The sequence below is a fragment of the Triticum aestivum genome, chromosome 1A (genome assembly GCF_018294505.1).
Source record: "Triticum aestivum cultivar Chinese Spring chromosome 1A, IWGSC CS RefSeq v2.1, whole genome shotgun sequence".
In the NCBI taxonomy this organism is placed as follows: Eukaryota; Viridiplantae; Streptophyta; class Magnoliopsida; order Poales; family Poaceae; genus Triticum; species Triticum aestivum.
Window position 1 is genome coordinate 93,206,919 of NC_057794.1, and position 72,089 is coordinate 93,279,007.

The window sequence follows — 72,089 nt, forward strand, 5'->3', positions numbered from 1 at the left end:
TAAGAATTTGTTCCGGCTTGTCCTTTGCTACAAAAGGATTGGGCCACCTTGCTGCACTTTATTTACTTTTGTTACTTGTTGCTTGTTACAATTCATCTTGTCACAAAACTATCTGTTACCACTTATTTCAGTACTTGCAGAGAATACCTTGCTGAAAACCGCTTACCATTTCCTTCTGCTCCTCGTTGGGTTCGACACTCTTACTTATCGGAAGGACTACAATAGATCCCCTATACTTGTGGGTCATCTCATAGCATAAAACGCGATGAATCCTTCTCCTTGATTTTTTCTCCCTGAAAGTGAATATATGGAGTCAAGGTTGAGGTCGGTGGAGCGTCAGGGGGGGCACGAGACAGGGGGCGCGCCTAGGGGGGTAGGGCGCGCCCCCCACCCTAATGTATAGGTGGAGGCCCCCCTGAGATGGATCTTCCTTCCAGTATTTATTATATATTCCAAAATAATTCTCCATTGATTTTCATGTCATTCCGAGAACTTTTATTTCTGCACAAAAATAACACCATGACAATTCTGCTGAAAACAGCGTCAGCCGGGTTAGTTCCATTCAAATCATGCAAGTTAGAGTCCAAAACAAGGGCAAAAGTGTTTGGAAAAGTAGATACGACGGAGACGTATCAACTCCCCCAAGCTTAAACCTTTGCTTGTCCTCAAGCAATTCAGTTGATAGACTGAAAGTGATAAAGAAAAACTTTTACAAACTCTGTTTGCTCTTGTTGTTGCAAATATGTAAAGCCAGGATTCAAGTTTTCAGCAAAGATTATGAACTAACTATAGTCACAATAACATTTAGGTCTCATGTTTACTCATATCAATGGCATAATCAACTAGCGAGCAGTAATAATAAATCTCGAATGACAACACTTTCTCAAAACAATCATGATATGATATAACAAGATGGTATCCCGCTAGCCCTTCCTGAGACCGCAAAATAAATGCAGAGCACCTTTAAAGATCAAGGACTGACTAGACATTGTAATTCATGGTAAAAGAGATCCAGTCAAGTCATACTCAATGTAAACTAACAGTAATGAATGCAAATGACAGCGGTGCTCTCCCATTGGTGCTTTTTAATAAGAGGATGATGACTCAACATAAAAGTAAATGATAGGCCCTTCGCAGAGGGAAGAAGAGATTTGTGGAGGTGCCAGAGCTCGATTTTGAAATAGATATGAATAATATTTTGAGCGGTATACTTTCATTGTCAACATAACAACCGAGAGATGGCGATATCTTCCATGCTACACACATTATAGGCAGTTCCCAAACAGAATGGTAAAGTTTATACTCCCCCTCCACCAACAAGCATCAATCCATGGCTTGCTCGAAACAACGAGTGCCTCCAACTAACAACAGGCCCGGAGGAGTTTTGTTTGCAATTATTTTGATTTGATTTGCATAAAGCATGGGACTGGGCATCCCGGTGACCAGCCATTTTCTCGTGAGTGAGGAGCGGAGTCCACTCTCCTTGAGAATAACCCGCCTAACATGGAAGATACAGACAGCCCTAGTTGATACATGAGCTATTCGAGCATACAAAACAGAATGTTTAATTGAAGGTTTAGAGTTTGGCACATACAAATTTTCTTGGAACGGCAGGTAGATACCGTATATAGGTAGGTATGGTGGAGTCATATGGAATAGCTTTGGTGTTTATGGAATTGGATGCACAAGTAGTATTCCCGCTTAGTACAGGTGAAGGCTAGCAAAAGACTGGAAAGCGACCAGCTAGAGAGCGACAACAGTCATGAACATGCATTAAAATTAATCAACACCGAATGCAAGCATGAGTAGGATATAGTGCACCATGAACATAAACATCGTAGAGGCTATGTTGATTTTGTTTCGACTACATGCGTGAACATGTGCCAAGTCAAGCCACTCGAATCGTTCAAACCACCCTATCATACCACATCACAACCATTTTAATAGCATGTTGGCACGCAAGGTAAACCATTATAAGCTCCTAGGTAATTAAGCATGGCATAAGCAACTACAATCTCTAATTGTCATTGCAAATATGTTTCTTTCATAATAGGCTGAATCGGGAACGATGAACTAATCATATTTACATAAACAAGAGAGGTCGAGTTCATACCATCTTTTCTCATCTCAATAAGTTCATCATATAATCATCATTATTGCCTTTCACTTGCATGACCAAACGATGTGAATAATAATAATAGTGCATGTGCATTGGACTAAGCTGGAATCTGCAAGCATTCAATTCAAGAGAGAAGACAAGGTGATATGGGCTCTTTGCTAGATCAACAATAGTGCATATAAGAGCCACTTTAACATTTTAATTGTGGTCTTCTCCTCTCGACCCCCAAAGAAAAGAAATAAAACTATTTACACGAGAAAGCTCCCAACAAGAAAAAGAAGAACAAGAAATCTTTTTGGGTTTTATTTTTAATTTTACTACTACAGCATGGAAAGTAAAACTAACTAAAAGCTACAACTATTTTTTTCGTTTTTTATTAAGGTTTATTAAACACACAAGAAGAAAGCATAACAAGGAAAATAAATTAGCATGGATGATACAATGAAAAAGTATGAGCACCGACAACTAGCAATGAGTGTGTGAACATAAATGTAATGTCGGTGAGAAATACATATTCCCCCAAGCTTAGGCTTTTGGCCTAAGTTGGTCGGCTGGCCTGGTGAATATCCAAAGTTGTAGCTGGGGTCATACTGTGATGCAGCAGCTATTGCCTCATGAGCTGCCGCTTGGAGGCGGGCCGTCTCCGTCCTCCTCTTATACTCATCCGCCTACTCCCTGGTTATAACATATCTCCCTTTTGCCTAAGAGTCAAAGAAAACAGGAGCAGGGAGAGCGATGTGATAGGTGCATCGTCTGTCAAATATTAGTCGGTACTGGAGGAACTGATCGTTCCTCTCAACAAACTGATGACGAACCATAGCCTCATAATCTAAATAAACAAGAGGCAACTCAATATCATACCCACGTATGGGTATATCAAGAAAATTAGCTAGACAGGTTGCATAAATTCCACCAAAGAAATCTCCATTAAATCTATTATTATGCAACCTACATGCAACAATGGATCCCAAATTATAATGTTTATCTCCTAATACAGCACTCCTGAGAACACTGAGGTCAGGGACACACATGTGACATGCTTCATCCTTACCATTTATGCACCTACCTATGAAGAGAGCAAAATAATGTATAGCAGGAAAATGAATGCTTCCTATGGTAGCTTGTGTTATATCTCTAGATTCCCCCACAGTTATACTAGCAAGAAAATCTCTAAACTCATATTTGCGAGGCTCACTAGTGCTGCCCCGTTGTGGAAGTTTGCAAGCAGTATTAAAATCCTCTAGGTTCATAGTATAAGAATTTTCATAAATATCAATAAGGACGGTTTGAGAATTATGTGATGATGAAAATTCAAACCTTCTCACAAAGGAATCAGTGAGGTAGTGGTATTGGCGGCACTTATCAGCCTCAAAGCTCTCAAGATCGGCATTACGCACATATGCGTTAAATTCTTCCTTGATTCCTGCTCGATCCATAAAGTCTTCTGAAGGCCATTCACAAGCCCGCACCTGAGCTTCCCTCGGTGGTTCATCATCGGCATCGCGTATTGCGAGCCTGGGTCCTTGCTTCCTCGAAGGACCACCTTGGTACATTTTCCTAAACATATTTCTTTCTCTGAAAAATTTCTGAAATTTTAGTAACTTCAAAATGAAAGTGAACCAAACTCAACAAAATTGATAGCAACTACTCCCACAAGTGCCTAGAGACTATATCATGCATCAAAACTACTTTTGACCACATAAATTTGACATGCAAGCTCAAGAACAGGGTCACCTAAGCAGCAAAAAAATGCAATGAATAAGGCACTAGAACAAAAACTAATTGGACCATTGGAGGAGTCACATACCAAGGAACAATCCCCCAAAGCAGTTTTTTGAATAGAGCTTTGAGCAAGGAGATCAAAAATGGCAGCAAGATGAGCTTGGGCTCGGGTTTGAGCTGGTTAGTGATGTTTGTGCCAGGAAGAAGGAGTGTGTGGTAGCTGGAATAAGTGGAGGGGAGCCACCATGGGCCCACGAGGCAGGGGGCGCGCCCAAGGGGGTAGGGCGCGCCCTCCACCCTCGTGGCCAGGCGCTTGCTCCCCCTGCTGTATTTTCAGTGCCAGATATTCTCAAATATTCTAGAAAAATCATATTTAATTTTCAGGGCATTTGGAGAACTTTTATTTTTGGGGTATTTTTATTGCATTGATAATTCAGAAAATAGATAGAAAAATACTATTTTTGCTTTATTTAATATAAATAACAGGAAGTAAAAAGAGGCTACAGAAAATTGTATTTTCTAAATTCATCCATCTCATGCTCATCAAAAGGAATCCACTAACAAGGTTGATCAGGTCTTGTTAACAAACTCATTCCGAATAACATGGAACTGGAGAATTTTCGAATAACACTAGGTTACCTCAACGGGGATATGCACATCCCCAACAATAAGAATATCATATTTCTTCTTGACAGTAGGAAGAGGAAATTCAAAACCTCCAAAAATAATCGATGGAATTTTTCCAATAGAGTTTATACTGTGGACTTGAGGTTGTTTCCTCGGAAAATGTACCGTATGCTCATTACCATTAACATGAAAAGTGGCATTGCCTTTGGTGCAATCAATAACAGCCCCCGCAGTATTCAAAAAGGGTCTTCCAAGAATAATAGACATACTATCGTCCTCGGGAATATCAAGAATAACAAAGTTCGTTAAAATAGTAATGTTTGCAACCACAACAGGCACATCCTCACAAATACCGATAGGTATAGCAGTTGATTTATCGGCCATTTGCAAAGATATTTTAGTAGGTGTCAACTTATTCAAATCAAGTCTACGATATAAAGAGAGAGGCATAACACTAACAACGGCGCCAAGATCACATAAAGCAGTTTTAACATAGATTCTTTTAATGGAGCATGGTATAGTTGGTACTCCTGGATCTCCAAGTTTCTTTGATATTCCACCCTCAAAAGTATAATTAGCAAGCATGGTGGAAATTTCAGCTTCCGATATCTTTCTTTTATTAGTAACAATTTCTTTCATGTACTTAGCATAAGGATTCATTTTGAGCATATCAGTTAATCGCATACGCAAAAAGATAGGTCTAATCATTTCAGCAAAGCACTCAAAATCCTCATCATCCTTTTTCTTGGATGGTTTAGGAGGAAAAGGCATGGGTTTCTGAACCCATGGTTCTCTTTCCTTACCGTGCTTCCTAGCAACAAAGTCTCTCTTACCATAATGTTGATTCTTTGATTGTGGATTATCAAGATCAACAACAAGTTCAACCTCTACTTCATTGTCATTACTAGGTTGAACATAAACATGAACATCATTATTAACACTATCACTAGGTTCATGCTCATTACCAGATTGTGTTTCAGCATCAGAAATAGAAATATCATTGGGATTCTCAGGTGTGTCTACAACAGGTTCACTAGAAGCATGCAAAGTCCTATCATTTTTCTTTTTCTTCCTTTTAGAAGGACTAGGTGCATCAATATTATCTCTTTGACAATCTTGCTCAATTCTCTTAGGATGGCCTTCAGGATACAAAGGTTCCTGAGTCATTTTACCACCTCTAGTCATAACTCTAACAACATTATCATTATTCTTACTATTTAATTCATTGGGCAAATCATTCTGAGCTTTAAGTACTTGTTCTACTTGACTGGTAACCATAGAAGCATGTTTACTAATAATTTTTAGTTCACCTTTAATATTAGCCATATAATCACCCAAGTGTTCAAGCATATCAGCATTGCGTTTTAATTCCCTACCAAAATAAGCATTGAAGTTTTCTTGTTTGACCATAAAGTCATCAAACTCATCTAAGCATGGGCTAGCAAACTTAGTAAATGTGGTTTCAGCTTTATCATATCTATAGAGAGAATTTACCTTTACTATATGTGTCGGGTTATCAATACCATGTACTTCTTCAACAGGCGGTAAATTAAGACCATGTATTTCTTCAATAGGAGGTAAATTCTTAACATCTTCAGCTTTAATACCTTTTTCTTTCATAGATTTCTTTGCCTCTTGCATATCTTCAGAACTGAGAAATAGAATGCCCCTCTTCTTCGGAGTTGGCTCAGGGATTGGATTAGGAAGTGTCCAATTATTTTCATTGGTCAACATATTATTCAATAAAATTTCAGCTTCATCTGATGTTCTTTCCCTGAAAACACAACCAGCACAACTATCCAGGTGGTCTCTGGAAGCATCGGTTAGTCCATTATAAAAGATATCAAGTATTTCATTTTTCTTGAGAGGATGATCAGGCAAAGCATTAAGTAATTGGAGAAGCCTCCCCCAAGCTTGTGGGAGACTATCTTCTTCAATTTGCACAAAATTATATATTTCCCTTAAAGCAGCTTGTTTCTTATGAGCAGGGAAATATTTAGCAGAGAGGTAATAAATCATATCCTGGGGACTACGCACACAACCAGGATCAAGAGAATTAAACCATATCTTAGCATCACCCTTTAATGAGAACGGAAATAATTTAAGGATATAATAATAGCGAGTTTTCTCATCATTAGTGAACAGGGTGGCTATATCATTTGATTTAGTAAGATGTGCCACAACAGTTTCAGATTCATAGCCATAGAAAGGATCGGATTCAACTAAAGTAATTATCTTAGGATCAACAGAGAAACCATAATTCTTATCAGTAACAAAGATAGGTGAAGTAGCATAAGCAGGATCATATTTCATCCTAGCATTCAGAGTTTTTTTGTTTCAGCTTAGCTAATAATTTCTTAAGATCACTCCTATCATTGCAAGCAAGAAAATCTTTAGCAGTTTCTTCATCCATAACATAGCCCTCATGCACAATAGGTAATTCATATCTAGGGGGAGAATCTTCATCATCACTTTCATCAATATTATTAGTTTCAATAATTTCATTCTCTCTAGCCCTAGCAAGTTGTTCATCAAGAAATTGACCAAGTGGCACAGTAGTATCAAGCATAGAGGTAGTTTCATCATAAGTATCATGCATAGTAGAAGTGGCATCATCAATAACATGCGACATATCAGAATTAATAGCAGAAGCAGGTTTAGGTGTCGCAAGCTTACTCAAAACAGAAGGTGAATCAAGTGCAGAGCTAGATGGCAGTTCCTTACCTTCCCTCGTAGTTGAGGGATAAATCTTGGTTCTTGGATCTTTCAAGTTCTTCATAATGATAAGAAGATATAAATCCCAAGTGACTCAAAGAATAGAGCTATGCTCCCCGGCAATGGCGCCAGAAAATAGTCTTGATAATCCACAAGTATAGGGGATCGCAACAGTTTTCGAGGGTAGAGTATTCAACCCAAATTTATTGATTCGACACAAGGGGAGCTGAGGGAATCCTGGATTAGGGGGTATCCGGACAGCCGGATTATACCCTTTGGCCGGACTGTTGGACTATGAAGATACAAGATTGAAGACTTCGTCCCGTGTCCGGATGGGACTCTCCTTGGCGTGGAAGGCAAGCTTGGCCATATGGATATGTAGATCTCCTTCCTTGTAACCGACTCTGTGTAACCCTAGCCCCCTCCGTTGTCTATATAAACCAGAGGGTTTTAGTCCGTAGGACAACATACAATCATACCATAGGCTAGCTTCTAGGGTTTAGCCTCTCTGATCTCGTGGTAGATCAACTCTTGTACTACTCATATAATCAAGAACAATCAAGCAGGACGTAGGGTTTTACCTCCATCAAGAGGGCCCGAACCTGGGTAAACATCGTGTCCCCTGCCTCCTGTTACCATCCACCTAGACGCACAGTTCGGGACCCCCTACCCGAGATCCGCCGGTTTTCACACCGACATTGGTGCTTTCATTGAGAGTTCCTCTGTGTCTTCATCGTTAGGCTTGATGGCTCCTTCGATCATCGATAGCGACACAGTCCAGGTTGAGACTTTTCTCCCAGGACAGATCTTTGTATTCGGCGGCTTCGCACTACGGGCCAACTCGCTTGTCCATCTGGAGCAGATCAAGAGTTACGCCCCTGGCCACCAGGTCAGGTTTGGAAGCTTAAACTACACGGCCGACATCCGCGGAGACTTGATCTTCGACGGATTCGAGCACTTGCTGAGTGCATCGTACGGTCATGATGAGCATGATTTAGCTCCACCATCGGACAGTGTTCGGGAAATCGCATCGGCAACCGCTCCGACCCTCAATTCGGAGCCAATTGCGCCACCCATGGACATGGGGATAGACCCCGCCACGAAGGCCGCATTCTTCCCCGGCCACGGACTCCGAACCGCCTGCTCCCGTGCCTATCGAATTCGACTGGGCGCCGATCATGGAGTTCACCTCCGCGGATATCTTTCAGCACTTGCCCTTCAGCGACATACTGAACTCATTAAGGTCTCTCTCCCTGTCAGGAGAGTCCTGGCCGAACTATGTTCGGCAGGATTGGGATGCGGATGACGAAGAAATTCGCCGCCCACCCACCACCCACTTAGTAGCCACTATCGACAATTTGACCGACATGCTCGACTTCGACTCCGAAGACATCGACGGTATAGACGACGATGCGGGAGGTGAACAGGAACCACTGCCCACAGGGCACTGGACAACCACCTCATCATATGATATATACATGGTGGACACACCCAAAGAAGGCAATGGCGACGGGACAGCGGAGGATGACCCCTCCAAGAAGCAACCCAAGCGCCGACGTCAGCGGCGCCGCTCTAAGTCTCGCCAAAGCAAAAGTGGTGATACCGGCACAGGAGATAATAGCACTCCGGATAGTGCCGAAGATGACAACAATCCCCTCCAGCAAGATTTAGAGCAGGAGGATGGAGAAGCCAGCCCTCCCGAGAGAGCGGTAGATGGAGAGGCGGAGGATGATAATTACATGCCTCCCTCCGAAGACGAGGCAAGCCTCGACGATGACGAATTTGTCGTGCCTGAGGATCCCGTCGAGCAAGAGCGCTTCAAGCGCCGGCTTATAGCCACGGCAAATAGCCTTAAGAAAAAGCAACAGAAGCTTCAAGCTGATCAATATTTGCTAGCTGACAGATGGACTGAAGTACTTGTTGGGGAACGTAGCAGAAATTCAAAATTTTCTACGCATCACCAAGATCAATCTATGGAGTAATCTAGCAACGAGGGGAAGGAGAGTGCATCTACATACCCTTGTAGATTGCTAAGCGGAAGCGTTCAAGTGAACGGGGTTGATGGAGTCGTACTCATCGTGATCCAAATCACCGATGATCCTAGTGCCGAACGGACGGCACCTCCGTGTTCAACACACGTACAGCCCGGTGACGTCTCCTACGCCTCGATCCAGCAAGGGGAGAAGGAGAGGTTGGGGAAGACTCCATCCAGCAGCAGCACGACGGCGTGGTGGTGGTGGAGGAGCACGGGACTCCAGCAGGGCTTCGCCAAGCACTACGAGAGACGAGGAGGAAGAGGGGTAGGGCTGCGCCAACAGGGAGATTGAATCGTGTGTTGGGCTGCCCCTTTGCTCAAGTATATATAGGGGGAGGGGAGGGGCTGCGCTCCCACCTAGGGTTCCCTCCCTAGGGGTGGCGGCAGCCCCCAGATCCCATCTGGGAGGCGGCCAAGGGGGAGAGAGAGGGGGCGCACCTAGGGTGGGCCTTAGGGCCCATCTGCGCCTAGGGTTTGCCCCCTCTCCCCTTGAGGACGCCTTGGGCCTTGGTGGGAGGCGCCCCAGCCCACCTAGGGGCTGGTCCCTTCCCACTATTGGCCCATGTAAGCCTCCGGGGCTGGTGGCCCCACCTGGTGGACCCCCGGACCCCTCCGGTGGTCCCGATACACTACCGGTGATGCCCGGAACAATTCCGGTGGCCAAAACCATACTTCCTATATATCAATCTTTACCTCCGGACCATTCCGGAACTCCTCGTGACGTCCGGGATCTCATCCGGGACTCCGAACAACATTCGGTAACCGCATACATACTTTCCCTATAACCCTAGCGTCATCGAACCTTAAGTGTGTAGACCCTACGGGTTCGGGAGTCATGCAGACATGGCCGAGACAACTCTCCGGTCAATAACCAACAGCGGGATCTGGATACCCATGTTGGCTCCCACATGCTCCACGATGCTCTCATCGGATGAACCACGATGTCAAGGATTTAATCAATCCCGTATACAATTCCCTTTGTCTAGCGGTACGATACTTGCCCGAGATTCGATCGTCGGTATCCCGATACCTTGTTCAATCTCGTTACCGGCAAGTCTCTTTACTCGTTCCATAACACATCATCCCGTGATCAACTCCTTGGTCACATTGTGCACATTATGATGATGTCCTACCGAGTGGGCCCAGAGATACCTCTCCGTTTACACGGAGTGACAAATCCCAGTCTCGATTCGTGCCAACCCAACAGACACTTTCGGAGATACCTGTAGTGTACCTTTATAGCCACCCAGTTACGTTGTGACGTTTGGCACACCCAAAGCACTCCTACGGTATCCGGGAGTTGCACAATCTCATGGTCTAAGGAAATGATACTTGACATTAGAAAAGCTTTAGCATACGAACTACACGATCTTTGTGCTAGGCTTAGGATTGGGTCTTTTCCATCACATCATTCTCCTAATGATGTGATCCCGTTATCAACGGCATCCAATGTCCATGGTCAGGAAACCGTAACCATCTATTGATCAACGAGCTAGTCAACTAGAGGCTTACTAGGGACATGGTGTTGTCTATGTATCCACACATGTATCTGAGTTTCCTATCAATACAATTATAGCATGGATAATAAACGATTATCATGAACAATGAAATATAATAATAATAATAACTAATTTATTATTGCCTCTAGGGCATATTTCCAATAGTCTCCCACTTGCACTAGAGTCAATAATCTAGTTCACATCGCCATGTGATTAACACTCACAGGTCACATCACCATGTGACCTACATCCAAGAGTCTACTAGACTCAATGATCCAGTTCACATCACTATGTGATAATCACTCAAAGAGTTCTGGGTTTGATCATGTTATGCTTGTGAGAGAGGTTGTAGTCAACGGGTCTTGCCATATTCAGATCCCTATGTATTTCGCAAAACTTTATATCATAGATGCTGCTACCACGTTCCACTTGGAGCTATTCCAAATTGTTGCTCCATTATACGTATCCGGTATCTCTACTCAGAGCTATCCGGATAGGTGTCAAGCTTGCATCGATGTAACTCTTTACGTCGAACTCTTTATCACCTCCATAACCGAGAAACATTTCCTTATTCCTCTAAGGATAATTTTTGACCGCTACCCGGTGATCTACTCCTAGATCACCTTTGTACCCTCTTGCCAGACATGTGGCAAGGCACACATCAGGTGCGGTACTTCAGCATGGCATACCGTATAGAGCCTATGACAAAAGCATAGGGGACGACCTTCGTCCTTCCTCTTTCTTCTGCCGTGGTCAAGCTTTGAGTCTTACTCAACTTCACACCTTACAACTCAGGTAAGAACCCCTTCTTTGACTGATCTATTTTGAAATCCTTCAAAAACATGTCAAGGTGTGCGTTCTTTGATAGTATCATTAGGCGTCTTGATCTATTTCTATAGATCCTGATGCCCAATATGTAAGCAGCTTTATCCAGGTCTTCCTTTGAAAATCACTCTTCAAACAACCGTTTATGCTTTCCAGAAATTCTACATCATTTTGGATCAACAATATGTCATCCACATATACTTATCAGAAATGTTGTAGTGCTCCCACTCACTTTCTTGTAAATACAAGTTTCTAGCAAACATTGTATAAACCTAAAAGCTTTGATCACTCCATCAAAACATATATTCCGATTCCGAGATGCCTGCTCTAGTCCATAGAAGGATTGCCGGAGCTAGCATACCTTTTAGCATTCTTAGGATCGTCAAAACCTTTTATTGTATCACATACAACTTTTCTTATGAAAACTAGTAAGAAAACTTGTTTTGACATCCATCTGTAAGATTACATAATCAAAAATACAACTAATGCTAACATGATTCCGACGGACTTAAGCATCGCTACGGGTGAGAAATTCTCATCGTAGTCAACTCCTTGAACTTGTGAAAAGACTCTTTCCCACAAGTCGAGCTTCATAGACGGTAACATTACCACCCACGTCCGTCTTCTTCTTAAAGACCCATTTATCTCAATGGCTTGCCGATCATCGGGCAAGTCCACCAAAGTCCATACTTTGTTCTGATATATGGATCCTATCTCGGATTTCATGGCTTCTAACCATTTGTCGGAATACGGGCCCACCATCGCTTCTCCATAGCTCGTAGGTTCATTGTTGTCTAACAACATGATATCTAAGACGGGATTACCATACCACTCAGGAGTAGTACATATCCTTGTCAACCTACGAGGTTCGATAGCAACTTGATCCGAAGCTTCATGATCACTATCATTAACTTCCTATTCAACAGACGTAGGCTCCACAGAAAACATCTTTCTATGTTGCATCACTCTCTGGTTGAAGTAAAGGTTCGACAACCTCATCAAGTTCTATCTTCCTCCCACTCAATTCTTTCGAGAGAAACTCCTTCTCGAGAAAGGACCCGTTCTTAGCGACAAACAATTTGCCCTCGGATCTGAGATGGAAGGTATACCCTACTGTCACCTTTGGGTATCCTATGAAGATGTGTTTGTCCGCTTTGGGTTCGAGCTTCTCCGGCTGAAGCCTTAAGCATCGCAGCCCCAAACATTAAGAAGCGACAACTTTGGTTTCTTGCCAAACCAATGTTCATACGATGTCGTCTCAACGGACTTAGATGGTGTCCTATCTAAAGTGAATGCAGCTGTCTCTAACGCATAACCTCAAAATGAAAACGGTAGATTGGTAAGAGACATTATAGATCGCACCATATCTCATAGGGTTCGATTACGACGTCCGGACACACCATAACCCAGTGGTGTTCCAGGTGGCTTCAACTGTGAAACAGTTCCACAATGTCTTAAGTGTTTGCCAAACTCATAACTCAGATATTCTCATTGATCAGATCGTAGGAATTTGATCTTCTTGTTATGATGATTCTTAACTTCACTCTGAAATCGCTTGAACTTTTCAAACGTTTCAGACTTGTGCTTCATTAAGCAAATATACCTATATCTACTCAAATCGTCAGTGAAGATGAGAAAATAGCGATATCCACCGCACGCTTCAATTCTCATTGGATCACACGCATCAGCATGTATGATTTCCAACAAGTCACTTGCCCGTTTCATCGTACCTGAAAGCGGGGTCTTGGTCATCCTGCCCATGAGGCATGGCTCGCATGTGTCAAGCGATTCAAAATCAAGTGACTCCAAACATCCATCGACATGGAGTTTCTTCATGCATCTTACGCCAATATGACCTAAGCGGCAGTGCCACGAGAAAGTGGTACTATCATTATTAACTCTACATCTTTTGGCGTGAACATGTGTATTACCACGACCGAGATTCAATGAACCATTCACATAGGGTGCATGACCATGAAAGGTATCATTCATGTAAACAAAATAACCATTATTCTCTAACTTAAATGAATGACCGTATTGCAATGAACATGATCTAATCATATTCATGCTCAACGTAGACACCTGATAACATTTATCTCGGTTCAATACTAATCCCGAAGGTAGATGGAGCGTGCGATGGTGATCTCATCAACTTTGGAAACACTTCCAACACACATCGTCACCTCGCCCTTAGCCAGTCTCCGTTTAGTCCGTAGCTTTTGCTTCAAGTCACCAATAATAGCAACTGAACCGGTATCCAATACCCAGGTGCTACCAGGAGTACTAGTGAGGTACACATCAATAACACGTATATACTTTGTTGAAGTTGCCAACCTTCTTATCTACCATGCATTTGGGGTAATTCCGCTACCAGTGACCGTTCCCCTTACAATAGAAGCACTTAGTCTCGGGTTTGGGTTCAACCTTGGGTTCCTTCACTGGAGCGGCAACTGATTTGCCATCCATGAAGTTTCCCTTCTAGCCCTTGCCCTTCTTGAAACCAGTGGTCTTGTTAAACCATCAACACTTGATGCTCCTTCTTGATTTCTACCTTTTGCGGTCTTAAGCACCGCGAACAGCTCCGGGATCAACTCCATCCCTTGCATGTCATAGTTCATCACGAAGATCTAGTAGCTTAGTGATAGTGGCTAGAGAACTCTATCAATCACTATCTTATCTGGAAGTTTAACTCCCACTTGATTTAAGTGATTGTAGCACCCAGACATTCTGAGCACATGCTCACTAGCTGAGCTATTCTCCTCCATCTTGTTGGCAAAAGAACTTGTCAGAGGTCTCACACCTCTCAACACGGGCATGAGCCTGAAATCCCAATTTCAGCTCTTGGAACATCTCATATGTTCTATGGCGTTTAAAACGTCATTGGAATCCCGATTCTAAGCCGTAAAGTATGGTGCACTAAACTATCAAGTAGTCATCAGGACGTGTCTGTCAGGTGTTCACAACATCCACAGACGACGTTGTAGGGGTTTGCACATCGAGCGGTGCATCAAAGACGTAAGCCTTCTGTGTAGCAGTGAGGACACTCCTCGGACTACGGACCCAGTCCGCATCATTGCTTACAATATCTTTCAACTTAATCTTTCTCTAGGAACGTATTGAAACAGGGAGCTACAACGTGAGCTATTTATCTACAACATATTTGCAAAGACAATTTAGACTATGTTCATGATAATTGAGTTCATCTAATGAACTCCCACTCAGATAGACATCCCTCTAGTCATCTAAGTGAAACATGATCCGAGTCAACTAGGCCGTGTCCGATCATCACGTGAGACGGACTAGTCAACATCGGTGAACATCTTCATGTTGATCGTATCTTCTATACGACTCATGCTCGACCTTTCGGTCTTCCGTGTTCCGAGGCCATGTCTGTACATGCTAGGCTCGTCAAGTCAACCTAAGTGTTTTTGCTGTGTAAATCTGGCTTACACCCGTTGTATTCGAACGTTAGAATCTATCACACCCGATCATCACGTGGTGCTTCGAAACGACGAACCTTCGCAACGGTGCACAGTTAGGGGGAACACTTTTCTTGAAATTTTAGTGAGGGATCATCTTATTTAAGCTACCGTCGTTCTAAGCAAATAAGATGTAAAACATGATAAACATCACATGCAATCAAATAGTGACATGATATGGCCAATATCATTTTGCTCCTTTTGATCTCCATCTTCGGGGCTCCATGATCATCGTTGTCACCGGCATGACACCATGATCTCCATCATCGTGTCTTCTTGAAGTTGTCTCGTCATCTATTACTTCTACTACTATGGCTAACGCTTTAGCAATAAAGTAAAGTAATTACATGACGTTTATGTTGACACGCAGGTCATAAATAAATTAAGACAACTCCTATGGCTCCTGCCGGTTGTCATACTCATCGACATGCAAGTCGTGATTCCTATTACAAGAACATGATCAATCTCATACATCACATATATCATTCATCACATCCTTTCGGCCATATCACATCACACGGCATATGCTGCAAAAACAAGTTAGACGTCCTCTAATTGTTGTTGCAAGTTTTTACGTGGCTGCTATAGGTTTATAGCAAGAACGTTTCTTACCTACGCGAAAACCACAACGTGATATGCCAACTTCTATTTACCCTTCATAAGGACCCTTTTCATCGAATCCGATCCGACTAAAGTGGGAGAGACAGACACCCGCTAGCCACCTTATGCAACTAGTGCATGTCAGTCGGTGGAACCAGTCTCACGTAAGAGTACGTGTAAGGTCGGTCCGGGCCGCTTCATCCCACGATGCCGCCGAATCAAGATAAGACTAGTAACGGCAAGCAAATTGACAATATCCACGCCCACAACTGCTTTGTGTTCTACTCGTGCATAGAAACTACGCATAGACCTAGCTCATGATGCCACTGTTGGGGAACGTAGCAGAAATTCAAAATTTTCTACGCATCACCAAGATCAATCTATGGAGTAATCTAGCAACGAGGGGAAGGAGAGTGCATCTACATACCCTTGTAGATCGCTAAGCAGAAGCGTTCAAGTGAACGGGGTTGATGGAGTCGTACTCGTCGTGATCCAAATCACCGATGATCCTAGTGCCGAACGGACGGCACCTCCGTGTTCAACACACGTACAGCCCGGTGACGTCTCCTACGCCTTGATCCAGCAAGGGGAGAAGGAGAGGTTGGGGAAGACTCCATCCAGCAGCAGCACAACGGCGTGGTGGCGGTGGTGGAGGAGTGCGGGACTCCAGCAGGGCTTCGCCAAGCACTACGAGAGACGAGGAGGAAGAGGGGTAGGGCTGCGCCAACAGGGAGATTGAATCGTGTGTTGGGCTGCCCCTTTGCTCAAGTATATATAGGGGGAGGGGAGGGGCTGCGCCCCCACCTAGGGTTCCCTCCCTAGGGGTGGCGGCAGCCCCCAGATCCCATCTGGGAGGCGGCCAAGGGGGAGAGAGAGGGGGCGCACCTAGGGTGGGCCTTAGGGCCCATCTGCGCCTAGGGTTTGCCCCCTCTCCCCTTGAGGACGCCTTGGGCCTTGGCAGGAGGCGCCCCAGCCCACCTAGGGGCTGGTCCCTTCCCACTATTGGCCCATGTAAGCCTCCGGGGCTGGTGGCCCCACCTGCTGGACCCCCGGACCCCTCCGGTGGTCCCGGTACACTACCGGTGATGCCCGGAACAATTCCGGTGGCCAAAACCATACTTCCTATATATCAATCTTTACCTCCGGACCATTCCGGAACTCCTCGTGACGTCCGGGATCTCATCCGGGACTCCGAACAACATTCGGTAACCGCATACATACTTTCCCTATAACCCTAGCGTCATCGAACCTTAAGTGTGTAGACCCTACGGGTTCGGGAGTCATGCAGACATGGCCGAGTCAACTCTCCGGTCAATAACCAACAGCGGGATCTGGATACCCATGTTGGCTCCCACATGCTCCACGATGCTCTCATCGGATGAACCACGATGTCAAGGATTTAATCAATCCCGTATACAATTCCCTTTGTCTAGCGGTACGATACTTGCCCGAGATTCGATCGTCGGTATCCCGATACCTTGTTCAATCTCGTTACCGGCAAGTCTCTTTACTCGTTCCGTAACACATCATCCCGTGATCAACTCCTTGGTCACATTGTGCACATTATGATGATGTCCTACCGAGTGGGCCCAGAGATACCTCTCCGTTTACACGGAGTGACAAATCCCAGTCTCGATTCGTGCCAACCCAACAGACACTTTCGGAGATACCTGTAGTGTACCTTTATAGCCACCCAGTTACGTTGTGACGTTTGGCACACCCAAAGCACTCCTACGGTATCCGGGAGTTGCACAATCTCATGGTCTAAGGAAATGATACTTGACATTAGAAAAGCTTTAGCATACGAACTACACGATCTTTATGCTAGGCTTAGGATTGGGTCTTGTCCATCACATCATTCTCCTAATGATGTGATCCCGTTATCAACGACATCCAATGTCCATGGTTAGGAAACCGTAACCATCTATTGATCAACGAGCTAGTCAACTAGAGGCTTAGTAGGGACATGGTGTTGTCTATGTATCCACACATGTATCTGAGTTTCCTATCAATACAATTATAGCATGGATAATAAACGATTATCATGAACAATGAAATATAATAATAATAACTAATTTATTATTGCCTCTAGGGCATATTTCCAATAGTCCTTGCGGCCGAGGAATATGAACTCGAACGCCCCTCCAAGAGTTACCGAAAGTGCAGGTTGCTGCCCCGACTGGAGGAGGAAGCATTAAAACCTACATCTCCGGCATATGACGCGGCTGATCGGCCACCTCGTGGCCACGACAAAGAGGCATTTCAGTCAAAAGCTCAGCCCGCACCCCGACGCCACTCAAATAAAAATGACAAGGCACGGGGAAACACGCTAGACCTGTGAGACGTATTGGAGGACAAAGCAAAACACGCAAGATCGATCTACGGATCATGAGGGCGCGCCACTACGCGAGACGATAACCGTCACGCCGGATACAGTAAAAGTAAATCTGGCCGGGCCAAACACAGCGGACAAGACTCATTTGAGCTGCATCGCGACATAGCCCAGTACAGAGGCGCCGCACACCCCCTATGCTTCACAGACGAAGTAATGGATCACCAAATCACAGAGGGTTTCAAACCCATAAATATCGAATCATACGACGACACAATAGATCCTGCGGTATGGATCGAGGACTTCCTCCTGCACATCCACATGGCCCGCGGTGACGATCTACACGCCATCAAATACCTCCCACTCAAGCTCAAAGGACCTGCTCGGCATTGGCTCAATAGCCTGCCAGCAGAATCCATTGGCTGTTGGGAAGATCTGGAAGCCACATTCCTCGACAACTTCTAGGGCACTTATGTGCGACCACCAGATGCCGATGACTTGAGCCACATAATTCAGCAGCCAGAGGAATTGGCCAGGCAATTCTGGACATGGTTCCTGACAAAGAAAAATCAAATCATCGACTGTCCGGATGCAGAGGCCCTAGCTGCTTTTAAGCACAACATCCGCGACGAGTGGCTCGCCCGGCACCTTGGCCAGGAAAAGCCGAAATATATGGCAGCCCTCACGACACTCATGACCCGCTTTTGCGCGGGAGAGGATAGCTGGCTGGCTCGCAGCAATAACATATCAAAGAACCATGGTACTTCATATACCAAGGATAGCAATGGCAGGTCACGTCGCAACAAACATAAGCGTCGCGTCAACAACGACAATATCGAGGATACGGCAGTCAATGCTGGATTTAGAGGCTCTAAACCGGGTCAGCGGAAAAAGCCATTCAAAAGAAGCACTCCAGGCCCGTCCAGTTTGGACCGTATACTCGATCGCTCGTGCCAAATACACGGCACCCCCGACAAGCCAGCCAACCACACCAACAGGGAATGTTGGGTGTTCAAGCAGGCTGGCAAGTTAAATGCTGAAAACAAAGATAAGGGGCTACATAGCGATGACGAGGAAGAGCCCCGGCCGCCGAACACCGAAGGACAGAAGAGGTTCCCCCCACAAGTGCGGACGGTGAACATGATATATGCAACCCACATCCCCAAGAGGGAGCGGAAGCATGCGTTAAGGGACGTATATGCGTTGGAGCCAGTCGCCCCAAAGTTCAACCCATGGTCCTCCTGTCCGATCACCTTCGATCGCAGGGACCATCCCACTAGTATCCGTCATGGCGGATTCGCTGCACTGGTCCTAGACCCAATCATCGACGGATTTCACCTCACTCGAGTCCTTATGGACGGCGGCAGCAGCCTGAACCTGCTTTATCAGGACACAGTGTGCAAGATGGGTATAGACCCCTCAAGGATCAAACCCACAAAAACGACCTTCAAAGGCGTCATACCAGGTGTAGAGGCCCATTGCACAGGCTCAGTCACACTGGAAGTGGTCTTCGGATCCCCGGATAACTTCCGAAGCGAGGAGTTAATCTTTGATATAGTCCCGTTCCGCAGTGGTTATCACGCACTGCTCGGGTGAACCGCATTTGCGAGATTCAATGTGGTACCGCATTATGCATACCTCAAGCTCAAGATGCCAGGACCTCGGGGGGTCATCACAGTCAATGGAAACACAGAGCGCTCTCTCTGCACGGAGGAGCACACTGCGGCCCTCGCAGCAGAAGCACAAAGAAGCCTCTTAAGGCAATCCACCAGTTCGGCGATTAAATACCTGGACACCTTCAAGCATGCCCGGAGTAATCGGCAACAAGACCGCCTGGCATGTTCTGAGCTCGCATAGCAATGCGGCCCCCACCCCAGTCCCAGCCAAACGGCGAAATCCGTGCCATGCGTACATAAATTACACATTGAAAATACCATGGGCATAGGTGGGAGGGGGCACGACTACGGCACGCCCCAAGACGCGGCTCAACCGCACTAGGGGCTTCCCGCTTTGTTATTTTTCTCTCTTTCATGACTTTACTCTCTGGAAACCCCGTCCGGCAGTACGATTGCCGAACACACGATGCAATAACCAAGGAGGCAGAAAGCTACATCGGACCATGGAACTCCCAGGTGGTCTCTGATAATGAGTGAAATACTTGCTTTAAATACCATTCCTCAGCTTTCCCTTGGAGGGGACATGTCAAATAGTCCTACTTTTTGCTTATCGCACTACTTGTATCATCCTGCTTCGACGCACCTTTTTGAATAAACAATGCATAGCACTAGACTATTACCGCATTCTCTATTCTTTTATATATATATGTTCATTCATGACATTCAACACTCGTACACTTTGGTACGGCCAATATGCCAGGGGCTTAAGCGTACCCCATAATACGGCGTGAGAAGTTCGAACACTTTCGACAGTGCGGCACCCCGAACTTATAGCATTATATGCATCAGCTCCGAATTATGTCTTGGGTCAATAGTTGGGTTTGCCCGGCTCCCATGTTTTGGTACCTTACATTCCGCTATATCGACTAAGGTAGCACTAGGAGAACTACTGTGATTGTGCCCCAGTTCATCTGGGCAAGCACCTCAGTAGAGAAAGCTAAAACTGACTGTCATGATAAGGCGAGAGCTGGTCGCTATTCGAGAGGTCTCGAGTCCCTAAAGACTTATGCCGCTTAGAGCGAGGAGTCGGCTTTGTCCGGCTTAAGGCATGTATAGCACCCCGAATTCGGCCTTCCAAATACTAGGGGATTCACCAAAATTTAAAATTGTAGACTTCTATGGCTAAGTGAGAGTGATAAAGCATTATAGTCTGATTGCCTTGTTCGTTGTGCTGAGCACCTCCCTCGAAGGACCCAACAATGGGAAAAAGAGTGCTCAGATTTATCCCGAACACCCCAGCACTCGTGGCATGGGTGCAGAAGCCGACGACTGGCCATCTCTCAGATTTAATAAATAGCCGCACAGAAGGTAATATTTAAATTCAAACAAGCGTTGCATAGCGCATATGAACAAGTTTTCATAATACAGGATCACGCGGGCAAGTTCATTCAAAAATTACATCCTTCGCACACTCGTTCGCCACAAGACGGGCACCCTTTAGGACACCCTCATAATACATTTCGGGGTGGCGATGCTCCTTGCCCTGCGGCGGCCCCTCCTTCACCAGCTTCTCGGTGTCCATCTTGGCCCAGTGCGCCTTCGCACGGGCAAAAGCCCGGCGTGCACCTTCGATGCAGATGGGCCGCTTTATGACTTCCAGCCGTGGGCAGGCATCCACAAGCCGCCTCACCAGGCCGAAGTAGCTGTTGGGAAGGGAGCAGCCAGGCCACATCCAGACTATAAGGCCCCTCATGGCCTGTTCGGTCGCCTTGTGCAGCTCAACCAGTTGCTTCAGCTGGTCGCTCACAGGCATCGGGTGTTCGGTCCCAGTATACTGAGACCAGAACAACTTCTCCGTCGAGCTTCCCTCCTCGGCCTGGTAATACTTCGTGGCATCCAACACGCTGCCGAGCAAATCTGCGAATGCTCCTGGAGAGCTCCGGACTCGGGTAAGTAACAAGTAATTTACTTTCACATGCTTGCTTTGCATATTGAATGCCTTACCCGCCGCTATCTTCCTCATCGCCTCAATTTCCTGGAGGGCCTTTTGGGCTTCAGCCTTGGCATGCTTTGTGCTCTCGAGGGCCGCGGCAAGCTCGGACTCTCGCGTCTTCGAGTCAAGCTCCAAAGTCTCGTGTTTCTTCACGAGAGCCTGGAGCTCTTGCTGCACCTCGCCCACCCGTGCCTCTGATTTCTCCCGCTCGGTGCGCTCCTTGGCCGCTTTGTTTTCGGCCTCGGACAGCACTTTGGTCGTGGCCCCTGGCACATCCATGATGATCCTGTCATTTTGCAACCACATCTTATATATATACAAGGTATTACTTACCTTTGTTCTCCTCGAGCTGCCTCTTGGCAAGGCCGAGCTCTTTCTCAGACCGCTCGAGGTTCTGCTTCAGTGCGGCGACCTCCGCAGTCAGCGCGGCAGAGGATAACAACGAAGCCTGCATACGCATACAGACATACTTATATTAGACTCCTGCAGATATTATTTGATCCTCTATTCGGCTTTTCTTTGTGAACACCAAACAGAGCATCAGGGGCTACTGTCTATGCGGTAATATTTTCCTATATTTTAAATACTTACCTCAAAGCCTGTTAGAAGGCTGGCACAGGCTTTAGTCAGTCCGCTCTTGGCGGACTGAACCTTCTTGATCACCGCACTCATAATAGTGTGGTGCTCTTCGTCGATGGAAGCGCCGCGAAGCGCTCCCAGCAGGTTGTCCGGTGCCTCTGGATGGACAGAGGTCACCGGCACGGGCGGCTTGCCCCTCTTGGAAGGGGGCCGCTTGCCGGAGTCCGGAACCACTGGAGGTTCTGGCGCGGTGTTCGGCTGAGGGCCCAACTTGGAGCCCTTTGGAGTCTTGCTCCCTTTGCTCCTGGAGTCCGGAAGGTCGCCTTGAGGCGCCTCCGGGACTATCTCCCCCCCCCCCCGGCTTGGTTCCCCTTGAGACAATACCTCGATATTATTTGTAGGGCAAGGAGAAGAGGCGGTTGGAAGTGTATCACTATTCATATCCGATGAGTCCAAGGAGCCGTCCGACGAGGATACATAGATACGGGCTCGGGCGAACTGCATAATCATATTCGACGTTAGGAGAAGCAGTGCAACAAAAGTATGCTATGAGTTACTCTGGTATCCAAATACTTACGACTTCACCAGGGGCTTGGCCCTGAGTAGCCACTCGTCTTCACCGTCGGTGGCAGTGGTGGAACAGTCCGGAAGGAGATTCCTATGCTTCTTGGACCCTTTGGCCTCCCCGGTTGGGGCGGCCTTCCTTTTCTTGTCTCCCCCGGCTGGAGGGGGAGAATCTTAACCTTCCTCCTCCTCATTTTCACGGGAGGAGTGTGTCTCGGAGTTATCGGACGATGTGTCCAATACCACCTGGCGCCGGGAACTCTTTCGGGTTCCCGTGGCCTTCTTCTTGGTCTTCTCCGGCACCTCATAAGGAGCCGGAGTCCGCATCTCCGTTAGGAGAGCGTCTACAGGGTCTTCGGACAGAGGGGTCGGACACTTAATCTACTCCGATGTCTCCACCCAGTCCTGTCAAAGGCATGGGAGCTCAGACCCCGCACATGGTTAAGCTATGGGAAATAAATACCCTACCAGATGTACAGAACTTACCGGATTCGCAAGGCGCTTCGTGCTTAGCCCGTGATCCTCGGTAAGAGAAGGGAGGACCTCGGCGCCTTTGAACAGCGCCTTCCAGACGTCCTTATGCATCGTGTCGAAGAGCTCGCGTAGAGTCTGGTGCTGGGCCGGGTCGAACTCCCATAAGTTGAAAGCCCGTTGTTAACACGGGAGGATCCGGCGGAAGAGCATGACCTGGACTATGTTGACAAGCTTAAGTTTCTTGCTTATCATGTTCCGGATACACTTCTGGAGTCCATCCAGCTCCACCGATGAGCCCCAGGACAGGCCCTTCTCCTTCCAGGAAGTGAGCCGCGTGGGGATTCCGGATCGAAACTCGGGGGCCGCCACCCAGTTGGTGTCGCGTGGCTCGGTGATGTAGAACCACCCCGATTGCCACCCCTTTATGGTCTCCACGAAGGAGCCCTTGAGCCATGTAACGTTGGGCATTTTGCCCACCATGGCTCTGCCGCATTCCGCTTGTTGGCCGCCTACTACCTTCGGCTTGATATTGAAGGTCTTCAGCCACAGGCCGAAGTGGGGCCGGATGCGGAGGAAAGCCTCGCACACGACGATGAACGCCGAGATGTTGAGGATGAAATTCGGGGCCAGATCATGAAAGTCCATCCCATAATAGAACATAAGGCCGCGGACGAATGGATGGAGGGGAAACCCCAGTCCGCGGACGAAGTGGGGGAGGAAAACCACCCTTTCGTAAGGTTCCGGGGTAGGGACAATCTGCCCCGCGGCTGGCAGCCGGTGTGCGATATCCGCGGCTAAGTATCTGGCCCCACGTAGTTTTTTGATGTTCCCCTCCGTGACAGAGGAGACCATCCACTTGCCTCCCGCTCCGGACATGTTTGGAGAGAGTTGAGGAGAAGGATGTGGACTTGGGCGCTGGAGCTCGAGTGCGCGAGAATGGATGAGCAAGGAGGAAGAAGGCATGGGTAGAAAAAGGTGAAACCTTATCCCTTTATAAGGGCGGACGAAACTATGCGCCCCCGCCAGCCTGGTAAAACTCGCTTATCCCCCAAGAGCCATAATTGATGGCGCGGTTGGGTTACCCACGTCCGTATTGATGGGAATCCCGTAATAAAGGGACACGATCTCTGCTTTGACAAGACGTGCCAAGGAAACCGCCTCGCAAAACACGCTGAGATAGGTTATGAAAAACGATTCGAATAAAGACATGGCTGTGGTGTGATGTCACGCTACGGGGTACATCAGCAGATTATATTTGTGGAAATATTATTCTCACTATGGTGGTATGTGGAACTCGTTTTGCAGAGCCGGACACGATCCTCGTGTTCAAAATCTTCTATGAAGTATTCGGAGGAGGAACCCGCCTTGCAATGCCGAAGACAATCTGCGCGCCGGACTCATCGTCATTGAAGCCTGGTTCAGGGGCTACTGATGGAGTCCTGGATTAGGGGGTATCCGGACAGCCGGATTATATCCTTTGGCCGGACTGTTGGACTATGAAGATACAAGATTGAAGACTTTGTCCCGTGTACAGATGGGACTCTCCTTGGCGTGGAAGGCAAGCTTGGCAATACGGATATGTAGATCTCCTTCCTTGTAACCGACTCTATGTAACCCTAGCCCCCTCCGGTGTCTATATAAACCGGAGGGTTTTAGTCTGTAGGACAACATACAATCATACCATAGGCTAGCTTCTAGGGTTTAGCCTCTCTGGTCTCGTGGTAGATAAACTCTTGTACTACTCATATTATCAAGAACAATCAAGCAGGACGTAGGGTTTTACCTCCATCAAGAGGGCCCAAACCTGGGTAAACATCGTGTCCCCTGCCTCCTATTACCATCCGCCTAGACGCACAGTTCGGGACCCCCTACCCGAGATCCGCCGGTTTTGACACCGACAGGAGCCAAAGAATATTCTCAAGTATTAGCAGCTGAGTTGTCAATTCAACCACACCTGGATAACTTAATATCGGTAGCAAAGTATTTAGTAGCAAAGTAATAATACGATAGTAGTAGTAACGATAGAAAAAGTAACGGTAGCAAAAGTGATATTTTTGGTGTTTTATAGTGATGATAACAATAGCAACGGAAAAGCAAATAAGCGAAGAACAATATATGGAAAGCTCGTAGGCATTGGATCGGTGATGGAAAATTATGCCGGATGCGGTCATCATGTAACAGTCATAACATAGGGTGACACAGAACTAGCTCCAGTTCATCAATGTAATGTAGGCATGTATTCAGAATATAGTCATACATGCTAATGGAAAAGAACTTGCATGACATCTTTTGTCCTACCCTCCCGTGACAGCGGGTTCCTATTGGAAACTAAGGGATATTAAGGCCTCCTTTTAATAGAGTACCAGACCAAAGCATTAACACATAGTGAATACATGGACTCCTCAAACTACGGTCATCACCGGTAAATATCCCGATTATTGTCACTTCGGGGTTAACGGATCATAACACATAATAGGTGATTATAGACTTGCAAGATAGGACCAAGAACTCTCGTATATTGATGAAAACATAATAGATTCAGATCTGAAATCATGGCACTCGGGCCCTAGTGACAAGTATTAAGCATAGCAAAGTCATAGCAACATCAATCTCATAACATAGTGGATACTAGGGATCAAACCCTAACAAAACTAACTCGATTACATGATAAATCTCATCCAACCCATCACCGTCCAGCAAGCCTATGATGGAATTACTCACGCACGGTGGTGAGCATCATGAAATTGGTGATGGAGGATGGTTGATTATGATGATGGCGACGGATTCCCCTCTCCGGAGCCCCGAACGGACTCCAGATCAGCACTCCCAAGAGAGTTTAGGGCTTGGCGGCGGCTATATATCGTAAAATGCAATGAATCCTTCTCCTTGATTTTTTTCTCCCCAAAAGTGAATACTCCCTCCATTCCACAATGTAGTGCTTCCTCTATCCCCGTGCTTCAACTTTGACTGTAAATTTAACGACCAAGACCGATTGCGGCGGGAACAAAAGTTATATCAGTGAATCCGTATTCGAAGGAAGTTTTTGATTATACAATTTTTTCTCCCGCGGCAGTCGGTCTCGTTGGTTAAATTTATGGTCAAAGTTGGACCTCAGGAAGCGCGGGCGCACTATATTTTGGAATAGAGGGAGTATATGGAGTCAAGGTTGAGGTCGGTGGAGCGTCAGGGGGGGCATGAGGTAGGGGGCGCGCCCAGGGGGGTAGGGCGCGCCCCCACCCTCCTGGATAGGTGGAGGGCCCCCTGACGTGGATCTTCATTCCAGTATTTATTATATATTCCAAAATAATTCTCCGTTGATTTTTAGGTCATTCCGAGAACTTTTATTTCTGCACAAAAATAACACCATGGCAATTCTGCTGAAAACAGCGTATCCGGGTTAGTTCCATTCAAATCATGCAAGTTAGAGTCCAACACAAGGGCAAAAGTGTTTGGAAAATTAGATACGACGGAGACGTATCAGCCACCATATTTCACGAAAAAAACGTTTCCCCCTGACTGCTGGGACCCACCAGCTACATCTTCCCACGCAAGGAAGTGCTTTCAGGCAAAAAATGATTCGCCCCCCTGACTGTTGGGACCCACCAGCTACATCTTCGCATGCAAGGAAGTGCGTGACAGTCGGGGCTCACCTGCTCGAAGCGTACGTAGCGTTGTCATTTTGGTCGCGAACGTGTACGTACATGCTGGTCAATGTAGAGGCGCGCACGTGACGTAGTAGAGGCGCTCATGTAGCATGTACACGTACGTACAATGGTCATGGTGCAAGAAAGTAAATATGGCCACGTACATACGGGCGGGGTCTCGAACGCCTACTCGCGCATACGTACGGCCAGGGCTCGTGTACATGGCTGGGTCGGAACGGAGAAATAGCGTCGTCGTCGTGTTCATGGGGAGCCAACCGGCTGGGTCGGAACGGCATGCGTTGTCGTGTTCATCGGGGGGCTTGGACGGAACAGCCGATAGAAACGAGGCCTGGCGTACCACAGAACGGAGGAAACGGCCTTGTGTTCAACCGGCCACGTTCGAAACAGGATCCTGTTCATCGGGAGGGGTCTGGCATACCGCAAAACAGAGGAAATGGACCTCCTACGGTCGAAACGGGAGTCTTGTTGATCGGGAGGGGTGTGGCGTACCACAAAACGGAGGAAACGAACTTGTGTTGGAGCGCTATAGTCGAAACGGGGGTCCTGTTCATTGGGAGGGGTGTGGCGTACCGCAAAACAGGACTCCACGGGATACTGTTCATCTCCACCGTCGACCCCCTCTAGCCTCCATGGGCTACTGTTCATCCACCGTCGACCTCCTCCAGCCTCCACCTGCGACTGTTCATCCACGGGCTCCTGTTCAGCCATCCTCCACCGCGCGCTACTCCACCGGCTACTATTCAATCAGCCCTCTCCAGGGGCTCCTGTTCAACCACCCCTCCACGGGCTATTGTTCATCCAGCCCTCCATCGTCTACTGTTCATCCTGCCCTCCACGGGGTGGTCCTATTCATCCTGCCCTCCACGGGGTCCTGTTCATCCAGCCCTAACCGGCTCGATCGATCGGGGTCCTGTTCATCCAGAGGCAACACCATGGGGTCCTGTTCATCCAACCCCCCCCCTGCAACAGTCACTGTTCATCCAGAGGGAGCATCGATCGACTTCAGTTAGCAGCGGGTAGTGAAGGAATCGCTCGATCGGGTTCAGTTAACAGTCATCGATCGATCGCTCGGGTTCATTAATGCGTAGCCTGCAGTGCAATCGCTCGGGTTCAGTTAGAGCCCAATGCCTCGCTCGGGTTCAGTTAGAGCCCAACGCCTCGCTCGGGTTCAGTTAGAGCCCAACGCCTCGCACCCACGCGTGTGCGTGTACGAGAGAAACGTGCATCGCTCGGCCCCGACCACCCACCGTAACTGGGAACACCCCGATATTTTCCTCGCCCTCGCTTCTACCACGGTTTTTTCCGTCATGGACGGCCTAAAGAATGTCATGCAGTTGTGTCTCCGGCCCGCCCATGACGAAAAGCCCATTTTCTGTCATGATTTTTTGTCATAGAAGTAGGACCCCACCACATCTATGATGATACCATGTTTTGTCACAATTATTGTCATAGAAGTGTCATAAGTATGACAGAAAAAAATCGTTCGGCCCAAAATGTCACGGATGTGTCTTTTTTGTAGTGCATCAACACTTGATGTTCCTTTTTGATCTCCACCTCCGCTAATTTCAGCATTGAATATACCTCAGGAATGGTTTTCTCCATCCCCTGCATATTGAAATTCATCACAAAGCTCTTGTAGCTAGGTGGGAGCAACTGAAGAATTCTGTCAACGACCGTGTCATCCGGGAGATTAACTCCCACCTGAGACAAGCGATTGTGCAACCCAGACATTTTGAGTATGTGCTCCCTGACAAAACTATTCTCCTCCATCTTACAACTGTAGAACTTGTCGGAGACTTCATATCTCTCGACCCGGGCATGAGCTTGGAAAACCATTTTCAGCTCTTGGAACATCTCATATGCTCCGTGTTGCTCAAAACACTTTTGGAGCCCCGGTTCTAAGCTGTAAAGCATGCCGCACTGAACCAGGGAGTAATCATCACTACGCGACTGCCAGGCGTTCATAACGTCTTGAGTTGCTGGGAAAATGGGCGCTTCACCTAGCGGTGCTTCAAGGACATATGCTTTCTTGGCAGCTATGAGGATGATCCTCAAGTTACGGACCCAGTCTGTATAGTTGCTACCATCGTCTTTCAGCTTGGTTTTCTCTAGGAACGCGTTGAAGTTGAGGGCAACATTAGCGTGGGCCATTTTATCTACAAGACATATTGCTAAGATTTTAGACTATGTTCATGATAATTAAGTTCATCTAATCAAATTATTTAATGAACTCCCACTCAGACAGACATCCCTCTAGTCATCTAAGTGATACATGATTCGATTCGACTAGGCTGTGTCCGATCATCACGTGAGACGGACTAGTCATCAACGGTGAACATCTCCATGTTGATCGTATCTACTATACGACTCATGTTCGACCTTTTGGTCTCTCGTGTTCCGAGGCCATGTCTGTACATGATAGGCTTGTCAAGTCAACCTAAGTGTTTTGCATGTGTAAATCTGGCTTACACCCGTTGTATTTGAACGTTAGAATCTATCACACCCGATCATCACGTGGTGCTTCGAAACAACGAACCTTCGCAATTGTGCACAGTTAGGGGGAACACTTTCTTGAAATTTTAGCGAGGGATCATCTTATTTAAGCTACCGTCGTTCTAAGCAAAATAAGATGTATAAACATGATAAACATCACATGCAATCAAATAGTGACATGATATGACCAATATCATTTTGCTCCTTTTGATCTCCATCTTCGGGGCGCCATGATCATCATCGTCGCCGGCATGACACCATGATCATCTCCATCATCGTGTCTTCATGAAGTTGTCTCACCAACTGTTACTTCTACTACTATGGCTAACGGTTAGCAATAAAGTAAAGTAATTACATGGCGTTATTATTGACACGCAGGTCATATAATAAATTAAGACAACTCCTATGGCTCCTGTCTTGATTCCTATTACAAGAACATGATCAATCTCATACATCACTATATCATTCATCACATCCTTTTGGCCATATCACATCACACGGCATATGCTGCAAGAACAAGTTAGACGTCCTCTAATTGTTGTTGCAAGTTTTTACGTGGCTGCTGTAGGTTTCTAGCAAGAACATTTCTTACCTATGCCAAAACCACAACGTGATATGCCAATTTCTATTTACCCTTCATAAGGACCCTTTTCATCGAATCTGATCCGACTAAAGTGGGAGAGACAAACACCCGCTAGCCACCTTATGCAACTAGTGCATGCCAGTCGGTGGAACCTGTCTCATGTAAGCGTACGTGTAAGGTCGGTTCGGGCCGCTTCATCCCATGATGCCGCCGAATCAAGATAAGACTAGTAACGGCAAGTAAATTGACAAAATCGACGCCCACAACATCTTGTGTTCTCCTCGTGCATAGAAACTACGCATAGACCTAGATCATGATGCCACTGTTGGGGATCGTTGCAGAAATTAAAATTTTCTACACATCACCAAGATCAATCTATGGAGAAACTAGCAACGAGAGAGAGGGGAGTGTATCTTCATACCCTTGAAGATCGCGAAACGGAAGCGTTACAAGAACGCGGATGAAGGAGTCGTACTCGCAGCGATTCAGATTGCGGTTGATTCCGATCTAAGCGCTGAACAATGGCGCCTCCGCGTTCAACACACGTACAGCCCGGGGACGTCTCCTCCTTCTTGATCCAGCAAGGGGAAAGGAGAAGTTGGCGAAGAACTCCGGCAGCACGACAGCGTGGTGGTGGAGCTCGCAGTTCTCCGGCAGGGCTTCGCCAAGCTCAATGGAGGAGGAGGGGGTGTTGGAGAGGGGGAGGGATGCGCCTTGGATGAGGTGTTGCTGCCCTCCCTCCTCCCCTCTAGTTATAGGGTGAAGGGGGAAGGGGGAAGGGGGACGGCCCCTCTAGATGAGATCTAGAGGGGGGCGGCGGCCAACGGGAGAGGCTTGCCCCCCAAGCAAAGGGGGGCACCCCCTTTAGTGTCCCCCCCCCAACCCTAGGCGCATGGTCCCTAGGGGGGATGGCACCCAGCCCACTTAGGGGCTGGTTCCCTTCCACATACAGCCCATAGGGCCCTCCGGGGCAGGTGGACCCTCCCGGTGGACCCCCGGAACCCCTTCGGTGGTCCCGGTACAATACCGGGAAACCCTCGAATACTTCCGGTGACCGTATGATGACTTCCCATATATAAATCTTCACCTCCGTACCATTCTGAAACTCCTCGTGACGTTCGAAATCTCATCCGGGACTCCGAACAACATTCGGTAACTGTCGGTGTCAAAACCGGCGGATCTCGGGTAGGGGGTCCCGAACTATGCGTCTAAGGTGGATGGTAACAAGAGGCAGGGGACACGATGTTTTACCCAGGTTCGGGCCCTCTTGATGGAGGTAAAACCCTACGTCCTGCTTGATTAATATTGATGATATGGGTAGTACAAGAGTAGATCTACCACGAGATCAAGGAGGCTAAACCCTAGAAGCTAGCCTATGGTATGATTGTTGTATATAATCTATCGACTAGCCTGGCCTCGGTTTATATAATGCACCAGAGGCCTAGGATAACAAGAGTCCTAGCTGAATACGCCGGTGGCGAGGAGTCCTTGTCTTGATCGCCAAGTCTTGTGGAATATTCCTTGTATGCGGCAGCTGTCCGAACTGGCCCATGAGTATACGGCCATGGGGGTCCTCGGCCCAATCTAATAGATCGGGAGATGACGTGGTGAGTACCCGCTAGTCCAGGACACCGTCAGTAGCCCCCTGAACCGGTCTTCAAGTTAGGGATGCTCCTCGATTCTTCCGAACTGTTCTTCATCTTCGGTTGACGGTCTTGAAAACTGGTTCAACAAATCTTCTCATCTTCGATCTTGAGGATCGCCGAAATGCATTCGGCGAGTTTACACGTCGGGTATCCGAGGAGCCCCTTTAAGTTTCTGGCCTTTATCAATGACTTGTTATTTTTATGCCACACCTCGGGTTTGAAGTTGTTCCCGGGTGGCAGCGTCCTCTTGCGTCCGAGCTCCAACGCCGGACTGCATTCGAGGTATCTTTTGCAGCCGAGCACCAACGCCGGACCGCTTCCCAGCTCTAACGCCGGAATGTATCCGAGCTCCAACGCCGGACTATGTATCCGAGCTCCAACGGCAGACTATATCCGAGGTGTCATATCACCTTGGTTCAAAAAAGTTTGAAAGAGTTTAGCCAAGCTTAATGCCGGAAATGCCCTCTATGGAGCCAGCCACTAGCGCCGGAGCTTTATGCCGGACTGCTTCCGAGGTGGTGCACCACCCCGAATGTGGGCCGATTTTTGTGAATATTTTTTATTGGTGCAATTTATTCTCTGCCGAGATATATAGCCAGTAGCCCTCAAGGTGTGTATCGGTCTAAAACCCGAGATGCACCTGAAGGATGACGTAAGACTGCTGATCCTAGTAGCCGCTGAGACTCAGGTTGATTTGTAAAATCAGCCTGAGGATCAAGTCCAAACTCGGCAGAATACTTCGGGACACTAAAAGCGGTGTGCTCAGTCCTCGAGGCTCAGGTTGGGTGCGGCCGACCAACCTGAGGATCAAAATCTCCTCGGAAACTATATTGCACATAAAATTTTCTGCATTGGACAAGCAATGCAGTAGCCCCCGAGACACTGGTTGGGTGGCAACACCAGATCAGGGGATCGATGTGCCCCTTTAATATTTGTAAATAATAAGCCCGAAGCCCAGTAGCCTCCGAGCCTTAATGCGGGCACGGGTGGACGAATTAAGGATCAATATCCATAGTAAAATCACAAATTATGTGTAATGACTCTATGTATCCAAGTACTTTACGTCATTAATGCTCGGATCCGCATTGTACAAAACTTTGTTTGACCGACCATCGGCTTCCACCTCCTCGGCCAGTAGCCGAGGAGTGTTTGTCCTACTTTATAAAGCCTTTATGAGGGCAAAGATTTACAACAAACAAGGCAATCTGGCCATACAGTTTTATAAACAAAGGTACGTAGAGTTATATCACTGTTTAACAGAAGAAATGTCTTCCAAAGAAAATAGTCCCGCTATCGGTTCCTTTCTTTCGGTTGTCATGCTAAGCATGATCATTAAACCTCAGCTCTAATGTAAGAGCAAAATATTGAGGACTTAGTTTGGGAGGCCAGTTAATAGCCCCTGGTAGTGTTCGGCGACAGTCGGGGTCAAGCCATAAACACTTCGGCCAATGTTATGAACGGCCCATCATTTAACATAGTCATCGGATCGCTGACCAGTTTACGCTTATTGTGAAAGTCAGTTTTCGGCTCTCCACTGAGGTGCTTAACCATGTGAGCTGGAAGCACAATCGCAGTGGTTCTCCCTTTGCACGCCTAGCCAAACAAAACGGAACGTAGGAAGCAAGTGCAGGAGCCGGGTAACCCAACTATTGACCGAAGACACAATTCGAAACCGATGCATATATAGCAATATCTGAGAATGTTTTTGCCGAATCCCTAAAGGTGTCCGACGTTGCACTACGAGACTAATGCTGGAGAAGCGCAAATAGTTTTAAAAGTGCCAAAAAGCTTGGAAAACCAAGAAACGTCAGTAAAAACATGATGTCCGAACAATATCAAGTGTTCGGTGCCAATCCGAAAGTTGGTCTGAGAAAAAAGAAGTGCTTATGTCGTGCTTTAACATGATACATCCTATCTCAAGACTTCGAGCGGGTCAGCCTACGGCTTCAACCTCCTATCTCGAGGGCGGAGTACTTCTCATCAGGCCAGTTTAGCAAACTAAACTCTAGCGGCTTTGAGAGAGAAATTAGGCTCCCCGGCTAGTGACCGCACACTCGTGTCGAAAAAGGAGTGATAAATAATAATAAAACTTTGCAACGACTAAGAAGAAGAACACTTATTATAAAACGGCTCAAATAAACTTAAGAGCCCCCAAGTGACTTGGGTAGAAGAATGATTGCATGTACCGACGTACTTATATCATATCTATGTTCAACCGAACTTTAAACGCGTCTTAACCGACCGTCAGCTTCTCCCTCTTCGGTCAAGGACCGAAAAGTGTTATGTACTCCATCGGTCGAGAATATCGACGGTGTTTCCAATAACCAGGCAATCAGGCCATAAGGCTGTAACAGACAAAGTGCGCTCAGGGAACTTTTGCTATATTACTGTGAAGTGTAAGAAACATCTTCGAAGAAAATAGTACCCCCACCGATACCTTTCTTCGGTGATCATTGTTATTATGAGACTTGTGCAATAGATTTTTTGTACTCATGAGTTCCGTTGTGTGTCGACCATCATTGAAAACTATAAGAGCGCTAGCTTTCGGCTTCACCCAGTCTGAGGTCCGGCTCGGTTGACCCGATCGTGACAATCGCAGAGGTGCTCCCTTTACTCCCTAGCCGAACAATCGGGAACGTAGGGGTAAACACAGGAGCGAGGCAACCCAGCTTGCAAATCGCTTAAGTCAATATGGTGCATATTGTGGCATAATACACGAACAAGGAACGAAGCCGTACAAGTATAATCATATGCAAGAGGAAAAGCTTCATAAATGAAGCCCCCAAGTGAATTGGGTCCTTGAATTTGTGTGTCACAAACAAAGTTTGGACAAGGAAATTTTTTACAAGCAACTTTTTTCCAAAAAAGTATAATGCTTGGTTGAACCGAACACAAGTTAGAAATTAAAGCTTTGAGCATGAAAGCGACTTAGCTGGTTAATGTGTTCGGTATTGATGACGCGGTCCGAGCTTGATGCGGGGCAAGGTTCCATCCCCCAAGCTGGTCCTGAGGTGGCGGAGCGAAGAGCTCGACACGCCGAAGTGGTGACATAGCACGGTCAATGCAGACCGGCAGATTGACGCTGAAGTCCCCGGATCATTTTCCTGTGCATAAAAAATAGTGCAAACCGGAGATAATAGTAATAATAATAATTAAAAAAATGTGTTGCATAATAAATAATTTATGCAAAGTGAGGAATAGAAGAAATATGGCCTGGCGCCACATTCAATGTCGATGCAGGGCGTCGGCGTGATGTAGTAAAGGCATGGCAAAGCCTGAATTCACAGGTCGGTCTGAGCTTCAGATGCGGCGTTCGCCGGACTATCTACGGAAACTGATCAAACCACCACGCGACCGTCATTAATGCGGTCACCATTTGATAGACCTGTGTACATATCATGGACAAACCAGAGTAATAATTCCTTGGGAAAATGAACCCAAACAAGCAAAAAATACTGGGATTAATAGCACCTGGTTTATTTGTTGTAGCAATCCGAAGGAAGGTGATTCCCAAAATTGGGACTCGCTCCGCACACCCATTGCCTGATGGGCGATAAAACGACGGCATGGCAATGCTGGTAAAGGTTGACTCGCCGAGGCAAAGCCCTCGGCCCAGCTAACGTGACGGAGCTGGTCGGCTAGTGACGCCGAAGTGTCCGGAGTAGGTTGATGAAGAGATGGTGAAGCCCCCGGTCCAGCCGAGATGTCGAAGCCTCGACGTCAGCCGATTAGTCGAAGCAGGTCTGCGTGACGGACACCATCTTGAAGAAGCAATAGTGCGGCCCTGTCGATGCAGGTCGTGACGTGGTTGATGCCGACTTGATGAAGCGACCGTGCGGCGATGCCGGTATGCCCGCTCCGTGTAATTCATGGGGCGGCGATGTTGATGATGATTTATCCTTCGCGATGCCGGACTCTTGTTTGGCTTGCCGAGATGATGATCGGAAGAAGTTGAGCTCGGCTAAAGTGACGACGTGTTTAGCGTAGGTCGGCAGCCGTGGAGTAATATTGCCGGACTGATTTGACAACCAGCATGATGTTGAAGATCATGTTCAAAAGATCTTAAAGTTAGTGGGATGTGTTCGGGAATGAAACACAATACCCCATACAAAACTTCCTTCAAAAGGGATGTCCGAAATCCTGTTCATAAAAAAGATGAACTCGGGTCGGATTCGTTTTCGCGCAGAAAATAGATCCAAAAAATGATGCACTAATCGGAAGGTTCCCGGAGTTTGGACGGTCGGATCAAGCTGAAATTTTGAGAGGTGGTAGATATAGGAATTCCTCAGCCGATCAACGGTTGGATTTTTCAAAGGACGTCCGAGCTAGAAGCTGGACACCACGCCCTAAACTCATCCAGATTCCCGTCCAGATTTGACAGGGCTCCGGTATATCATAGATTGCCAGAGATTCCTCCATCGGAACTTGACGAAATTTTCCACGGTTGTTGTAGACTCAATTCCGCACAATTCCACCGAAGCGATCGTTAAAGCGATGCTCGAGCAGGCGCTGGCGGCGGATACGCGTTCGCTGTTTGGAAAAATAGCACGGTCGCTTGAGGGCAATGTTGACGTTAAGCCCCTGAGCTCCATAGATGATTCCTCCGTGATCTTGATAGAGATCGGAGTTGATGTTTGATGAAGGCCCTCGTCCGAACATGGTGATCCGAACACGGGGCGCAATTCTTGGTCGAACCAAGGTGACCAGTCGAGCTGGTGACGAAGATGCCGAAGTCGCAGTTGATCTGTAGGCGAGCCATTGATCCTTTTGTCGATCACACAACGGAACTCTCAATGAAAGCACTAATGTCAGTGTCAAAATCGGCGGATCTCGAGTAGGGGTCCCGAACTGTGCGTCTAAGGTGGATGGTAACAGGAGGCAGGGGACACGATGTTTTACCCAGGTTTGGGCCCTCTTAATGGAGATAAAACCCTACGTCCTGCTTGATTAATATTGATGATATGGGTAGTACAAGAGTAGATCTACCACGAGATCAAGGAGGCTAAACCCTAGAAGCTAGCCTATGGTATGATTGTTGTATATAATCTATCGACTAGCCTGGCCTCGGTTTATATAATGCACCAGAGGCCTAGGATAACAAGAGTCCTAGCCGAATACGCCGGTGGGGAGGAGTCCTTGTCTTGATCGCCAAGTCTTCTGGAATATTCCTTGTATGATGCAGCTGTCTGAACTGGCCCATGAGTATACGGCCATGGGGGTCCTCGGCCCAATCTAATAGATCGGGAGATGATGTGGTGAGTGCCCCCTAGTCTAGGACACCGTCAGTAACCGCATACTAATTCCCATAACAACTCTAGCATCACCGAACCTTAAGTGTGTAGACCCTACGGGTTCGGGAACCATGTAGACATGACCGAGACATCTCTCTGGCTAATAAACAACAGCGGGATCTGGATACCCATGTTGGCTCCCAGATGTTCCACGATGATCTCATCGGATGAACCAAGATGTCGAGGATTCAATCAATCCCGTATACATTTCCCTTTGTCAATCGGTACGTTACTTGCCCGAGATTCGATCGTTGGTATCCCAATACCTCGTTCAATCTCATAACTGGCAAGTCACTTTACTCATTCCGTAATGCATGATCCTGTGACTAACTGCTTAGACACATTGAGCTCATTATAATGATGCATTACCGAGTGGGCCCAGAGATACCTCTCTGTCATACGGAGTGACAAATCCCAGTCTCGATTCGTGCCAACCCAACAGACGCTTTCGGAGATACCCGTAGTGCACCTTTATATCCACCTAGTTACGTTGTGACGTCTGGCACACCCAAAGCATTCCTACAGTATCCGGGAGTTGCACAATCTCATGGTCTAAGGAAAAGATACTTGACATTAGAAAAGCTTTAGCAGATGAACTACACGATCTTGTGCTATGCTTAGGATTGGATCTTGTCCATCACATCATTCTCCTAATGATGTGATCCCGTTATCAACGACATCCAATGTCCATGGTCAGGAAACCGTAACCATCCATCGATCAACGAGCTAGTCAACTAGAGGCTCACTAGGGACATGTTGTGGTCTATGTATTCACACATGTATTACAATTTCTGGATAACACAATTATAGCATGAACAATAGATAATTATCATGAACAAGGAAATATAATAATAACCATTTCATTATTGCCTCTAGGGCATATTTCCAACAGGGAGCGCCCCCCACCCTCGTGGACAGGTGGAGGGCCCCCTGACGTGGATTCTTCTTCCAGTATTTTTTATATATTCCAAAATAATTCTCCGTTGATTTTCACGTCATTCCGAGAACTTCCATTTCTGCACAAAAATAACACCATGGCAATTCTGCTGAAAACAGCGTCAGTCCGAGTTAGTTTCATTCAAATCATGCAAGTTAGAGTCCAAAACAAGGGCAAAAGTGTTTGGAAAAGTAGATACGACGGAGACGTATCACTGTTGTCTCAGTTAAAATAGGAGATCACTGTTATCATGGTTTATGTGACATAGGTGCTAGTGTGAGTGCTATTCCTTGTTCCTTATATCAAGAAATTATGAATGACATAGCACCCGGAGAGATAGAAGACGTAAATGTTACTATTAAACTTGCTAATAGAGACACTATATCACCAATTAGGAATGTTAGAGATGTTGAAGTCTTGTGTGGGAAAATAAAATACCCTAGTGATTTTCTTGTTCTTGGTTCCCCACAAGATGACTTTTATCCCATTATCTTTGGTAGACCTTTCTTGAACACCGTTAATGCTAGAATAGACTGTGAGAAACAAACTGTCGGTGTTAGTTTTGGTGATGAGTCTCATGAGTTTAATTTTTCCAAGTTTAGTAGAAAGCTTCATGAAAAAGAATTGCCTAGTGAGGATGAAATAATTGGTCGTGTTTCTATTGATGTACCACCTACTGATCCTTTAGAACAATATTTGCTAGACCATAAAAATGATTTACATATGCATGAAAGAAATGAAATAGATAAGATTTTCTTTGAACAACGTCCTCTACTTAAACACAATTTGCCTATTGAAACTTTAGGAGGTCCTCCTCCACCTAAAGGTGATCCTGTGTTTGAATTAAAACAATTGCCAGACACTTTGAAATATGCTTATCTTGATGAAAAGAAGATATATCCTGTTATTATTAGTGCTAACCTTTCAGAACATGAAGAAGAAATATTATTGAAAGTTTTAAGGAAGCACCGAGCTGCTATTGGATATACTCTTGATGATTTAAAGGGCATTAGTCCCACTCTATGTCAGGACAAAATTAATATGGAACCTGATGCTAAACCCATTGTCGATCACCAACGTCGGTTAAACCCAAAGATGAAAGAAGTGGTAAGAACGAAAATATTAAAACTTCTGGAAGCAGGTATAATCTATCCCATAGCTGATAGTAGATGGGTAAGTCCTGTTCATTGTGTCCCTAAGAAAGGAGGTATAACTATTGTTCCTAATGATAAGAATGAACTTATTCCAGAAAGAATTGTTACAGGCTATAGAATGGTAATTGATTTTAGAAAATTAAACAAAGCAACTAGAAAAGATCATTACCCTCTGCCTTTTATTGATCAAATGCTTGAAAGATTGTCTAAGCACACACATTTTTGCTTCCTTGATGGATATTATGGTTTTTCACAAATACCTGTTTCTCAACCTGATCAAGAAAAGACCACTTTTACTTGTCCATTTGGAACCTATGCTTATAGATGTATGCCTTTCGGTTTATGTAATGCACCTGCTACTTTCCAAAGATGTATGGCTGCTATATTCTCTGACTTCTGTGAAAAGATTATTGAGGTTTTCATGGATGACTTCTCTATTTCCGGGAAGTCCTTTGATGATTGTTTAAGCAATCTTGATCGAGTTTTGCAGAGATGTGAACAAACAAATCTTGTCTTGAATTGGGAGAAGTGTCACTTTATGGTTAATGAAGGCATTGTCTTGGGTCATAAAATTTCTGAAAGAGGTATTGGAGTGGACAAAGATAAGGTTGATGCAATTGAGAAAATGCCATGTCCTAAAGATATAAAAGGTATTCGTAGTTTCTTAGGTCATGCTGGTTTCTATAGGAGATTTATCAAAGACTTCTCAAAATTTTCTAGGCCTCTTACGAATCTTTTGCAAAAGGATATTCCTTTTGTTTTTTATGATGATTGTTTATAAGACTTTGAAACACTCAAGAAGGCCTTAATTTCTGCACCTATTATTCAACCACCTGATTGGAACTTGCCTTTTGAAATTATGTGTGATGCTAGTATTATGTTGTTGGTGTTGTTCTAGGACAAAGAGTTGATAAGAAACTGAATGTTATTCATTATGCTAGTAAAACTCTAGACAGTGCTCAACAAAACTATGCTACTACTTAAAAAGAATTCTCGGCAGTGGTGTTTGCTTGTGATAAATTTAGACCTTATATTGTTGATTCCAAAGTAATTGTTCACATCGATCATGCTGCTATTAAATATCTTATGGAAAATAAAGTTGCTAAACCTAGACTTATTCGATGGGTTCTCTTGTTACAAGAATTTGATTTACATATCATTGATAGAAAAGGAGCTGAGAACCCCATAGCTGATAATTTATCTAGGCTTGAAAATGTGCCTGATGACCCATTATCTATTGATGATAGTTTTCCTGATGAGAAGTTAGCTGCAATAAATGTTGCTCATAATACTTCTTGGTATGCTGACTATGGTAATTACATTGTTGCTAAATATTTACCACCTAGCTTTACTTATCAACAAAAGAAAAAAATTATTCTATGATTTAATACATTACTTTTGGGATGACTCACATCTTCATAAGGAAGGAGTAGATGGTATTATTAGACGTTGTGTACCTGAGCATGAACAGGGACAAATCCTACGGAAATTGTTGGAAATATGCCCTAGAGGCAATAATAAAATGGTTATTATTATATTTCCTTGTTCATGATAATTGTCTATTGTTCATGCTATAATTGTGTTATCCGAAAATCGTAATACATGTGTGAATACATAGACCACAACATGTCCCTAGTGAGCCTCTAGTTGACTAGCTCGTTGATCAATAGATGGTTACGGTTTCCTGACCATGGACATTGGATGTCATTGATAACGGGATCACATCATTAGGAGAATGATGTGATGGACAAGACCCAATCCTAAGCATAGCACAAGATCGTGTACTTCATCTGCTAGAGCTTTTCTAAGTGTCAAGTATCATTTCCTTAGACCATGAGATTGTGCAACTCCCGGATACCATAGGAGTGCTTTGGGTGTACCAAACGTCACAACGTAATTGGGTGGCTATAAAGGTGCACTACAGGTATCTCCGAAAGTGTCTGTTGGGTTGGCATGAATCGAGACTGGGATTTGTCACTCCGTATGACGGAGAGGTATCTCTGGGCCCACTCGGTAATGCATCATCATAATGAGCTCAGTGTGACTAAGTAGTTGGTCACGGGATCATGCATTACAGAACGAGTAAAGTGACTTGCCGGTAACGAGATTGAACGAGGTATTGGGATACCGACGATCGAATCTCGGGCAAGTAACGTACCGATTGACAAAGGGAATTGTATACGGGATTGCTTGAATCCTCAACATCGTGGTTCATCCGATGAGATCATCGTGGAACATGTGGGAGCCAACATGGGTATCCATATCCCGCTGTTGGTTATTGGACGGAGAGTTGTCTCGGTCATGTCTGCATGGTTCCCGAACCCGTAGGGTCTACACACTTAAGGTTCGATGACGCTAGGGTTATTAGGAAGACTTGTATGTGATTACCGAATGTTGTTCGGAGTCCCGGATGAGATCCCGGACGTCACGAGGAGTTCCGGAATGGTCCGGAGGTGAAGATTTATATGTAGGAAGTTGTCATACGGTCACCGGAAAGGTTCGAGGGCATATCGATATTGTACCAGGGCCACCGGAGGGGTTCCGGGGGTCCACCGGGAGGGGCCACCTCTCTCGGAGGGCCTAATGGGATGTAGAGGAAAGGGAACCAGCCCTACATGGGCTGGGCGCATCCCCCCCCCTTGGGCCCATGCGCCTAGGGTTGGGGGGAAACCCTAAGGGGGGCGCCCCCCTTGCTTGGGGGGCAAGCCCCCTCTCCTTGGCCGCCCGCCCCCCCCTCTAGATCTCATCTAGAGGGGGCCAGACCACTTCCTCCTTCCCCTATATATAGAGGGGTGAGGGGAGGGATGCACACCACATCCAAGGCGCAGCCCCTCCCCTCCCCAACACCTCTCCTCCTCCGCAAGAGCTTGGCGAAGCCCTGCCGGAGTACTGCTGCTCCACCACCACCACGTCGTCGTGTTGCTGTTGGAGCCTTCTTCCTCAACCTCTCCCTCCTCCTTGCTGGATCAAGGCGCGGGAGACGTCCTTGCTCCATACGTGTGTTGAACGCGGAGGTGCCGTCTGTTCGGCGCTAGGATCTTCGGTGATTTGGATCACGACGAGTACGACTCCATCAACCCCGTGCTCTTGAACGCTTACGCTCGCGATCTACAAGGGTATGTAGATGCACTCCTCTCCCTCTCGTTGCTAGATGACTCCATAGATTGATCTTGGTGATGCGTAGAAAATTTTAAATTTCTGCTACGATCCCCAACAGTGGTATCAGAGCTAGGTCTATGCGTAGTTTCTTTGCATGAGTAGAACACAAGTTGTTGTGGGCGTGTCAATTTTGTCAATTTACTTGCCGTTACTAGCCTTATCTTGATTCGGCGGCATCGTGGGATGAAGCGGCCCGGACCGACCTTACATGTACGCTTACGTGAGACTGGTTCCACCGACTGACATGCACTAGTTGCATAAGGTGGCTAGCGAGTGTCTGTCTCTCCCACTTTAGTCGGATCGGATTCGACGAAAAGGGTCCTTATGAAGGGTAAATAGAAATTGGCATATCACGTTGTGGTTTTGGCGTAGGTAAGAAACGTTCTTGCTAGAAACCTATAGCAGCCACGTAAAAACTTGCAACAATAATTAGAGGACGTCTAACTTGTTTTGCAGCATATGCCATGTGATGTGATATGGCCAAAAGGATGTGATGAATGATATATGTGATGTATGAGATTGATCATGTTCTTGTAATAGGAATCACGACTTGCATGTCGATGAGTATGACAACCGGCAGGAGCCATAGGAGTTGTCTTAATTTATTTATGACCTGTGTGTCAACTTATACGTCATGTAATTACTTTACTTTATCGCTAACCGTTGGCTGTAGTAGTAGAAGTAATAGTTGACGAGACAACTTCATGAAGACACATGATGGAAATCATGATGATGGAGATCATGGTGTAATGCCGGTGACGACGATGATCATGGCGCCCCGAAGATGGAGATCAAAAGGAGCAAAATGATATTGGCCATATCATGTCACTATTTGATTGCATGTGATGTTTATCATGTTTTACATCTTATTTGCTTAGAACGACGGTAGCATAAATAAGATGATCCCTCGCAATAATTTCAAGAAAGTGTTCCCCCTAACTGTGCACCGTTGCTAAGGTCCGTTGTTCCGAAGCACCACGTGATGATCGGGTGTGATAGGTTCTAACGTTCGCATACAACGGGTGTAAGCCAGATTTACACACGCAAAACACTTAGGTTGACTTGACGAGCCTAGCATGTACAGACATGGCCTCGGAACACGGAAGACCGAAAGGTCGAACATGAGTCGTATAGAAGATACGATCAACATGAAGATGTTCACCGATGATGACTAGTCCGTCTCACGTGATGATCGGACACGGCCTAGTTGAATCGGATCATGTATCACTTAGATGACTAGAGGGATGTCTATCTGAGTGGGAGTTCATTAAATAATTTGATTAGATGAACTTAATTATCATGAACTTAGTCTAAAATCTTTACAATATGTCTTGTAGATCAAATGGCCCACGCTAATGTTGTCCTCAACTTCAACGCGTTCCTAGAGAAAACCAAGCTGAAAGACGATGGTAGCAACTATACGGACTGGGTCCGGAACTTGAGGATCATCCTCATAGCTGCCAAGAAAGCATATGTCCTTGAAGCACCGCTAGGTGAAGCACCACCCCCAGCAAACCAAGACGTTATGAACGCTTGGCAGTCCCGTGTTGATGATTACTCCCTGGTTCAGTGCGGCATGCTTTACAGCTTAGAACCGGGGCTCCAGAAGCGTTTTGAGCAACACGGAGCATATGAGATGTTCCAAGAGCTGAAAATGGTTTTCCAAGCTCATGCCCGGGTCGAGAGATATGAAGTCTCCGACAAGTTCTACAGTTGTAAGATGGAGGAGAATAGTTCCGTCAGCGAGCACATACTCAAAATGTCTGGGTTGCACAACCGCTTGTCTCAGCTGGGAGTTAATCTCCCGGATGATGCGGTCGTTGACAGAATCCTTCAGTCGCTCCCACCTAGCTACAAGAGCTTTGTGATGAACTTCAATATGCAGGGGATGGAAAAGACCATTCCTGAGGTATATTCAATGCTGAAATCAGCGGAGGTGGAAATCAAAAAGGAACATCAAGTGTTGATGGTGAATAAAACCACTAAGTTCAAGAAAGGCAAGGGTAAAAAGAACTTCAAGAAGGACGGCAAGGGAGTTGCCGCGCCCGGTAAGCAAGCTACCGGGAAGAAGCCAAAGAATGGACCCAAGCCTGAGACTGAGTGTTTTTATTGCAAGGGAAGTGGTCACTGGAAGCGGAACTGCCCCAAGTACTTAGCGGACAAGAAGGCCGGCAACACCAAAGGTATATGTGATATACATGTTATTGATGTGTACCTTACCAGTACTCGTAGTAGCTCCTGGGTATTTGATACCGGTGCGGTTGCTCATATTTGTAACTCAAAACAGGAGCTGCGGAATAAGCGGAGACTGGCGAAGGACGAGGTGACGATGCGCGTCGGGAATGGTTCCAAGGTCGATGTGATCGCCGTCGGCACGCTACCTCTACATTTACCTACGGGATTAGTTTTAAACCTCAATAATTGTTATTTAGTGCCAGCTTTGAGCATGAACATTGTATCAGGATCTCGTTTAATACGAGATGGCTACTCATTTAAATCCGAGAATAATGGTTGTTCTATTTATATGAGAGATATGTTTTATGGTCATGCCCCGCTGGTCAATGGTTTATTCTTATTTAATCTCGAACGTGATGTTACACATATTCATAGTGTGAATACCAAAAGATGTAAGGTTGATAATGATAGTCCCACATACTTGTGGCACTGCCGCCTTGGTCACATTGGTGTCAAACGCATGAAGAAACTCCATGCAGATGGACTTTTGGAGTCTCTTGATTATGAATCATTTGACACGTGCGAACCATGCCTCATGGGCAAAATGACCAAGACTCCGTTCTCCGGAACAATGGAGCGAGCAACCAACTTATTGGAAATCATACATACTGATGTGTGCGGTCCAATGAGTGTTGAGGCTCGCGGTGGCTATCGTTATGTTCTCACCCTCACTGATGACTTGAGTAGATATGGGTATGTCTACTTAATGAAACACAAGTCTGAGACCTTTGAAAAGTTCAAGGAATTTCAGAGTGAGGTTGAGAATCAACGTGACAGGAAAATCAAGTTCTTACGATCAGATCGTGGGGGAGAATATTTGAGTCACGAATTTGGCACGCACTTAAGGAAATGTGGAATAGTTTCACAACTCACGCCGCCTGGAACACCTCAGCGTAATGGTGTGTCCGAACGTCGTAATCGCACTCTATTGGATATGGTGCGATCTATGATGTCTCTTACCGATCTACCGCTGTCATTTTGGGGCTATGCTTTAGAGACTGCCGCATTCACTTTAAATAGGGCTCCGTCGAAATCCGTTGAGACGACACCGTATGAATTATGGTTTGGGAAGAAACCTAAGCTGTCGTTTCTAAAAGTTTGGGGATGCGATGCTTATGTGAAGAAACTTCAACCTGAAAAGCTCGAACCCAAATCGGAAAAATGCGTCTTCATAGGATACCCTAAAGAAACTATTGGGTATACCTTCTACCTCAGATCCGAAGGCAAGATCTTTGTTGCCAAGAATGGATCCTTTCTAGAGAAAGAGTTTCTCTCGAAAGAAGTAAGTGGGAGGAAAGTAGAACTTGATGAAGTATTGCCTCTTGAACCGGAGAGTGGCGCAGCTCAGGAAAATGTTCCTGAGGTGCCTGCACCGACTAGAGAGGAAGTTAATGATGATGATCATGAAACTTCAGATCAAGTTGCTACTGAACTTCGTAGGTCCACAAGGACACGTTCCGCACCAGAGTGGTACGGCAACCCTGTCCTGGAAATCATGTTGTTGGACAATGGTGAACCTTCGAACTATGAAGAAGCGATGGCGGGCCCAGATTCCGACAAATGGCTGGAAGCCATGAAATCCGAGATAGGATCCATGTATGAAAACGAAGTATGGACTTTGACTGACTTGCCCGTTGATCGGCGAGCCATAGAAAATAAATGGATCTTTAAGAAGAAGACAGACGCGGATGGTAATGTGACCATCTATAAGGCTCGGCTTGTCGCTAAGGGTTATCGACAAGTTCAAGGGGTTGACTACGATGAGACTTTCTCACCCGTAGCGAAGCTGAAGTCCGTCCGAATCATGTTAGCAATTGCCGCATTCTATGATTATGAGATATGGCAAATGGACGTCAAAACGGCATTCCTTAATGGTTTCCTTAAGGAAGAATTGTATATGATGCAGCCGGAAGGTTTTGTCGATCCTAAGAATGCTGACAAGGTGTGCAAGCTCCAACGCTCAATCTATGGGCTGGTGCAAGCATCTCGGAGTTGGAACATTCGATTTGATGAGATGATCAAAGCGTTTGGGTTTACGCAGACTTATGGAGAAGCCTGTGTTTACAAGAAAGTGAGTGGGAGCTCTGTAGCATTTCTCATATTATATGTGGATGACATACTATTGATGGGAAATGATATAGAATTCTTGGAAAGCATAAAGGCCTACTTGAACAAGTGTTTTTCAATGAAGGATCTTGGAGAAGCTGCTTATATATTAGGCATCAAGATCTATAGAGATAGATCGAGACGCCTCATTGGTCTTTCACAGAGTACGTACCTTGACAAGATATTGAAGAAGTTCAATATGGATCAGTCCAAGAAGGGGTTCTTGCCTGTGTTGCAAGGTACGAGATTGAGCACGGCTCAATGCCCGACCACGGCAGAAGATAGAGAAAAGATGAGTGTCGTCCCCTATGCCTCAGCCATAGGGTCTATTATGTATGCCATGCTGTGTACCAGACCTGATGTAAACCTTGCCGTAAGTTTGGTAGGAAGGTACCAAAGTAATCCCGGCATGGAACACTGGACAGCGGTCAAGAATATCCTGAAGTACCTGAAAAGGACTAAGGATATGTTTCTCGTTTATGGAGGTGACGAAGAGCTCGTCGTAAAGGGTTACGTCGATGCTAGCTTCGACACAGATCTGGATGACTCTAAGTCACAAACCGGATACGTGTATATTTTGAATGGTGGGGCAGTCAGCTGGTGCAGTTGCAAGCAAAGCGTCGTGGCGGGATCTACATGTGAAGCGGAGTACATGGCAGCCTCGGAGGCAGCACAAGAAGCAATCTGGGTGAAGGAGTTCATTACCGACCTAGGAGTTATTCCCAATGCGTCGGGCCCGATGACTCTCTTCTGTGACAACACTGGAGCTATTGCCCTTGCCAAGGAGCCCAGGTTTCACAGGAAGACCAGGCATATCAAGCGTCGCTTCAACTCCATTCGTGAAAATGTTCAAAATGGAGACATAGATATTTGTAAAGTGCATACGGACCTGAATGTCGCAGATCCGTTGACTAAACCTCTCCCTCGAGCAAAACATGATCAACACCAGAACTCTATGGGTGTTCGATTCATCACAATGTAACTAGATTATTGACTCTAGTGCAAGTGGGAGACTGTTGGAAATATGCCCTAGAGGCAATAATAAAATGGTTATTATTATATTTCCTTATTCATGATAATTGTCTATTGTTCATGCTATAATTGTGTTATCCGAAAATCGTAATACATGTGTGAATACATAGACCACAACATGTCCCTAGTGAGCCTCTAGTTGACTAGCTCGTTGATCAATAGATGGTTACGGTTTCCTGACCATGGACATTGGATGTCATTGATAACGGGATCACATCATTAGGAGAATGATGTGATGGACAAGACCCAATCCTAAGCATAGCACAAGATCGTGTAGTTCGTCTGCTAGAGCTTTTCTAATGTCAAGTATCATTTCCTTAGACCATGAGATTGTGCAACTCCCGGATACCGTAGGTGTGCTTTGGGCGTACCAAACGTCACAACGTAACTGGGTGGCTATAAAGGTGCACTACAGGTATCTCCGAAAGTGTCTGTTGGGTTGGCATGAATCGAGACTGGGATTTGTCACTCCGTATGACGGAGAGGTATCTCTGGGCCCACTCGGTAATGCATCATCATAATGAGCTCAATGTGACTAAGTAGTTGGTCACGGGATCATGCATTACGGAACGAGTAAAGTGACTTGCCGGTAACGAGATTGAACGAGGTATTGGGATACCGACGATCGAATCTCGGGCAAGTAACGTACCGATTGACAAAGGGAATTGTATACGGGATTGCTTGAATCCTCGACATCGTGGTTCATCCGATGAGATCATCGTGGAACATGTGGGAGCCAACATGGGTATCCAGATCCCGCTGTTGGTTATTGGCCGGAGAGTTGTCTCGGTCATGTCTGCATGGTTCCCGAACCCGTAGGGTCTACACACTTAAGGTTCGATGACGCTAGGGTTATTAGGAAGACTTGTATGTGATTACCGAATGTTGTTCGGAGTCCCGGATGAGATCCCGGACGTCACGAGGAGTTCCGGAATGGTCCGGAGGTGAAGATTTATATGTAGGAAGTTGTCATACGGTCACCGGAAAGGTTCGGGGGCATATCGGTATTGTACCGGGGCCACCGGAGGGGTTCCGGGGGTCCACCGGGAGGGGCCACCTCTCTTGGAGGGCCTAATGGGCTGTAGAGGAAAGGGAACCAGCCCTACATGGGCTGGGCGCATCCCCCCTTGGGCCCATGCGCCTAGGGTTGGGGGGGAACCCTAAGGGGGGCGCTCCCTTGCTTGGGGGGCAAGCCCCCTCCCCTTGGCCGCCGCCCCCCTCTAGATCTCATCTAGAGGGGGTCGGCCCCCTTCCTCCTTGCCCTATATATAGAGGGGCGAGGGGAGGGCTGCACACCACATCCAAGGCGCAGCCCCTCCCCTTCCCAACACCTCTCCTCCTTCGCAAGAGCTTGGCGAAGCCCTACCGGAGTACTGCTGCTCCACCACCACCACGCCGTCGTGCTGCTGTTGGAGCCCTCTTCCTCAACCTCTCCCTCCTCCTTGCTGGATCAAGGCGTGGGAGACGTCCTCGCTCCGTACGTGTGTTGAACGCGGAGGTGTCGTCCGTTCGGCGCTAGGATCTTCGGTGATTTGGATCACGATGAGTACGACTCCATCAACCCCATTCTCTTGAACGCTTCCGCTCGCGATCTACAAGGGTATGTAGATGCACTCCTCTCCCTCTCGTTGCTAGATGACTCCATAGATTGATCTTGGTGATGCGTAGAAAATTTTAAATTTCTGCTACGATCCCCAACAGAAATGTCACTCCGAAGCTTATGAAGGACATCATACCGAAGATTAGAACTGCTCACAAGGTATTGCAATCTGGATTTTATTGGGCTACTCTCTTCAAGGATGCCCGTAAGTTCGTCTTATCTTGTGATGAATGCCAAAGAATAGGTAATATCGGTAAGCGTCAAGAAATGCCTATGAACTATTCACTTGCTGTTGAACCATTTGATGTTTGGGGATTTGATTACATGGGACCTTTTCCTTCCTCTAATGGGTATACACATATTTTGGTTGTTGTTGATTATGTTACTAAATGGGTAGAAGCTATTCCAACCAGTAGTGTTGATCACAACACCTCTATTAAAATGCTTAAGGAAGTTATATTCCCAAGGTTTGGAGTCCCTAAATATTTAATGACTGATGGTGGTTCATACTTTATTCATGGTGCTTTCCGTAAAATGCTTGCCAAGTACGATGTTAACCATAGAATTGCATCACCTTATCATCCTCAGTCTAGTGGTCAAGTTGACAATAGAGAAATAAAATTAATTTTGCAAAAGACTGTCAACAGGTCTAGGAAGAATTGGTCTAAGAAATTAGATGATGCACTTTGGGCTTATAAAACAACATATAAAAATACTATGGGTATGTCTCCTTATAAAATGGTTTATGAAAAAACTTGTCATTTGCCTCTTGAGTTAAAACATAAAGCATATTGGGCCATCAAAGAACTCAATTATGATTTCAAACTTGCTGGTGAAAAGAGGTTATTTGATATTAGCTCATTAGATGAATGGAGAACCCAAGCTTACAAAAATGCAAAATTATTCAAGGAAAAAGTTAAAAGATGGCATGAAAAAAAATTCCAAAAGCGTGAGTTTAAAGTCAGAGAATATATTCTTTTGTACAACTCTCGTTTTAGATTATTTGCAGGAAAACTCCTCTCAAAATGGGAAGGCCCCTACATTATCGAGGAGGTTTATCGGTCTGGAGCCATCAAAATAAATAATGCCAAAGGTATTAACCAGAAGGTTGTCAATGGGCAACGAATAAAACATTATATCTCAGGTACGCCCATTAATGTTGAAAGTAATATTATCCAAACTTTGACACCGGAAGAACACATAAAAGAGTCCTTCCGGAACACTCCAGAATTGTGAAAATAAGGAGATACGTGATACGGTAAGTAAACGGACTCCGAAAAATCCGCAAAAATATTTTTTGTCAGTTTTGAAATATTTAGAAAAATAAGAAAATAAGAAACCTCCAGGAAGCGTACCCTAGTGGGCACAAGACACCAGGGCGCGCCTGGCGCGCCCAGGTGGATTGTGCCCACCTGGGACACCTTAGGGACTCCGTTTTTCTATAGTTTGCTTGTCCCCTAAGGTAAAAAAATCTATATATAATCCCCGAACCTGATGATCACCGTATCGTGGAGAAACCCACTGTTCTTCTTTCTTGCTGTTTTCAGCGCAGTTCTGAAAATATATCGTCCCAAGACTCTGACGGAGAGAGCTATGTCTCACATCTCATTGCTGACCCAAAGACCTATGAGGACCTATCTCCTTATGGTCGAACTACAGATGACGAGGAGGATGCTCACTTGATGAGGATCAATGATTCAAGCTCGGAGGAGGAGGATGTTCCTCTACCTCAACCTGGGGATATGCACGTAGAGTTTAAGAAGTTAAGTCTGATGCATGACAATAGTAGAGAAAGGTGGGATCATGAGAGAATGGAGTGGGTAAGCATGTTGTGTGGTCAAGAGTTCGTGACTCCTTGCACTCATGAGAGCAGGGGCGGAGACAGGGGGCGGGCAGGGGCTAGACTCCTCCCCCCCCATCCATCGGCCCCCCTCAACAATACGTACAGGTTTTACTGCTGATTTGATGCCTAATTAGCCTTAGTTTTAGGGAAATTCGGCCTTAATACATGCCACATGCAAACACGCAGCACGGACGTGATGGAATGGGCCAAGCCCAGACCTATTAGCCCATAGGTCTTCGATTTAGTTCTGCACGTACGTATTTGCCGTTCGCTTCCTGTTCGCTTTGGCCTTTGGAAGTCCATCCTCGATCTTCTCCGCCGTCGTCTACGCTAGCTGCTAGGTTTTCTTCGAGTATCAAACATGGCGAGCCTCCACGCCGGTGATTGTTTTACCGGTAAACTGCGGTTGCTGCACGCCGGTACAAGACTATTACTAGCCGATCCAATTGGTGAAGGTCCCTGCCTGTCGGAATCTCCAATCTCGACGGTTCAAGAGCGACAGCATGACTCTAATCTAGCCTGGGTCCCAAGGTATACTACAATACAGTAAATTTGCAGGTAGTTATACAAGTCATCTGTTGAAATTGCCTTTTCGATCAATTGCGAACTATATAATTGAGGGTCCCATAGTTGAGTCACTAGACTAGAATTGCATAAAGCAGGGAGGAAGATACCACCAAATTATTCAAGTCGTTCGTTTTACCCTCCAATTATACCACTGAAAATGCAAATCTATTGTATATACATCGAGGAAATAACTACAAACATTGTTTAGATTATTGGCAACTTGTTCGATGGACCTTGTTGGCATAGATCTCTGTCAAAATTAGTACATAAATATACTATTTTCAATTGTGAAACATATATTCACCGCACTTTAACATCAATGCTATATTAAGAATAAACATCTTTTTAGGTTACATCTCTTGTACGGTCTTCGTCTTTTCTTCACCCCCCTATACTCAATTCCTGGCTCCGCCCCTGCATGAGAGAAAGGAGTGGGTAAGCATAACGTGTACTTACTAAAGAGTTTGTGACTCCATGGGGGTATATGGACAAAGTGTGTGCATATTCCTTGTAAATTTTTCAATGAATTTTTCCAAGATATGTTGCACAAGGCTACTGAATGTAAACATTCATGATTTAAAGTTTTGTCTGACTACTTTGGGATGCTCGGTGCCCTGTTTTCAGATAGCATAGCAGTTCAGAGGCAGAATAACCATAATGATTTGTAAGGAAACTAGCCATAGCCATGTACTCAGATAGCATAGCGCTTTGGAGGTAGATAACTCCAAGATAAGGCTAGGTAGTATTTTTCTTTTGGGTGGGAGAAGGCTAGGTAGTGGTAGCTTTAATAATAGAGATTAGTATCTTAATCCATTGCACAGTGTGTCATGTTATTTGTTTCTTGATGACATAGAGGATGGATGTATAATTGAGGTATCACAATATTTATGGTGATCACAAATGTCTCTTGTAACACAGTGCATTGTATATGATTATGTCGTCTGATCTGTTTTCTCTTGACATGGGTAATTGCACCGCCATCCTGATCTTTCCAAGAAAATATAGATCTATGATTGTGAGAGTAACCACACCATGAACGGAACAAAGTGGCGTGACTAAAGTCAGTCAGACGGCAGAAACTTTATCCCTACGACAACGGCAATGAATCTGGTCAACAATTATGATTGTGCTTCAGTTTATGCATTTTAACATTTTTAAATGCTTTTGGGAGCGTTTATATATGTTGGTTATGGATATGAAGAGTAAGAGTGTCGATAATTAGTTATGGTCTAACCATGTATCTAGGTAGCAATTATCTGAATGTAAGACACACAGTAACCTGAAGATGTGTTCTCGTTTTTTGCCTCGATCACATTTTATGCCTTTTTCCAATAGCAGCCTAAGTTTTTTGCCTCGATCATATTTTATGCCTTTTTCCAATAGCAGCCATCTATAGGCTGATGTTTTCTTTTGCTACCATTAGTTTGGATTTTTTTTAATTACGTATCTGGTCAACCTAATAGATCATACATTAAGTGGTGCATCTTCATTCCAATCTGTTATGTAGCATGCTATTTTCCTTTTCACTGAAAAGTTTTACTGGTATCAAAATATTTCATTTGTGATCCTTTTCCTAATCGGACCAAATTATCTCAACAAATTGTACAGTCTCCCTTTCCCTGGCTCGATTGTTCATAAAAACATTTGTATGTTCCTAATTAGTATATTATGCTAGCGGTAGTTCATCCTTCGAGTTTAAGAAAAAATAAATTCCTATGGATTTACAAGTTTATTTGATAAACAAAATGTTACCTTTATTTACACGTACGTCTGGGAGATGGACTGTAGTGTTGAGAGTGTGAGCTGACGAGGATAATGAAGTGCAGATGTTTATAGCTAAAAGGTGAAGCCTAGGCGATGGTGTTGCCGCTCATCGTCGCCAAATGTCAATGGTGTGCCAATGTATTTCATCATTAACGTGTAACCCTCACCTCACGAACTGTATATATTCATTATATATAAGCGCTGCTAATCGTTGTCAAGCAACATCCACGACGCCAAGAAATTCAGCGAATCAAATAAAGTGAACCCAGAAAAGACAAGCGAGAGGAAGTATGATATGCATACAGTGATAGGATGGGAATATCTAGGAAGTGATGATGGTGAAGATTTGGAATGGAGATGGGTCGAGTGATGGATGGAGGTGAGAGGTATGAAGACGAGATGAAGATGTGTGTTAGTGTGTGGCAGAAGGTAACATACCATGATTTGAACTGGTGTATGCATGTATTGTGAAATGAAAATACCATTTAATTATAGATTTTATTTTTCCATTTGAATCAGTTAGAGAGTATGTTCTCTTGGATTAAATGGCGGGTGACACAAATAGAAGAACAACAATAATATACATACATCGTTGAATTACCTTAACATTGTTTCGGTGCTGGGTTGTAGTCCATAAGAAGCATGTCTAAAATACAAGTAATATTTTGTGTCCCGTAGCAACGCGGGGGCGTAAAACAAGTAATATTTTGTGTCCCGTAGAAGGCCTCTCGAGTTTCGTTTGACCAAGTACAACACGCGCCCCTGGTTCCTGGGAGCTCCTACTTGACGCTCGTTGCGTCCAACAGGGCGCCGACGCACAGGGGGCAACGCGACTTTTGCACAAGCATGTCGCCGCAGTGCGCCGATTGGGCCGGCCCATTGGAGTGCGCTGCAAATACAAGGTGATAATTTGCAAAAGAAAAATAGCAGGGCGTGATAGCTGGGAATCGAACACAGCACTGCAGACTTGCACTAGCACCCTACTAGCCACAAGGATGGAAGCGCTCAGTTGACCAAACTACACCGGAAACCTACAAGAACTAAAGAAAGTATAAGACTGTTTGAAAAACATCCTTTACGATTTTCCAAATAGCAAAAACAAAACGTGAATGTTTTATCAAACGCGAAAATTATTAGTTTTTTTTACAAATTTTGAGAAAACTCAAACATTTTTCAACACACAAATGAATTTTGGAGACGTGAACATACTTTTTAGAACGGAAACATTTTTTAAACTACCCAAAAACCTGAACAGGAACAATTTTTCAAATTTGGAAACAAAATTTGGAAACACAAACAACTTTCGAATTTCCCAAACATTTTTGGAATTTGTGACATTTCTTTAAAGCACAAGCATTTCCTGAATCTTGAGAACCAATTTTGAAACGGAGAACAAATTTGGAAGCACAAACATTTTTTGAGTCTTTGGAACAAATTTGGAAATGGAGAACAAATTTGGAAGCGCGGACAATTTTTAAAGCATGAACATTTTTTCAATCTTGAGAACAAATTTTGAAAACTCCTAAACAAATTTGGAAGCGCAAACAATTTTTTAAAGCACGAACATTTTTTGAATCTTGAGGACAAATTTTGAAATAGAGAACAATTTTGAAAAATCCTGAACAAATTTGGAAGCGTGAACAATTTTTTAAAGCGCAATCATTTTTTTGAATCTAGAGAACAAATTTTAAAATAGAGAACAATTTCGAAAAATCCCAAACAAATTTGGAAGCGCAAACATTTTATGAAATCCGGTATATTTTCTGCATTTCGAAAGTTTTGAACTTTTTGTGTAACGGGAACAAATTTTGAATTGGAGAAAAAAATGATAACTTAAAATTTTATGAAAATATGAACAAATTTTGAATTTTTTCAATTTCTTTTGAGAAAAAGAGAAGAAAAAGGAAAGGAAAAATAAAGAAAACAAGAAAAATCAGGAACATTTTTCGAAATTGTGAACAAAATTGTGTAAACGTGAACACTATTTCAGAAATATGAACAATTTTTGTCAAAAAGAACATTTTTGAAAATTCTGAACCATATTTGAACTTTTTGAAAAGCTTACAAAGAAAAAGTAAAAAAACAGAATAAGAAAAGAAAACGAGAAAAAAGAAAGACAAAATAAGACTAAAGAAAAAACAGTAGAAGGAACAGATGGTTTTTTCCTCGGTTTTAGTTTCTTTAAGTTTAGCATTGCTATTATAATAGATCCACGGGCTAGGCGCTGTGGCTAGCTTGGTGTGTTCCGCTACTGGAGGTCGTAGGTTCGATCCCTAGCGCGATCGTTTTTTGCGGTTCATCTCGCGAGTCGAAACCACTAAATTGGGCCGGCCCAGGGTGAGCTGCGCCCTGTGCGAAGCAGTGACTACTTGCCGCAGTAAGCGGCGAATAGGGAATTCCCTGGTTCCTGACTGGCCGTCTTTGCGGGGAGCTCCTATAGGCCGCTCGCTGCGGCAAAGTGCCGGCGCTTCGCACAGGAGCGGCTAGCGTTGGGCCGGCCCATTTACAGTGGCACCTGACGGCATCTAGGAGGCAAAGTGCCGGCGCTTTCTAGATGAAAAAATCGCAAAAAAGAAAATCGAGCTAGCGCTGTACCTCGAACACGCGACTTCGCACCAATTGGCCTGCCGTGCTAACCACCGCGACGAAGACCATCTCTTGTTAAATTAGCAGCCGGACAGTTAAAGACGTATACGAGAGAGACTAATGTTAAACATTAATTCGCAAAAAATCCAAAAAACTACAGCCCATTTTTCGAAATTATGAATACTTTCTTCAAAATAAAAACATTTTTCGAATTTTTGTACAAATTTTGTAAAACAAGAACATTTTGATGATGTGAACAAATTTGAAAAAGGGGAACATTTCTTGAATTTGTGAACAAAAAATAAGAATGTTTACTTTTATAAACTTCCAGAACATTTTTTGAATTTGTGAATAAAATTAAAAACATGAACTATTATTGAATTTGTGAACAAATTAGGAAAGCTGGAACATTTTCTTTACTTTCCAAACATTTTTTGAATCTTGAGAACAAATTTTGAAACAGAGAACATTTTTGAAAAATCCTGAACAAACTTGGAGGCGCGAACAATTTTTTAAAGTACGAACATTTTTTGAATTTTGAGAACATATTTTAAAACAGAGAACAATTTTGAAAAATCCCGAACAAATTTGGAAGCACGAACATTTTTTTAATATGTGAACACAAAATTGAAATCTGTTACATTTTCTGAATTTCGAAAGTTTTGTACTTTTTTGTGTAACAAGAACAATTTTGAATTTTAAGAACATTTTTTGGAAACACAAACAAAAATTATTTCTTTGATTTTTTTAAAGAGGAGAAAAGGAAAAGAAATAAAAAAGAAAATCATAAACATTTTGTAAAATTGTGAACAAGTTCTGAGAAAGAAAAATAAACTTGAAAAAGAAAATGAAACAAAAAACAAAAAAGTAAAAAAAACAGAAACGAAAAAAGAGAAATGGAAAAACAATAGAAAGCCGAAAAAGAACCAAAAAACGATACAGAAAAAAACCCGGTTCAGGGAACCTTCTAGAAGGTTCCCAAAACCGGTTGGACGCATTATGTATAGGTGGGCCGGCCCAGGTTTGTCGCTCGCTGCGCTGCCCTGTGCGGTAGCCCGACATTTTGCCGCAGCAAGCGGCGAATAGGGATTTCCGTTGTTGCGAGTCAAATCTGGGCAGCGTTCACGTCGGTGCCAGCCACCAAGAACTACTGGTCCACCAAAAGCGGGCCGACGACCCGGAACTCGCGTTTTCGGTGCGGGCAAGCCAACGCCCGCCGTTTCCCTTCTCCCACGGATACTGTTGTCTGGCACTCTGATGGTAGGCTGTTTTGTGACGCGTCGGATTCAGATCAGACGGGCAGGGGTGGTCATGGGCGGCCGAGTGCGCTCTCGGACCACGCAACGCAACAAGCGGCAGCTTTTGCTTTTGCGTCCAAACGCTCTGTGTTTTCTGTAATCACGACATGGTTCTTACTTGGATGCTACTCCACAAGTGCTGCATTTCTCTCTTCTTCCGGAGAGAAGTGAAGCCAAACCGCTGTGCATTGTTAACAAATCCGAGTTAGGGCCTACTCCTACATGTTATAAGCAAGAAGTGGTACTGTCTTGCAAAGTGCCCTTCTGATATCGAGTTCAAGTGCTCCTCTATAATCAGCAAAATCAAAGAAAGGAAAAACAGTTCAAAAGAAATTCTGATTTTTTTACAACAAACTTTGCTTAGTTTTCATCCTTCATCTCGCGTGTAAATTTTCGTGATAAAATCACATTCATGGAGATCTGGAAAAATAACAAAATCAACACTACAAAATACTTTCAAAACTAGTCTTTTTGGAGCGTTGATTTTGTACTTTTTTGATAAACATATATTTACACAATCACATTAATTGGGATAGGTAATCAAAGAACAATGTACTAAAGTATGTATATACTATTGCAACACACGAACAATTATCTAGTTATACACTCATAAGCAAGAGAACACATAAACTTGAGAGACAAAAGCTACACACCCTTACACTGTTAGACGACGCGATGCAATACCAGTTGCACCAAAAAATACTTTAAGAACCACCAAAAAATTATTCTAAACAAAACCTTTAAGTATATATTCTAAATTACAAAGTACAATGACATCTTGAGGCCATATTTCTCGAGACTAGGACGACAGTGCCCCATGACCGTTTTAATCAGCCTTTTTACACATTTATCGTATTCGTGATGATGACACCACCATGTCATTTTCAGTCAGGGCAACTGAGGATTGTCGTCCTTGCTATGGACGACAAAAACCTATCTACATGAGCGACTATGGTGGAGTCTGAAGTATTGGGTCGTGCTAATACATTGTCCAACCATCATAGATGTTGGTGTAGTCGCCGTGGTTGATGGTGTAAGGTAAACTACCCCACCCTGCAAAACTAGGGGGGTGGCGAACTCGTGTAGCGTTTATGGTGACGCTTGGATAATCATATCATAGAGAGATACTTCCTCTGTTCCTAAATATTTGTCTTTCTAGATATTTCAACAAGTGACTACATACAAAGCAAAATGAGTGAATCTACACTCTAAAATATGTCTATATACATCCGTATGTGGTGGTCCATTTGAAATCTCTTAAAAACAAATATTTAGAAACAAAGGGAGTACATAACTATAAGCAACTAATGATCAGAACATAATAATGTTGTGACATCTCGAATGGTTGTTGTTGCAGCTTCCATGACAAGTAGGGGGCTGGTGGACTAACTACGTACCAAGGCAATGACTTGGAAGCCTGTTGGGGTGGAGTCTGTTGACACACCTTCTTACCACGGTGAACTGAGGGATGCGGGGAGGTTGTCCTCTATGACCATACATGGCATTTGGGGGCTGAAAAGGAGTAATGGCACAAACATTGGCAAGAGAGTGACTAGGGGTGGAGAGTGTAAAATAAACTTCTCGTCCGAGGGGAGGGAAAGGTAGTTTCCTATCATCCATGCCGCGAATGGTATACTTCAATCGTACTAAGTGGAAGCGACTTGCCGATGTCATCTTAGGTGGACAACAAGTATGAAAAAAGACTAACTGCAACAATGACACTATGGTCTTTGATGAAAAAGACAGACTACTGTTCTCACTTTGGATGGCAATTTCCTAAGGTAATCGATCATGATCGGGCGACCGATCTTGTCTATGCCGCCCCCCATAGACAGCACGCGTAATCTGGGCCCACGCACGTGTGCTCACGTCTCAGTTATTTTCCCCTCATGCACTGGTCTCTTTCCCGACTGTTACCCCCCCCCCCTCTCACTCACTTCATCTTTTCTTTCCAGTAACCAAATCGAGTGACTCCGGCGAGCCGATCCATGTCCGCGCGTCACCGCCTTCCTACTCATCCTCCTCCCTGGCGCATGTAGTTTTTAACGGCCATGGATAGGAAGAGAGACTTCTTTCCACTTTTTTACCATGCATGACTAAATTGGCAAGGACCATGTCCACCGCCTGCTTCCTCCTCATCCTCCTCCTCTTTGTTATGGGCGTGGCTACAAAGCAACCGCCGAAGCACCCACTTATGCCACCGGCCATGACCACTGCTAGGAGGGAACCATATGCAACGGGGTTGCCATGCTACAACCGCGGCCGAGCATCGTGGCAGAGGACCACTGGGACGTCCCGACTTACTATGAATGATATACTCTTCGTATAAACTGGGTGCACCTTATTTTTCAAGAGCCCATCCAAAAGAAATCCTAAAGTTAGGTGTGCTTGGCTTGGAGCAATTTGAGGATGGGTCACCGACTCTGAAGTTGCTCCCGGGTACACATGAGTGAGAACAAAGTGCATTGGAAAGACTAATATTGGTATGTGGGGCTAGTCTACCCATACACAATGACCATGAACCCATGGGTTTGACCGGGGCATTATAATTGTTATAAGATCCAAACCTCACAACTACACGGGATGTGTGTGTGTGTAAGTGATGCATACATGGGGGCACATGTGGATGCTAGCACTAGCGCGCACATACATGTGTCAAGAGGGAACGTTCTTGTTGGTCTGACGAGGACGCCGATTCCTTTGAGGGAGGGAGGGGTGTATGTGACATCTTGACTTAATAGGAATGATAGACCACTCGTGCAAACAAGATGCACCTTCTTCTTCGGGAGTCCATCCAAAAGGAATCTCAAAGTTAAACGTGTTAGAAAGTAGCAATTTGAGGATGGATGATCGACCGAGAAGTTTATCTCGATTGTTCAAGGGGTGAGGACAAAGTGCACATGAAGGACTAGTGATGGTATGGGGCCAGTCTAGATCCCAGACGCAATGACCATGAATCGATGGGTGAACCAATGGCTTGGCCGACACGTTACAATCACATGATAGAAATAGGCTATTGGCGATGTTGCGACCATGGTCACCGCATTCTTAGAACCGGCCACCGACGATGCTACTAGAATGTTGTGCTAGAACCGTGTACGCTGGTGGTGCTACAATCGTATATGCTAGGAGATGAAACCGTGCATGCCAGGAGTTGGAAGAGGTCAACCACGGAGTTACATCGGTGTCGAAAAGATGTTGCGCCTCGTCGTCGATGGTTCTACAACTGCGTGAAGGAAATATGCCCTAGAGGCAATAATAAAGTTATTATTTATTTCCTTATATCATGATAAATGTTTATTATTCATGCTAGAATTGTATTAACCGGAAACGTAATACTTGTGTGAATACATAGACAAACAAAGTGTCACTAGTATGCCTCTACTTGACTAGCTCGTTAATCGAAAATGGTTATGTTTCCTAACCATAGACATGAGTTGTCATTTGATTAACGGGATCACATCATTAGGAGAATGATGTGATTGACATGACCCATTCCATTAGCTTAGCACCCGATCGTTTAGTATGTTGCTATTGCTTTCTTCATGACTTATACATGTTCATATGACTATGAGATTATGCAACTCCCGTTTACCGGAGGAACACTTTGTGTGCTACCAAACGTCACAACGTAACTGGGTGATTATAAAGGTGCTCTACAGGTGTCTCCAAAGGTACATGTTGGGTTGGCGTATTTCGAGATTAGGATTTGTCGCTCCGATTGTCGGAGAGGTATCTCTGCGCCCTCTCGGTAATACACATCACTTAAGCCTTGCAAGCAATGCAACTAATAAGTTAGTTGTAAGATGATGTATTACGGAACGAGTAAAGAGACTTGCCGGTAACAAGATTGAACTAGGTATTGAGATACCGACGATCGAATCTCGGGCAAGTAACATACCGATGACAAAGGGAACAACATATGTTGTTATGAGGTCTGACCGATAAAGATCTTCGTAGAATATGTAGGAGCCAATATGAGCATCCAGGTTCCGCTATTGGTTATTGACTGGAGACGTGTCTCGGTCATGTCTACATTGTTCTCGAACCCATAGGGTCCGCACGCTTAACGTTACGATGACAGTTTCATTATGAGTTTATATATTTTGATGTGCCGAAGGTTGTTCGGAGTCCCGGATGTGATCACGGACTTGACGAGGAGTCTCGAAATGGTCGAGACATAAAGATCGATATATTACATGACTATATTTGGACACCGGAAAGGTTCCGGGTAAGATTGGGACAATACCGGATCACCGGGAGGTTATCGGAACCCCCCGGGAGGTATATGTGCCTTATTGAGCCTTAGTGGAAAGGAGGGGAAAGGAGCAAGGGAGGGGGCGCCCCCCCAAGCCCAATCCGAATTGGGAGGGGGGGCGGGCCCCCCTTTCCTTCCTCCCTCCTTCCTCTTCCTCCCTTCTCCTACTCCTAATAGGAAAAAGGGGAGTCCTACTCCCGGTGGGAGTTGGACTCCTTCCTTGGGCGCGCCACCTGTTGGAGAACATAGCAGAATTTTAAAATTTTCTACGCATCACCAAGATCAATCTATGGAGTCATCTAGCAACGAGGGAGAGAGGAGTGCATCTACATACCCTTGTAGATCGCGCGCGGAAGCGTTCAAGAGAACGGGGTTGATCGAGTCATACTCGACATGATCCAAATCACCGATGACCAAGTGCCGAACGGACGGCACCTCCGTGTTCAACACACGTACGGTTGGGAAGACGTCTCCTCCAACTTGATCCAGCAAGGGGGAAGGAGAGGTTGATGAAGATCCAGCAGCACGACGGCGTGGTGGTGGAAGCAACGGTGATCTCGGCAGGGCTTCGCCAAGCGTAGGGAGACGGAGGAGTGTCACGGGAGGGAGAGGGAGAGGCCAGGGGCTTGGGTGTGCAGCCCTCCCCCCCACTATATATAGGGTGCCTAGGGGGGCGCCGGCCCTAGGAGATCCAATCTCCTAGGGGGGAGGCGGCGGCCAAGGGGGTGCCTTGCCCCCCAAGGCAAGGGTGGCGCCCCCCACCCCTAGGGTTTCCAACCCTAGGCGTAGGGGGAGGCCCAAGGGGGGCGCACCAGCCCACTAGGGGCTGGTTCCGCTCCCACTTCAGCCCATGGGGCCCTCCGGGATAGGTGGCCCCACCTGGTGGACCCCCCGGACCCTTCCGGTAGTCCCGGTACAATACTCCCGCGACCCTTCCGGTGGTCCCGATACAATACCGATTACCCCCGAAACTTTCCCGATGGCCGAAACTTGGCTTCCTATATATAAATCTTCACCTCCGGACCATTCCGGAACTCCTCGTGACGTCCGGAATCTCATCCGAGACTCCGAACAACTTTCGCGTTACCGTATGCTAATATCTCTACAACCCTAGCGTCACCAAACCTTAAGTGTGTAGACCCTACGGGTTCGGGAGACATGCAGACATGACCGAGACGCTTCTCCGGTCAATAACCAACAGCGGGATCTGGATACCCATGTTGGCTCCCACATGCTCCACGATGATCTCATCGGATGAACCACGATGTCGAGGATTCAATCAATCCGTATACAATTCCCTTTGGCAATCGGTACGTTACTTGCCCGAGACTCGATCGTCGGTATTCCAATACCTAGTTCAATCTTGTTACTGGCAAGTCACTTTACTCATGTCGTACTGCATGATCCCGTGATCAACCACTTGGTCACATTGAGCTCATTATGATGATGCATTACCGAGTGGGCCCAGAGATACCTCTCCGTCATACGGAGTGACAAATCCCAGTCTCGATTCGTGCCAACCCAACAGACACTTTCGGAGATACCTGTAATGTACCTTTATAGTCACCCAGTTACGTTGTGACGTTTGGCACACCCAAGGCACTCCTACGGTATCCGGGAGTTTCACAATCTCATGGTCTAAGGAAATGATACTTGACATTCAGAAAAGCTACAGCAAATGAACTACACGATTTTTGAGCTAAGCTTAGGATTGGATCTTGTCCATCACATCATTCTCCTAATGATGCGATCCCGTTATGAATGACATCCAATGTCCATAGTCAGGAAACCATGACTATCCTTTGATCAACGAGCTAGTCAACTAGAGGCTCACTAGGGACATGTTGTGGTCTATGTATTCACACATGTATTACGATTTCCGGATAACACAATTATAACATGACAATAGACAATTATCATGAACAAAGAAACATAATAATAACCATTTTATTATTGCCTCTAGGGCATATTTCCAACAGTCTCCCACTTGCACTAGAGTCAATAGTCTAGTTACATTGTGATGAATCGAACACCCATGCAGTTCTGGTGTTGATCATGTTTTGCTCTAGGGAGAGGTTTAGTCAACGGATCTGCCACATTCAGGTCCATATGTACTTTACAAATCTCTATGTCTCTATTTTGAACACTTTCACGAATGGAGTTGAAGCGACGCTTGATATGCCTGGTCTTCCTGTGAAACATGGGCTCCTTGGCAAGGGCAATAGCTCCAGTGTTGTCACAAAAGAGAGTCATCGGGCCCGACGCATTGGGTATGACTCCTAGGTCGGTAATGAACTCCTTCACCCAGACTGCTTCTTGTGCTGCCTCCGAGGCTGTCATGTACTCCGCTTCACATGTAGATCCCGCCACAACGCTTTGCTTGCAATTGCACCAGCTTACTGCCCCACCATTCAAAATATACGCGTATCCGGTTTGTGACTTAGAGTCATCCAAATCTGTGTCGAAGCTAGCATCGACGTAACCCTTTACGATGAGCTCTTCATCACATCCATACATGAGAAACATGTCCTTAGTCCTTTTCAGGTACTTCAGGTATTCTTGACCGCTGTCCAGTGTTCCATGCCGGGATTACTTTGGTACCTTCCTACCAAACTTACGGCAAGGTTTACATCAGGTCTGGTACACAGCATAGCATACATGATAGACCCTATGGCCGAGGCATAGGGGACGACACTCATCTTTTCTCTATCTTCTGCCGTGGTCCGGCATTAAGCCGTGCTCAATCTCGTACCTTGCAATACAGGCAAGAACCCCTCCTTTGACTGATCCATTTTGAACTTCTTCAATATCTTGTCAAGGTACATACTCTGTGAAAGACCAATGAGGCGTCTTGATCTATCTCTATAGATCTTGATGCCTAATATATAAGCAGCTTCTCCAAGGTCCTTCAATGAAAAACACTTGTTCAAGTAGGCCTTTATGCTTTCCAAGAATTCTATATCATTTCCCATCAACAGTATGTCATCCACATACAATATGAGAAATGCTATAGAGCTCCCACTCACTTTCTTGTAAATGCAGACTTCTCCATAAGTCTGCGTAAACCCAAACGCTTTGATCATCTCATCAAAACGAATGTTCCAACTCCGAGATGCTTGCACCAGCCCATAAATCGAGCGTTGGAGCTTGCACACCTTGTCAGCATTCTTAGGATCGACAAAACCTTCCGGCTGCATCATATACAATTCTTCCTTAAGGAAACCATTAAGGAATGCCATTTTGACGTCCATTTGCCATATCTCATAATCATAGAATGCGGCAATTGCTAACATGATTCGGACGGACTTCAGCTTCGCTACGGGTGAGAAAGTCTCATCGTAGTCAACCCCTTGAACTTGTCGATAACCCTTAGCGACAAGCCGAGCTTTATAGATGGTCACATTACCATCCGCGTCTGTCTTCTTCTTAAAGATCCATTTATTTTCTATGGCTCGCCGATCATCGAGCAAGTCAGTCAAAGTCCATACTTCGTTTTCATACATGGATCCTATCTCGGATTTCATGGCTTCCAGCCATTTGTTGGAATCCGGGACCGCCATCGTTTCTTCATAGGTCGAAGGTTCACCATTATCTAACAACATGATTTCCAAGACAGGGTTGTCGTACCACTCTGGTGCGCAACGTGTCCTCGTGGACCTACGAAGTTCAGTAGTAACTTGATCTGAAGTTTCATGATCATCATCATTAACTTCCTCTCTAGTCGGTGCAGGCACCTCAGGAACATTTTCTTGAGCTGCGCCACTTACCGGTTCAAGAGGTAATACTTCATCAAGTTCTACTTTCCTCCCACTTATTTCTTTCGAGAGAAACTCTTTCTCTAGAAAGGACCCATTCTTGGCAACAAATATCTTGCCTTCGGATCTGAGGTAGAAGGTATACCCAGCAGTTTCTTTAGGGTATCCTATGAAGACACATTTTTCCGACTTGGGTTCGAGCTTTTCAGGTTGAAGTTTCTTGACATAAGCATCGCATCCCCAAACTTTTAGAAATGACAGCTTAGGTTTCTTCCCAAACCATAATTCATACGGTGTCGTCTCAATGGATTTCGACGGAGCCCTATTTAAAGTGAATGCGGCAGTCTCTAAAGCATAGCCCCAAAATGACATCGGTAAATCGGTAAGAGACATCATAGATCGCACCATATCCAATAGAGTGCGATTACGACGTTCGGACACACCGTTACGCTGAGGTGTTCCAGGCGGCATGAGTTGTGAAACTATTCCACATTTTCTTGAGTGTGTGCCAAATTCGTGACTCAAGTATTCTCCCCCACGATCTGATTGCAAGAACTTGATTTTCTTGTCACGTTGATTCTCAACCTCACTCTGAAATTCCTTGAACTTTTCAAAGGTCTCAGACTTGTGTTTCATTAAGTAGACATACCCATATCTACTCAAGTCATCAGTGAGGGTGAGAACATAACGATAGCCACCGCGAGCCTCAACACTCATTGGACCGCACACATCAGTATGTATGATTTCCAATAAGTTGGTTGCTCGCTCCATTGTTCCTGAGAATGGAGTCTTGGTCATTTTACCCATGAGGCATGGTTCGCACGTGTCAAATGATTCGTAATCAAGAGACTCTAAAAGTCCATCTGCATGGAGCTTCTTCATGCGTTTGACACCTATGTGACCAAGGCGGCAGTGCCACAAGTATGTGGGACTATCATTATCAACCTTACATCTTTTGGTATTCACACTATGAATATGTGTAACATTACGCTCGAGATTCATTAAGAATAAACCATTGACCATCGGAGCATGACCATAAAACATATCTCTCATATAAATAGAACAACCATTATTCTCGGATTTAAATGAGTAGCCATCTCGAATTAAACGAGATCCTGATACAATGTTCATGCTCAAAGCTGGCACTAAATAACAATTATTGAGGTTTAAAACTAATCCCGTAGGTAAATGTAGAGGTAGCGTGCCGACGGCGATCACATCGACCTTGGAACCATTCCCGACGCGCATCGTCACCTCGTCCTTCGCCAGTCTCCGCTTATTCCGCAGCTCCTGCTTTGAGTTACAAATGTGAGCAACCGCACCGGTATCAAATACCCAGGAGCTACTACGAGTATTGGTAAGGTACACATCAATTACATGTATATCACATATACCTTTAGTGTTGCCGGCCTTCTTGTCCGCTAAGTATTTGGTGCAGTTCCGCTTCCAGTGACCACTTCCCTTGCAACAAAAACACTCAGTCTCGGGCTTGGGTCCATTCTTTGGCTTCTTCCCGGTAGCTTGCTTACCGGGCGCGGCAACTCCCTTGCCGTCCTTCTAGAAATTCTTCTTACCATTGCCTTTCTTGAACTTAGTGGTTTTATTCACCATCAACACTTGATGTTCCTTTTTTATTTCCACCTTTGCTGATTTTAGCATTGAATATACCTCAGGAATGGTCTTTTCCATCCCCTGCATATTGAAGTTCATCACAAAGGTCTTGTAGCTCAGTGGAAGCGACTGAAGGATTCTGTCAACGACCGCATCATCCGGGAGATTAACTCCCAGCTGAGTCCCAGCTGAGACAAGCAGTTGTGCAACCCAGACATTTTGAGTATGTGCTCACTGACAGAACTATTTTCCTCCATCTTACAGCTGAAGAACTTGTCGGAGACTTCATATCTCTCGACCCGGGCATGAGCTTGGAAAACCATTTTCAGCTCTTCGAACATCTCATATGCTCCGTGTCTCTCAAAACGCTTTTGGAGCCCCGGTTCTAAGCTGTAAAGCATGCCGCACTGAACGAGGGAGTAATCATCAGCACGTGACTGCCAAGCGTTCATAACGTCTTGGTTCTCTGGGACAGGTGCGTCACCTAGCGGTGCTTCTAGGACATAATCTTTCTTGGCAGCTATGAGGATGATCCTCAGGTTCCGGACCCAGTCCGTTTAGTTGCTGCCATCGTCTTTCAGCTTGGTTTTCTCTAGGAACGCGTTGAAGTTGAGGACAACGTGGGCCATTTGATCTACAAGACATATTGTAAAGATTTTAGACTAAGTTCATGATAATTAAGTTCATCTAATCAAATTACTCAATGAACTCCCACTCAGATAGACATCCCTCCAGTCATCTAAGTGAAACATGATCCGAGTTAACTAGGCCGTGTCCGATCATCACGTGAGACGGACTAGCCAACATCGGTGAACATCTTCATGTTGATCGTATCTCCTATACGACTCATGCTCGACCTTTCGGTCTTCCGTGTTCCGAGGCCATGTCTGTACATGCTAGGCTCGTCAAGTCAACCTAAGTGTATTGCGTGTGTAAATCTGGCTTACACCCGTTGTATTCGAACGTTAGAATCTATCACACCCGATCATCACGTGGTGCTTCGAAACAACGAACCTTCGCAACGGTGCACAGTTAGGGGGAACACTTTCTTGAAATTATTACGAGGGATCATCTTATTTAAGCTACCGTCGTTCTAAGCAAATAAGATGTAAAACATGATAAACATCACATGCAATCAAATAGTGACATGATATGGCCAATATCATTTGCTCCTTTTGATCTCCATCTTCGGGGCTCCATGATCATCGTTGTCACCGGCATGACACCATGATCTCCATCATCATGATCTCCATCATCGTGTCTTCTTGAAGTTGTCTCGTCATCTATTACTTCTACTACTATGGCTAACGCTTTAGCAATAAAGTAAAGTAATTACATGACGTTTATGTTGACACGCAGGTCATAAATAAATAAAGACAACTCCTATGGCTCCTGCCGGTTGTCATACTCATCGACATGCAAGTCGTGATTCCTATTACAAGAACATGATCATCTCATACATCACATATATCATTCATCACATCCTTTGGCCATATCACATCACAAAACACTTGCTGCAAAAACAAGTTAGACGTCCTCTAATTGTTGTTGCAAGTTTTTACGTAGCTGCTATAGGTTTCTAGCAAGAACGTTTCTTACCTATGCCAAAACCACAACGTGAATTGCCAATTTCTATTTACCCTTCATAAGGACCCTGTTCATCGAATCCGATCCGACTAAAGTGGGAGAGACAGACACCCGCCAGCCACCTTATGCAACTAGTGCATGTCAGTCGGTGGAACCAGTCTCACGTAAGTGTACGTGTAAGGTCGGTCCGGGCCGCTTCATCCCACGATGCCGCCGAATCAAGATAAGACTAGTAACGACAAGCAAATTGACAATATCGACGCCCACAACTGCTTTGTGTTCTACTCGTGCATAGTAACTACGCATAAACCTAGCTCATGATGCCACTGGTGGGGAACGTAGCAGAATTTTAAAATTTTCTACGCATCACCAAGATCAATCTATGGAGTCGTCTAGCAATGAGGGAGAGAGGAGTGCATCTACATACCCTTGTAGATCGCGCGCAGAAGCGTTCAAGAGAACGGGGTTGATGGAGTCGTACTTGACGTGATCCAAATCACCGATGACCAAGTGCCGAACGGACGGCACCTCCGTGTTCAACACACGTACGGTTGGGAAGACGTCTCCTCCAACTTGATCCAGCAAGGGGGGAGGAGAGGTTGATGAAGATCCAGCAGCACGACGGCGTGGTGGTGGAAGCAACGGTGATCTCAGCAGGGCTTCGCCAAGCGCAGGGAGACGGAGGAGTGTCACGGGAGGGAGAGGGAGAGGCCAGGGGCTTGGGTGCGCAGCCCTCCCTCCCCCCCACTATATATAGGGTGCCTAGGGGGGGCGCCGGCCCTAGGAGATCCAATCTCCTAGGGGGGCGGCGGCCAAGGGGGTGCCTTGCCCCCCAAGGCAAGGGTGGCGCCCCCCACCCCTAGGGTTTCCAACCCTAGGCGCAGGGGGAGGCCCAAGGGGGGCGTACCAGCCCACTAGGGGCTGGTTCCCCTCCCACTTCAGCCCATGGGGCCCTCCAGGATAGGTGGCCCCACCCGGTGGACCCCCAGGACCCTTCCGGTGGTCCCGGTACAATACCGATTACCCCCGAAACTTTCTCGATGGCCGAAACATGACTTCCTATATATAAATCTTCACCTCCGGACCATTCCGGAACTCCTCGTGACTTCCGGGATCTCATCCGGGACTCCGAACAACTTTCGCGTTACCGTATGCTAATATCTCTACAACCCTAGCGTCACTGAACCTTAAGTGTGTAGACCCTACGGGTTCGGGAGACATGCAGACATGACCGAGACGCTTCTCCGGTCAATAACCAACAGCGGGATCTGGATACCCATGTTGGCTCCCACATGCTCCACGATGATCTCATCGGATGAACCATGATGTCGAGGATTCAATCAATCCGTATACAATTCCCTTTGTCAATCGGTACATTACTTGCCCGAGACTCGATGTCGGTATCCCAACACCTAGTTCAATCTCGTTACCGGCAAGTCACTTTACTCGTGCCATAATGCATGATCCCGTGATCAACCACTTGGTCACATTGAGCTCATTATGATGATGCATTATCGAGTGGGCCCAGAGATACCTCTCCGTCATACGGAGTGACAAATCCCAGTCTCGATTCGTGCCAACCCAACAGACACTTTTGGAGATACCTGTAATGTACCTTTATAGTCACCCAGTTATGTTGTGACGTTTGGCACACCCAAGGCACTCCTACGGTATCCGGGAGTTTCACAATCTCATGGTCTAAGGAAATGATACTTGACATTCAGAAAAGCTACAGCAAACGAACTACACGATCTTTGAGCTAAGCTTAGGATTGGGTCTTGTCCATCACATCATTCTCCTAATGATGTGATCCCGTTATCAATGACATCCAATGTCCATAGTCAGGAAACCATGACTATCCTTTGATCAACGAGCTAGTCAACTAGAGGCTCACTAGGGACGTGTTGTAGTCTATGTATTCACACATGTATTACGATTTCCGGATAACAAAATTATAGCATGAACAATAGACAATTATCATGAACAAAGAAACATAATAATAACCATTTTATTATTGCATCTAGGGCATATTTCCAACACCACCCTCCTTGACCGGCCCCCTCCTCCACTTCTTTATATACTGGGGCAGGGGGCACCCCAGAGACACAACAATTGATCATTGATCTCTTAGCCGTGTGCGGTGCCCCCCTCCACCATAATCCTCGATAATATTGTAGCGGTGCTTAAGCGAAGCCCTGCAATAGTAGAACATCAAGATCGTCACCACGCCATCGTGTTGACGGAACTCATCCCCGACACTTTGCTGGACCGGAGTCTGGGGATCGTCATCGAGATGGACATGTGCAAAAACTCGAAGGTGCCGTAGTTTCGGTGCTTGATCGGTCGGGCCGTGAAAACGTACGACTACATCAACCGCATTGTTATAACGCTTCCGCTTCCGGTCTACGAGGGTACGTAGACAACACTCTCCCCTCTTGTTGTTGTGCATCACCATGATCTTGCGTGTGCGTAGGAATTTTTTTGAAATTACTACGTTCCCCAACAGTGGTATCAGAGCCAGGTTTTATGTGTTGATGTTATATGCACGAGTAGAACACAAGTGAGTTGTGGGCGATATAAGTCATACTGCTTACTAGCATTTCATACTTTGGTTCGGCGGTATTGTTGGATGAAGCAGCCCGGACCGACATTACGCGTACGCTTACGCGAGACTGGTTCTACCGACGTGCTTTGCACACAGGTGGCTGGCGGGTGTCAGTTTCTCCAACTTTAGTTGAACCGAGTGTGGCTACGCCCGGTCCTTGCAAAGGTTAAAACATCACCAACTTGAGAAACTATCGTTGTGGTTTTTGATGCGTAGGTAAGATTGGTTCTTGCTAAGCCCGTAGCAGCCACGTAAAACTTGCAACAAACAAAGTAGAGGACGTCTAACTTGTTTTTGCAGGGCATGTTGTGATGTGATATGGTCAAGGCATGATGCTAAATTTTATTGTATGGGATGATCATGTTTTGTAACCAAGTTATCGGTGTTAGGGAACGTAGCAGAAATTCAAAATTTTCCTACGTGTCACCAAGATCTATCTATGGAGAGACTAGCAACGAGGGGAAGGAGAGTGCATCTACATACCCTTGTAGATCGCTAAGCGGAAGCGTTCAAGTGAACGGGGTTGATGGAGTCGTACTCGTCGTGATTCAGATCACCGATGATCCTAGTGCCGAACGGACGGCACGTCCGCGTTCAACACACGTACAGCTCGACGATGTCTCCCACGCCTTGATCTAGCAAGGAGAGAGGGAGAGGTTGAGGAAGACTCCATCCAGCAGCAGCACAACGGCGTGGTGGTGATGGAGGAGCGTGGCAATCCTGCAGGGCTTCGCCAAGCACCTACGGGAGAGGAGGAGGTGTCACGGGAGGGAGGGAGGCGCCAAGGGCTCAGGTATGGATGCCCTCCCTCCCCTCCACTATATATAGGGGCAGGGGAGAGGGGGAGGCGCAGCCTTGCCCCTTCCTCCAAGGAAGGGGTGCGGCTAAGAGGGGGGAGGAGTCCATCCTCCCCAAGGCACCTCGGAGGTGCCTTCCCCCTTTAGGACTCTCCCCTTTTTCCTATATCTTGGCGCATGGGCCTTTAGGGGCTGGTGCCCTTGGCCCATGTAGGCCAAGGCGCACCCCCTACAGCCCATGTGGCCCCCCGGGGCAGGTGGCCCCACCCGGTGGGCCCCCGGGACCCTTTCGGTGGTCCCGGTACAATACCGATGACCCCGAAACTTGTCCCGATGGC